Here is a 70027-nt window from a genome sequence, read left to right as displayed (position 1 = left end):
AAGCCCTGCTCCCATCTCATAAGGAGACAGGACAGCTGCACAAGGACAAGAAGGGAGTTTGTTTATTGGTGCTTCAGGGACTGATTTAGCAGCATTAATCAATACATCTAATGCCCATTGAGAAGCCCCTGGGATGGAGTGGGATTAGGCTCCCTCCCGTGCACTCCACAAACTCAAAGGACATGGGATTCCCCTTGCCCAAGTTGTAGTGTGCACAAAATGCCTGTCTGCATGGGAGCGCCTCATCTAAGCCCCCACTGTAATCAGTGGAGATGGAGGGAGCAAGTCAGCTGCACACACACACGCACACACACACACACACACGCACACCCCTTTGGACATTTGAAGTGCCAGAGGTGGTCCAAGACACGTGCAAGCGTCTGCTGGCTCTGATGGAGCAGCTGTGAGACCCACATCCTTCTAGAGCATCAGCTGGGAACCAGGTGGGGAATCTCCTTGGCCAGCTGAAATGGCACTTGATGCCTACTACTACAAGAGCTCTGCTCACTATGAAGCCGAGGGCGTTAGAGGAGCAGACTTGGGCCTCCGGGGGGGCCTGGTAGAGGGATCCCATGGGAGGCAGCTCTGAAGGGCAGGGGAGCTCAGGAAAGCTGGCACGTCTTTAAGGACAGCATCCTCCAAGCTCAAGAATGGCCCATACTGATACTCAGGAAAACAAGTAGATGTCTCAGGACACAGGCTTGGCTAAACAGGCAACTCACAACTGAACAACAGGAGGGAATGGGAAGCATGGAGAGGCTGCAGAGGAAGAATTTAGAAATATTGTCCAGGGAAGTTGGGAAGCGGTTAGGAAAGCCAAAGCCCCTCTAGGATTGACACTTGCAAGGGATGACAAAGGCACAGAGATGAACTGCTGTTGCTTCAGGAACAGCAGCTACAGATAGGTCTGGGGAACTCAAAGCCTTTGCTTCAGTCCCCACCAACAAGGTCTCTCAGGCCATTGTCCTAGAATCAGGACTCCTGAGTAGAAAAAAAAAAAAAAAAAACAGCAGGGCGTGAGGGTTGAGTCAGGTTTTACATGGGAGAACTCAGCCCGTGCAAGTGTATGGGATTGCATGGGCTACAGCCGAGGATGCTGAGCGCTGGCTGCTATCTCACAAGGTCACTCTTCATTGTCTTTGGAAGGCTGTGGCGAATGGGGGAGGTCCCAATGACAGGAGAAAGGCAAATGTTGTATTCAGCTTCAAAAAAAGGCCAAAAGGACAACCTGGGGAACTACAGGCAGTTCAGCTTCACTTGGAGTGGGAGTGTGTCATGGAGCAAGTCTTCTACGATCGCACGTCTGGGCTCAGAGGGTTGAGGTGTAGAGGGTAGTTCTCTTCCTGGAGGCTAGAAGAGAAAGGGAGCACCACCAGTGACCTGGAGGAGGTAACTTTCATCACGTTTGTAGATGACTCCAAAGTGGGCAAGGAGCACCAGTCTTATGCTTGAGGGCTGCCATTGAGAGGGCCCTAGACAGGCAGGAGGAAAGAGCTGTCAGGAATCTCATGAAATTCAGCAAGGACAAATGCCAGGTTCTTGCACCTGGGACAGACCAACATGCTGCAAAGATACAGGTCGGGGACTGGGTTGCCATGGAGCAGCTCTGCTGAGAAGGACCTGAGGGTCCTGGTGGGCAGAAGGCAAAATAAGAGACAGCCGTGTGCCCAGGCAGCAAGGAAGGCCAACAGCAGCCTGGGCTGTGTGAACAGGAGCACAGCCAGGAGATCAATGGAAGTGATGACCCCCCCTCTACGACCCACGCCTTAGACCAAATGCACACTACTGCATCCAGTTTGGGGCTCCCTGGTACAAGGAAGATGGTGATAACTGGGAGCGAGTTCAGCAGAGGGTCCCCAACACAGTTGCAGAGCTGGAGCACTAGCTTTGTGAGCGAGCAGGGCTTCTTCAGCCTGAAGAAGAGATGGCTTTGGGGGTGCCTAAGAGCAGCCTTCCAATACCTATGAGGAGGCCATCAAGAAGACAAAGCAAGGCTCTTTATCATGGTCCATGCCGGGAGGACAAGAGACAATACCTTCCCATACAAACAGCTCATCTGTGTTTATTCTTTCCCCATGGGCCCTGGTTTTGCTTGCTTTGTATCCTCACTCAGTATTTCTGAGATTATTGCCTTGGCAATTCCTATTTCAGCCCAGAATTCCATTAAACCAGAACCTCCTTTTATTACTTGCGGTGTCCTGCAGTTCCGCATGCTGTTATCTTCTTAGAGGCACCACAAGTCAGGGGGAGCCATCTGCACCCACACATTCACAGCTGACACAAGGGAGCTCCAGTCTGGAGGATCTTGAGAAACTTGGGGATTTGGCCAACAGAAACCTTGGGAAGTTTTACAAGGAGAAGGGCAAGTCCTGCACCTGGGAATGATAACTCCATGCGTCAGGGCAGGTTGGGACCTTATCGGCTGAGGAGTGATGCTGAGGAGAGGGGTCTGGGCATCATGAGAAATGCCATATGAGCCAGTGGGGTATGCTCATTGCGAATAAGGCCAAAAGACTATGGGCTGCATTAGGAGGAGTGTGGCCACCCACACAAGGGGAGCCATTATCCCCCTTGACTCAGCACTGGCGCGGCCATAGCTTGAGCAGTGTGTCCCAGGGTGGAGCTCCCAGGAGCTTTTCTTGGTAGTGGGAAGCAGCACAAGAAGGGGAAACGGTCACAGGCTGCAGCTTGGGAGATTCAGATTGGACATCAACATGAATCAAAGTCACTTCAAGAGTAGTGCTGTGGTGCAAAAGGTCACCAGAGGGAGTCTGTGATCAGCCCCTGGCTCTGTGTTTCAAGGAACAGCCAGTGAGGATGGAGAGACACCAGTAAAGGGAGAGAGCTCTCGAGGTAAGAGCAAGGTGGGGAAGCAGGATGGGTGTCAACAGTCTGCAGGCACTCAGCAGCAGGCACAAGACAGTGTAGGACAGTCTGTGGTGGAGACAGCCAAGGGCATTGGCATACTGTAGGGCCCAAAAGAACAGAGGTCTTTGTCCTATGGCTGTTGTCTCTGTCACTGAGGCCTGCCAGGAGACACTGGGGCCTCACTGTCCCCTTGCCCACCAGGGCACTCCAAGAGGTGTCATGGTGTCCTGCACTCGGCATTGCACACCCCCACCCCGACACTGCCCCCAGGAATAGTACTGGGCAATGTGTGAGGGAAAGGATCTCCCTTCTCAGGAGCTGGGTTTCTGTGCTCGGCCATTTTGCTTGATAACACACATCAAGGTTGACTTGACATCAGAGGCACCTGCACATTTCCTTTGCCTGCCTGTAATCGGTGCCTCCAACTTTCTCCTCTAATCAGCCTCCAGGGAGTCTTTGTGGCTAATTGTCCTCAGTGGGACCCATTAATGCTATATGGAACTTTGGACTCTGCTTCTGACTTTGACTTCTTGAACATTTTCTTCAATCACCTTTCACTAGCTGTAGTTCATGGACTCAGCACCAAATACATCATGGGACTCATTAAAAGTCAAAAAGCCCTGATGAACCACGTCTCTCCGTATAATTTTCTTCAAGTCTTGTATGGCTAACTGGAGAAGTTTCAGGGGTGTAGCTGAAAGATGGAGACTTCAGTAATATACAAGCATTTCTGCTTTTCAAGTGTTTTTTGGGATTATTATTCTTCAGCTTTCCAGTTCTCTAGTTGATATTGATCCAGAGTGTCTCCTAAGGAAGTCAGGACATGTAGGAAAAAAGGTCTCCTGGAGGTCAGACACTGTATGGACAATCTTCCTCCCCATCTCCCCACCCCGGCCATTGCTCTCATCAGCCACCTGGGACTTGCATCACTCCTGTTAACAGCTAACCTCATTCCACTCAAGTCTGCAACTGAATGTTACAGCTCATATGCCCCAATTCCCACCTGCTTTCCTTAGACAACTAGCTGCAAATAGACACAGAAAGTTCTTCATTTAATTGCAAACAAACAAAAATAAAGCATGATACAGTTGCATAAAAAATAATGACACTCCTCAACGGTATGCCATGTACAAGCTGCCTCCAATGAACTCCACTTTCCACAAGGGATAGCCTTACTAGAAACCTTTCGGATAGACAGGAAACAGTAGACAGAAACACAAAGACTTGGCTAAAGGGACAGACTACTGAAAGACAGAGCAAGCTTTAAACTCCCTGAAGTGTTAACCAGCAGCTTGGTATGGGAATAAAGAAAGAGTAGTGAAAGGAGGGACAATGCGACAATGTCCAGCTAGTGGGCTGTAAAGGTGACGTTAGAAGTTGTCAATTTAATCAGGGCATGTGGAAATACAAGAGAGAGGCATACAGCTCCTGGGGGTGCCAGGCTGTGCCATGGGCCGTGCTGCTCTTGGAGATCCTGGACTGGGCTGTGTTCCTGTACAAAAGCCCGGAAAACACTTTATGCAAGCCGCTAGAGAAGAGGGACTTTTCCTGGGCACTCAGAGACACCCATGCAGGACTCAGGACATGTTGAGGGAAAAACCCGTCCCACCAATACCAAACCTGCTGCTCTCCTTCCTGGGACCTTCCTGGGTGCTTGGGCATGGAACAAGAGGGAGTATGGGGCCACAGTGATGTCCCAGACTAGTCTCCTTAACACCTTCAGCTCCACAACATGTCACAGGTTCAAGTGAGCTCTCTAAAGCATCACTTCTGTCATTTGAGACATGTCCCAGTGTGTAGAGAAGACTTTGGGCAGACACACAGGAGACGGGAGAGAAAGGGCAGTGAACCAGGGTGCAGAGCTGGGGCTCACAGCATCACAGAGGCAGTGCCTTAATAAGCAACCCAAAGAAGGAAACAAGTCCTTCCTTTTGCAGTGACTCAGGAAACCCCATCTCAGAAAGTCTTCAAGGGGGATGGGGTCTTCCTTCTGCAAGAGTTGCCCCAGGACTGTGCAGAGATAAGGAAGAGCAGGAAGGCTGGTTGTAGGGACGTTTTCAGGCTTCAGCAGCTGCAATGCTGGGAGATGGTCACCTCACAAACTTCTAAATGAGCCAAAATGCACGTCCTGAGGCATTGCACTGCCTTCCAGGCTCTGCACCAGAGCCTGGACAGCAGCACTGCAGTGTGTGGGCATGTCCTGAGAAGCCCAGGGTCAAAACTCTGGGAGATGCATGGAGTCAGGACTGCACAGCCCCCTGGGAGAGGCAGGGTGCCAGGGACTGTACCCAGAGGACAAGCACTGCCCCAAGTTGATGCTGAACAGCCCAAGGACCAAGTGAGGTCCAAGATGAGAAATTGCTTTCCCCAGGCTCAGCCAAAAGGAAAGCTGGGCAAAATTCATGGGCAATGGGAAATCTCCCCCAGATTTACTACCTGGTCTGGCCCATGGCTTGGGAGCCTGGCAGGGACCGGGGTCCCAGATAAAGATCTCAGGATGATGTGTGTTAAGGGCACATTTGCTCTTCTCTGGTGTATCATCTCTATCTTAAGCACCACAGACTGGGAAACCTTGCTGAGGACTTTTAAAAACAAAGAGCTTCCTCAAGGAGGAAGGCTGCATCCTCTCCCACATGGTCCTACCTCCCACTTCTACAGAAAGAGTGACTCATAGTAGAAATCAGCTTTGAAACTCACCAAAGCATCTCAGCCCATGGCCGTGCTTTGTGCTGTTTCATCCCACATGACTTTGATCTCGCCTTTGAAAAATGCCAACATCCAAACCAACCCCAAAGTCCTAGATTCCCAGACAGGTCTGCTCAGTGCAGAGACCTGACAGTGCATGGGTGCAGAAGTAAATTCTCCAGGACCCCCTTTTAGATATTTCACAGGTGGAGCCTGTGGTGGCTCCAAAGGTGGAGCCTTTGGCACCACCTGGAGTCATTCCTGATGTATTTATCAGAATTTGGGGGAAAATGCCTGGGGTGACAGAAGGTGAGGTGAGGGGAAATCTCTCTGCTCTCTCCCTGGCCCTGCCATCTCCATGGCGGTGACCTACTAAGCCCCGTGATGGCACGAGCTGAGGTCACAGTGGGATGTGCCACATCACAGGGAGGTCTCCACGGTGCCACGGCAGTGCCCTCACTTCCCTGCGAGGGCCAGGAGCTGCTGGGCACTGCTCACACGCTCCCCAGAGCTGCCCTGCAGAGCTGCTCCATGGCAAGGAGTGGGGACAGGAAGCAGCAGGGCTGCCTTGGGGCCCCTCACTGGAAGGCAGAGGAGCAGATTGGAGAGGAGTTTTGGGTGACGGGATGGGAAGAACATACTTTTTCCTGAATGGACAGAAGAGCTGAGGGCAGGGGGGCAAGTGAGATGCAGGACAGCTGGACCAAGACCATGAGCCTGCACTGCAGTTCCTTGTTCCCAACACTCCAAAGGGTAAGGAAGTCAGGAGCTCCTTCCCAAGGTCTCTCACAGAGACTGCTAACTGCAAAAACTACTGTGGGTCCAGGGCTCTGGGGGCAACTGCACAGCGCTGAGGGCTGCCATGAGAGCCCTGCCTGAGGGTCCCACCTGGCTGAGAGGACAGTGTGGCAGCGAGGACTCTCTGGGTCCTGGGGCTGGGGCTGCCCTGAGCCCCAAGGCTCCTGTGGGGCTGGCTCCATCCCCTTGTGGAGAGTGGGGGGCAATCCATGGCCGGGTTTCCCTGGAAGTGGGTCCCCCTTTGGGATCTGGCTCTGGCAGGAAAGGGGTCCTGTGCCTTGGAGACTGCGGTGTCCTGCAGCTCCTGTGGGGCTCTCAAGAGCCTGCTGGAAATGCCCAAATAGGAAATGAAACCTTCACCTTGTAAAAACCCCAAGGGGTCTACCCATCTAGAATAACCTCTGTACCTTCCCCCCCGGATCCATTTCTGCTTTCAAATTGGCAGAGCATGTTTTGGGCTCAGAGATCTTGTCCTCCGATGGCCACAGCCCCTGTCCTCCTGCAAATGGGGTCAGACTTCTGCATCCAAAAGACAGCCTGTTTGGGGGAGCAGCTTGGGAAGAGGTGGGGGTGCCATCACCACCCCACAAGTCCCTGCTGACCCCAAGCCTGTTTCTTTGAGCTGTGGGGGGCAGTGCTGGGAGCAGCCCAGCAGGGCCATCTCCCCCGCCCCCTCCCAGCCCCATCCCTGGGAGTGGGTCCCACTTTGGGATCTGGGTCTGGCAGGAAAGAGGTCCTGTCTCCTGGAGCTGGGGTGTCCTGCAGATCCCATGGGGCTCTCAAGAGCCTGCTGGAAATGCCCAAATGGGAAAAGAAACCTTCAGCTTGTAATAACCCCAAGGGGTCTACCAGCATGAGAGAACCACTGTTCCTTCCCGCTGAATCCTTTTACCCTTATCACATGTCAGAACATATTTTAGGCTCAGAGATGTTGTCCTCAGATGGCCACAGCCCCTGTCCTCCTGCAAACTGGGTTCAAACCTCTGCACCCAAAGACAGCCTGTTTGGGGGAGCAGCTTGGGAACAGGTAGAGGTGCCATCGCCACCCCACAAGTCCCTGCTGACCCCAAGCCTGTTTCTCTGAGCTGTGGGGGGCAGTGCTGGGGGCAGCCCAGCAGGGCCATCTCCCCACCCACTCCCGGCCCCACACCTCCACTGCCCAGCACCGGCAGGCCCAGAGCTGCTCTGGCCCTGGCTGTCCCGGGGCCCTGGGGCTCCTCAGCCCTGTGGAGCAATGTGCCGCGGCCCAGCCCGGCCCCACAGAGAGCAGCCCCTGCCTGGTCGCGGCCCAGCCCTGCTGGGTGCAGTGCGAGGGCTGCCGAGCCCCAGGTCTGTCGTGGGCAGGGGGCCGGAGATCCAGGGACCAGAGGGCCCTGTCCTGCTTGGCCCAGGCCTGCCTGGCCCATGGGCAGCAGGCTGCTGCCCGTGGGCTCTGGCTCCCCGGCCACGCCCAGGGCCCCCACGCCGGCCCCAGGGCCGGCCCCAGCACTGGCCCCGGGGCTGCTCCCCCATGCCCAACATGGACCCGGGGCTCCTGGCTGCCCTGCGACCCGCGGGGCCCCTGTGGCAGACCCCAGCCCCTGCGGGGCAGCAGCCAGGCCCCAGGGCCCCGCACTGTCCGGGCACACGGCGCTGGGCTGCCCCCAGGCCCCCAGGCCCTGCCGTGCCCCGCGCTGCCACCCACAACATGGCGCCCCACCATGGGGGATGGGAGAGGGGAAAGGAGGGGAAGGGCAGAGCCGGCTAACAGGACGGGAAGCTGCAGCGTTTCCCTGGCAACATCCCAGTGCTGCCTCCTATTGGCTGGTGTGAGGAGGAAGGCGGGGATGGTCTTGACTGATGGCTCTGTCAGCCAATCGGACTGCAGCATGTGGAAAACCCCCGACCTGGAAGCGGGGTGGAATTAAAGCAGGAGCGAGGGGGCGGGTGAGAGCGGGTGCAAGCGGGGCTGGCGGGGCTACGGGCACATCCCGATGGTGGCGGGTGTCCTCCCACCAGGGTGGGGGCAGCGGTGCTGCCCTGGGGCTGCTTTCCTCCCGGAGCTGCAGCAGGGGCTGGTGGGGCCGGGAGCACGGGACAAAGCGCCCTGGCCCCGGGGCAGCTGCCCTGCGAGCCAGACGTGCCAGCTGCCCCCGAGCAGCTGGGCCGGGGTGGCTGGAGGGGTTTGGGGGCAGGAAGCTTTGCCCCTGCCCTGGGCCTGAGACCCCTTGTCCAGCCTTTCCCAGAGCTGCTGCTGCCACCGCAGCCCCCAGGTGCTGCTCAGAGCTGCGTTTGGGAGCTGCTGGGCAAAGGCTGAGCAGGCTGCTGGTGTCGTCGTGAGGGGCCCTTCCCAGGGGTCTCTTTTGTTCTGAAAAATGGCATTTCCAAGTTGCTTTGAGAGAGGCTTTCAGAGAAGTTGAGGCACAAGCGAGAGGCAAGAGCTGCCTGATCAGCCCCTGTGACAGCCCTTCTCCTCTGCTTCCTGGAGGTGGGAAGTGAGCAGGCCCCAGGCTGTGAGTGGCTGTTCAGAGGCAGGGCCTGTTGCAAGGCCTTGGAGGACTAGAATGGAATTGAGGGGCTGGAGAGTTGGGCTTTCTGTGTTCTGGGCTGCTTGGGGGTGCCCTGTCTGCTGCCCTGTGTGTTGCTGATGCAGAGGCGCGTGTTGGCTGCCAACCCTCTGTGAGGTGCGGGGGTAGCAGCGTGTCACAGTTTGGGGTGCCCTGTGGTGGAGCTGGGTGTTGGCCCCAGTGTTTTGCTGCTCAGCATGGGAGGAGGTGGCTGGCGAGAGCAGTGCTCTGCTCCCAGGGCCCAGCCTGCCATCACGGAGTCCTTCTGGGAGACCTGGGTGAGGACTGTTGGTGACCGTGTTCCCTCCTTGGAGCATCCTGGTGCGAGCCAGGGTTGCTCGCAGTTTGGTGGTTTCTGTCAGTTGAGGTTCAGGTTTGCGGTTTCTGAAGGTCTTGATGCTTCCCTGAGTGTTCGGGATTTTACTGACTCTGCTGGAGAAAGTTCTCTTCTCACTCCTTAAAGGCTTTCTGGTGAATCTGGACCCTTATTGCATCTTCCCTTCTCAGACCCTAATCCATTCTGACCCAACCGAGAGATGGGTAGTTAATCAAAGCAGTCACAGCCGTTTCTCCCCTTCTTGCCTCCCCAGATCCTTGCAGAGAGGGCAGATGCCACCTCACCAGAAGTCAGGCCTCTCAGGGCAATGGGTGGCTCTGAGACACCTGTCCTTGGTCAGTGGTGGAGGTGGCATCTCCAGAGCTGCTGGTCCCTTTGGAATAGATTCTCAGAATAGCAGACTCCTTGAGCCTGCAATGGGGGAGACATTTGGAGGTAGGGATCCAACTCCCTGCTCAAGGCAGGTCCCAGTAGCTGAGATATTTTGGGGTCCTCTACAGTGCAGTTTTGATTATCTCTGAGGGTGGAGATGTGAGAACCTCTCTGGATCCCTGTGCCACAGTTTGGCCACCTTCAGGGAGAAAAATCTAAGAAGACAAGAAGAAGCATCTATGAAGAATTTCCCATTGTCCAATTTGTGCTATTGGTGTGCACCTCCAAGAAAATTGGGCTCCACCTTCTCTGTGCCCTCCATAAGATAGCTGTCCACAGTATGAAGATCCCCGTTGGCCTTCTCTTGTCTAGGCTGAACAAATCCAGCTCTCCCAGCCTCTCCTTATATGTGCCATGCTCATGCTCCAGGCTGGACCATATTGGTGTCCCTGTGCTGGACTGCCTCCTGTGTGCTAGTGCCTTTCCAGAATGGGAGAGACCAAACGGAACCTGGTATACAGACATGGTCTCCCTTGTGCCAAAAAGAGGGCTAGAACCTCTCAGTGGCCCTGCTGGCTGTGCTCTCACAAATGCAGCCCAGCATCGAGGAGAGACATTTTCCCCTGACTGTTGTGACTCTGCAAGGCGAGCAGAACTGACAGTAACACTCTGATTCTTTCTTTCTTTCTAGGTTGCTCCACTCATGTAGGTTCCCAGTGCAGTGCTGGAGCCCCTGAGGATGGAGGCAGGATGCCAGGGTGTGTCCCTGTACCTGTCAACATCTCTGCCAATATGGTGAGCCCTCTGTGAAAGCAGCTACAAGTGAATGAGATGCGGCTACGCATGGATGTGCAGGCTTCCATAAATGTGCCTGGCTTCCATGGGTGCCTTGGGGTGTGGGTTCACCTGCTGGTACCTCTGCTGTGCTGCTAATTCCACGTCACACAAATGCTGTTGCTGTCGGCCTGCTCAGCAAATGCTGTAGTACCCCCTCCTTTTCCTAGAAGGTTGTGGTGCCATACAGGATGAGCCCAAGACCCTTATAATTAAATGTCAGCATCTCTTGAGTGCCTTTGAGTGCCCCAAAGCCTGCTTAGCTTGAACTGAGGAAGTCTCAGAGCCCTTGGGCTCCTGGCTCTGCAAAGGATGAAGCTGTGCCCAGGGTCAGGTTGCCCTTGACAGCCAGGACAGCTGGCATTTCAGCAGACCTCCAGTCTGGGGCTGTCTCCTTGCTTGGGCAAAGCCTCTGCACCCTTTTTCCCTTCACAGGGGCTCCTTGTCCAAAGAACTAAAGGAAAGGAACCGAGGTTACTTTGGGCTCAGGAGGCCTTCAGGGCTCTCAAATGTTTCTACATTGTACCTGTAACTTTTGTATTACTGAACAAAATCCCCATCCCCCCATCCCTAGCTGGAGGTTCCTGAGGGGATGTGGGTGGAAAGCAGCAGCCTGCTCTACCCAAAGAAAGCAGGCTCCTTCCCTCTGAAAAGAGCAGCATTGCGCAAGGAGCGAGCTCTGTCCCTGGTCTTGTGCTCATCATTTGCACCTGCCTTGTGAGCCTGGAGTGCCTTGGCCACCTCCTGGTGTCACCACAAGAGCTTCCCTGTATGTGTGGGTTGAGGAGCCAAGGGAGGTCAGTGAGCAGGGCAGTGCCTGTGGAGTGTGCAAGTGGCGAGGATCCTGCATCCATCTGTTCTTGCTGGCACTTGGTTGTATCTAGCAGAAGGGAAAGTTCTGTGGGGCAGAGACAGTGTGTAGATTAGCTGGCACAGCAGAGGTCTGGCATCAGGGTGATGGCTGGTGCAGTGCTGAGTTGATGTGACAGTGTCAGGAACCCTTTCCAGTGCAGCTGCTCCCTCAGCTGATCTCTGTACCTCGGCACTGGAAATGGCAGTGGCCTCCTGCTGTCATTGTGTAGGTGCTCCAGTGCAAAGGCTCACAGCTCGGACTTGGTGGTCATAAAGGAAAAGCAAGACCAATCATTCCCTTCTGTGATTTGTGCCCAGGGTGACAGCGTGGAGATGTCCCACGACCTGGAGAGAATCCTGCCAGGAGATGAAAGCCGTTTGCAGAAGACTGTTCTGTATGGAGTGATAGCAGCGTACTCAAGGGCCATGTGAGTGGCCCAGGTGAGCTTCTCCTCTGTGAAGGTTTGCACTTTTCTGGTCACTTGTGACTCGGTACCAACTAGGCCAGCGGCAGGCACGTTGATGCCATTTGTGCTTGTGAGGTCAGTTGTGCTTCTGAGGAACACACAGCTTTGGTGATGTTTGTGAGGTCCCTTGTGTCTGAACGCTGCCCGAGAGGCAGGGAGCAGGAACATTGCGAGGTTGTGCTTCTGAGCTCACTTCTGCCTCAGGACGTAGTAGGCCAACAGTAGGACCATGGCTTTGGGGCATACTGTGAGGTCACTTCTTCCTGAGGACCTTAGAGGCCAGCAGCAGGGACACAGCTGCTCTCTGTGCTTGTGAGGTCACGTTTTCCTGAGTGTGTTACAGGCGAGCAGCTAGCCGACGGCTTCAAGGCTGATAGTGAGGTCACTTGTGCCTCATTACCGGATAACCAAGCAGACGGCATATTGCTACCGTTTGTGCTTGTGAGGTCATTTGTGACTCGGACACTTTGAGGGCAGCTCCAGGCATATGGCTTTGATCTGGACTGTGAGGTAACCATTGCACCAATACGTGATAGGCTAGGTGGAGGTGCTGATTTTCTGGTGTAGTACCTGGTACCTGAGGGGTGTTTGGCTGCCCTGTGAGCATGGTGAGGGGATGATGTGAATCTGTGCTGTCACGATGTGACTCAGGGAGGCTGTTGAGTAGCTGGCTCAGCCTTGGGGAGGGCAGGGGGAGCTGCAGGGGGCAACAGCTGTGTGCCTGGGGTGTGGTAGTGAGGTCACGACTGTCTACAAGAGCTGTGCCACAAGATCACCGTTGGCAAATCAATTCCTTGTCAGTAGCTGCCAGGCCAGCAGGAGGCACATGGCTCAGCTACTGATGATGAGGTCACTTCTGCTGGAGTAGCTGATAGGCCAGCTGCAGGATCAAGGCTTGGATGTTGATTGTGAGGTCACTTGTGACTGATGAACTGCTTAGATGGCAGCAGAGCTGTGGCTGGAAAGGTGGCTGTGAGGTCACTTCCGCCTGAGCAGTTGGTGGGGCAGCAGCAGGTACCTGGCTGGGATCTGTGCTTTTGAGATCACTCTGCCTGAGCAGCTGGTAGGTCAGCATTTGTCCAAGGGCTGGGGAAGTTCTAGTGAGGTAGCTGCTGTCTCAGAGGCTTGTAGGCCAGTGACAGACACATGGCTGTGAAGGTGACTGTGAGGTCATCTCCTTCTGAGTCCCTGATAGCCCAGCAGCAGGCCCCTGCCTGGGAAGGTCCTTGTGAGGTCACTGCAGACAGAGCAGCTGGCAGGCCAGCAGCTGGCACCTGGCTGGGAACTGACTCGGAGGTCCCTCCTGTCCCAGCAGCCTCGAGGGCTGCAGCAGGCGCCTGGCTGTAAAGGTGCCTGTGAGGTGCCTTCTGGGTGAGAAGCTGATAGGCCAGCAGCAGGCTGTGAAGTGGGGAATGTGCTGGTGAGGTCAGTGGTGTCTCGGTATGTGACAGGCCAGCAGCAGGCCCATTGCTGGGAACTGACACTGAGGTCATTTCCTCCAGAGCAGCAGGGAGGCCAGCAGCAGACCCGTGGTGAAATGTTTTTGAGCTCACGTCTGTCTCAGTGCCTGGTAGGCTGTGTGGAGGCACATTGCTGGGAGAGTCGCTGTGAGGTCACTTGTCTCTGCAAGGCTAGCACTTGGCTAATGGCTTGGGCATTTACTTGTGAGGTCACTTGTGCCTGAGTCCCTGATAGGCCAGCAGCAGGCAGGTGGGTGTGGAAGCAGATTGTGAGGTCTCCTGGGTCAGAGTAGCTGATAGGGCAGCAGCATGTTCATGGCTGGTGATGTTATTTCAAGGAAACTTCTGCCTCTGCAGCCCATAGGCCATCAGCAGGCACCTGGTGGAGGTATGGACTTGTGAGCTCACTCTAACAGAGCAGCTGATAGTCCAGGAGAAGGCCCATGGCTCGAACGTTGGTGGTGAGGTCACTGCTGGGTTTGGTGAGTGTGCTGGGAGGAGGGATTGACACCTGCAGAGCTCTATAGCAGTATAGAGATGCAACTAATAAATCAAGGAGAAGTAGACAATAATGTTCCATACCATCTGTCACAAATTTTTTTCCATTCCATTATCATGAATTAGTAGTGCTACATTTAAAATGTGGTTGATGTTCTCTGGTAAATGTAGACATGGAGTTTGACTTTGTACTTCTTGCTAAGCATAGCTTTACAGCCTGCTGCTGGTGGATGAAGGAGTCCGGCTAGAATGTTTACACTGCTAAATGAATGAAGTGCTGGTGTAAGCAGTGAGATCAGTAATTTGATTTCCAGTGTCTGTGTGCTGCAGAAAATTCTGCCCTATCGAAATACCAGGGGGTTTCTGAGCTTTTTCTCCCAGATATGAAGGACAGCTCTGTCCCTGGATACCTGGAGGTAGGAAGTGAGCAGGCGCCGGGCAGTGCCTGGCTGTTGAGAGGAAGGGCCTGTTGCAAGACCTTGGAGGACTGGAAGGGAATGGAAAGGGCTGGACAGTTGGTGCGTGTGTGTTTTGGGACCCTTGGGGGTGCCCTGTCTGCTGCCATGTGTGGTGCTGTGCCCTGTGTGTCCCTGCTGCAGAGGTGCGTGTTGGCTGGCCACCCTCTGTGAGGGGAGGGGTGGGGGTATGGGGTGTCACAGTGGCCAGGTCCCCTGTGGTGGGGATGGGTGGTGGCCCCACTGTCTTGGTGCTGCTCTGCATGGGAGGAAGTGTCTGGAGAGTGCAGTGCTGTGCGTGGGGAGTGCTGCCAGGCTGGGGAGCACTGTGAGGTGAGCAGGTGACTTGGCCCACAGGGCCCAGGCTGCCCTGGTGGCGTGACCAAGGGAATCTGGGAGCATGCTGCCGTCTGTGCAGGATGTGCAGGCACGATGCTGCCTAAAGGCCAGGCAGTGGTTCTGCTCTCTCTGAGATGTCAACAAAGCCTGCTTTTTCCCTCCTTCCCTCTTGTTTGCTTTTCCTAATGAGACCGTTACCCTGCAGCAGTGTTTGCTGAGGAAGGGGGAGGCGGTGGGAGATGCTCACTGCCTGCTGGCTGTTAGCATGCTGGCAGCTCTTTGGAGGAGTGAGGGCCTTGTGGAGAGGTGGTCTTTGGTAACAGGCAAGATGGTTCTTGGCAGATGACTGTCAAGCGGCTTGTGCCTTCATGTGCCAGATCTCTTTAGACAAGCAGTCCCTTTGAGAAGGAAAGCCAAGCCAGAGTGCCCTGCAAGGGATGCACAGCTCAGGTCTCTCTTCCTTCCAGTTCCAGTCTCTGCAAGTTCCTCCACTGTCCTGCTGTAGTGTGACCTTCCTGTGCTGCAGCAGGGAAAAAAGAGAGCAGCCCATGTGCAGGCATGAGTGTGCTAGGTGTGGTGTCATTAGGTTTCTTAGAGCTTTTGCCTTGTGACCACTCTTGTTTTCCAGCTCGTCCCAGCTGGGGCCCTGATGGGCTCATCTCAATCCAGCCCTGCAAAGTCAAGGTGCCAATGAGTGGAGCACTGGGGGTCAATTACTTACTAAGGGAAGAGAGGGAAGTGGTCCTTCCTCCAGCCTGCCCCTGGGGCTGGTTTAGAGGAGAGCTCCTTGTACCAAACCTGAGGACAAAGAAGCTTGGCTCTCCCACCCCCCCAGCTCCTTCAGTGGGTGACTCTGTTGGTGCTCTCGGACTCTCCCTGTGCCATGTCATGTGAGACCTTGGAGGCAGGGCCTTAACTGGCTTTTGCATGTGTCACGCGCACTGCTGAAACCTGCTGGCTTGGCTCCAGGCTTTGCTTGGGAGAGAAACCCCAGCCCTTGCTGAGACAGGGGAATGCAGATGCTTGAGAGCAGCGGAAGCCTTGTTCCATTCTCCTGGTTGGAAGCCTGCTTGTCCAGGACTGGTGCCCTGGTCCTGTGCGTGCTGGTCAGTGTGTCTGCATGCTGCCATGTGATCATTTGTGAGCCCCCTGCGCCAGCCCTGTGAGAGGGTGAGTGGTGCCAAAGAGACTGGGCCTCCTGCACTGGAGGCCTCAAGGGCACCTCCGTAGGGAGGCCCCTTGGGTGAGTGCCCTGGGGGCATGTGAGGCAAAAGCGGGAGGCAAGAGCTGGCCTGCTGAGCCCCTGGGAGAGCACTTGGTCTCTGCTTCCTGGAGGTGGGAAGTGAGCAGGCGCAGGGCTGTGCCTGGCTGTTGAGAGGAAGGGCCTGTTGCAAGGCCTTGGAGGACATGAAGGGAATGGAAGGGCTGGAGAGTTGGTGTGTGTGTGTTTTGGGGCCCTTGGGGGTGCCCTGACTGCTGCCATGTGTGGTGCTGTGCCCTGTGTGTCCCTGCTGCAGAGGCATGTGTTGGCTGGGAACCCTCTGTGAGGTGAGGAGCAGGGGTGTGGGGGGTGTCACAGTGGTGGGTGTCCTGTGGTGGGGATGGGTGGCGGCCCCCATGCCTTGGTGCTCATCATAGGAGGAGATGTCTGGAGAGAGCAGTGCTGTGCTCCCAGGGCACAGCCTGCCATTACAGTGTCCTCCTGGGAGACCTGGGGTGTGGGCCATTGGTGACCGTGTTCCCTCCTTGGAGCATTGTCTTGCGAGCCAGGGATGCTTGCAGTTTGCTGGTTCCTGTCAGCTGAGGTTCAGGCTTGCAGTTTCTGAAGCTCTTGATGCTTCCCTGAGTCTTTGAGATTGTACTGGGACTTCTGGGGAAAGACATCTTCTCACTCCTTAATGGCTTTCTGTTGAATCTGGACCCTCATTGCATCTTCCCATCCCAGACCCTCATCCATTCCAATCCATCAGGGAGATGGGGAGTTAATCAAAGCAGTCAGAGCCACTTCTCCCCTTTTTGCCTGCCCAGACCCTTGCAGACAGTGGAGATGCCACCTCACAGGAAGTCAGGCCTCTTGAGGGCACTGGGTGGCTCTGAGACACCTGTCCTTGGTCAGCTGTGTAGGTGGCATCTCCAAAGCCTCTGGTCCCTTTGGAATAGAGTCTCAGACTAGCAGATTCCTTGAGCCTGCAAGGGGGGAGACATCCGGAGGTGGGGGTCCAACGCTCATGAGGGCAGGCCAGGCGAGGTTTTCCTCTGTGAAGGGCTCCAGAAAAGGCTGCCTCAGCACCGTTTGTTGTTGTTGTTGTTTTTGTTGTTGTTGTTTTTTGTGAAACACAGAGTGGCCCAGAGATGTTTCTCATACCTGAAGAACCGGTGCATATTCCCAGCTCCCCCTGTGACAGATTCTTTGGCAGAGCACCTTCCTGTAGAGAGAAGGCTGTGCCCAGCAGGCTCTTGGCTGGTGCAGGTTCTTGGGATGTCCCCTCTGTGTATTCTCCTGGTCAGCAGGAAACCTTTTAATAGCTGCAGTGTGGCCTTGGAGGTCCCTTCTGCCTGAGGACCTGATAGGTCAGCAGCATGCCCATGGGGAGGGTGTGTGCTTGTGAGGTCACTTTATCCTCAGGAGCTGCTGGGCAAGCTGCAGGCAGCTGGCTTGGGTGCTGCCTGTGAGGTGACTTGTGCCTCAGCACCTCCTAGGCTGGGGGAGGCACCTAAGTGCTGTTGGTGCAGGTTGTGAGGTGCAACATGCATTCCAAGAGATAACCCAGTGCTCAGTCGACAACAGTACGCGTATTCAACAGACAGCCGTACTCAGTCGATAACAGTACGCACATCAACAGCTCCTTCAGTGGAGAATTCCACAGTACCCAGATGCCTGTGGTGTGAGTCTGTGGTGTCACTTCCCCTTTGCTGACTAGGTTTGTTCAGCGATCATGGGGTCGTTGGAGGGTGTGCCACTAGGCTACAGCAACCTCACAGTGTGGTGACTCCGGCCGTGGTGCCCCCAGGGTTCCTTAACTCTTGGGGAGCACCCCAGAGCAAACCCCTCTTCTGTGGGCTGCACCATCCCGAGTCCCACACTTGCCTGTGCAGCGCCTATCAAATGGCTGCAAAGGCTCTAGCAGGAGATGGAGAGAATGTCCCCCCCTCCTCCCCCAAAACTCCTGACCCACATGTGTACAGAGGCCTCCTATTCAGAGAAGCTGTGGCAAAAAAGAGAGGCACAAGCTGTCCTGCTGAGCCCTTGTGAGAGCACTTCCTCTCTGCTTGCTGGAGGTGGGAAGTGAAGAGGACCAGGGCTGTGGATGTGCAGAGGAATTCCCTGTTGCAAGGCCTTGGAGGACTAGAAGCAAACGGAAGGGCTGGAGAGGTGGCTTTTGTGCGTTTTGGGGCCCTTGTGGGTCCCCTAGCTGCTGCCACGTCTAGTTCTGTCCCCTGTGTGTCTCTGATGTAGAGGTGTGTGTTGGCTGGCAACCCTCTATGAGGCGAGGGGCAGATGCTGCGGTGTGTCACAGTGGTGGGGTGGCCTGTGGTGGGGATGAGTGGTGGCCCTAGTGTCTTGGTGCTGCTCTGCGTGGGAGGAGGTGTCTGGAGAGAGCAGTGGTGTGGGTGGGGAGTGCCGCCAGGCTGGGGAGCTGGGGAGCCCTTGGAGGTGAGGAGGTGACTTGGCTCGTAGGGCCCAGGCTGCCCTGGTGGCGAGAGCCAGGGGTGCTGGCAGCCTGCTGCCTTCTGTGCACTGAGGTTCAGGCCTTGAGTTTCCAAAGCTCCTGCCAGGGTCTTCAGCCAGATGTGACATGACTGTGAAATACATAGAAATATGCAGCTTAGCGTATTTGGAGTACAAGAGGTCATCTTTTTTCACCTTTTTTCACCCACACGGTTAACAAGGAGATGGTCTTGCCGCAGTGGAGCACTCAGAGGCACTCTTTCAAGTGTCAGCACCACTATTATTAGCTTTTTAAATGGCCAAAATAAGGAAACTTCCAAAGACAAAGTATTTCTTCAGAAAATAATAGGTCTTTAAAAACACTTCTCCCAGATGCACAGTGACTACAGTGAGTCGTGATGCTCAAGCACTTTCCTGCAAGTCAGCAGGAAATACTTCAGGGGTCATAGCTGAGAATCAGCTTGCAAAGCTGAAGCTGTTTTGTGCAGATAACTTGCAAGGCCCACTCAGAATTAAGTTCCTCACCTTTCCATGTGCTCCTCTCTGCTCTAGGGGAGTCATTCCTGACCTGACAGATCAGGTGTCCAGCTCAGCTGAGCACGTTTTGCAGTGTGTCACTTAGCTGGTTGAGGCCTGCAGGTTCTGAAGCTCCTGCCTGATCAGCTCAGGCACAGCCTGGGTATTAGCTCACTCATGGACTCTTCTTTGCAAGTGAACCCCTGTGAGATGACATCCCAAGTGTGGATCTGAGGCTACTTTGGACAAAGGTGCCCTCTTGGCAGTGAGGTGTGGATAAAAGCAAGTGAGGGTCAGTTCCTTCTAGAGCGGTCCAGGGCTGTCCCAGGAGGTCTTGCACAGTTCATCTCACCCACCCATCATCAACCTGTACATTGGAGCCTGCAGGATGACTCCTTCTTGGTAGCACACTATAAAATACCCCTCTGGCTGGTAATAATCCATCATGCGCTGCTTTGGGAAGGTTGAGCTGCCAAAGCAAGCCTCCAGATAATGGCCATGGTGCCTCTGGGCCACAGGGGCAGCACACTGGGCTTGGAGGAGACCTAGGTGAGGAGCTGTGCACTGCTTGGTGGCAGGTCCACTCCAGAGGGGCTAGTCCTGAGCAGGGTGGCCATAAGCCATGCCTGCCTGCCTGCAGCCATGGGCTGGTGGGGTGGCTGCAGCAGAGGTGCCCTCACAGTCAGCACCCAGATGGGTCCCTGTCACCTGCATCACCCTCTCCCTCCACAAAGCAGTCATTTCTGCTGGGTGGGCTCTCTGAGGCACTGGGTGACATCACCAAGCCTGCTGGCCAGCACATCTGCTGAGAGCCAATCAGGCAGCTGCAGTGGTAGTGACCTCACAATCAACACTGCAGCCATGTCCCCTTTGCCTGCCTCTCCCTCTCCTCCCGCCCGTATATCATCTCTGGTGGGATGAGAGGTGGTGTGATTCTCTTCTTGTCCTCGAAATGGCTCCCACCAGAACCCAGCCCACGAGAGTCCTCTAAACGAGGTGACCTCACCATCAACACTGCAGATGTGTCATTCTTGTCTTGTTCTCCCCTGCCCTTCTTCTGAGTCATCCTCTCTTGGCCCCATATTCAACATCCCAGCCATGTCCCTTTACTGGCACCTCCCTCTCTCCTATCCCCGTGGAATTACACACACGTGATGGGACAGCTCACATGGCAGGATGAAGCTGGGCTCCTGGGGAAGGCAGGCTGGGATGGTGAGGAGGTGCAGGTGTGCTCTGTGCAAAGGGGTGGCTGGAGTGCACAGGGCTTTGCCTTGGAGCAGGTGATGAGCCAGTGGAGACCTTGTAGTAAGAACAAGAGTACACAGCAGTCTGGGTGACATTCTGGTAGGTGATTCAGCTCATTCAGGCTCTGCTTGGCAGGATCCAACAGGAGACTTCCCTGGGGGGGCAGAGGGGCCATGAGGCCTTTGTAAAGAGAGACTAGGCAGAGGAAGAGAGGACAGAGAGGCAGAGGAAGGGAGAGAAGACATGTCAATTTGAATACAGTAGTTTCTCAGAACAAGGTTTTTCCATTCAGAGTGTTGGTAGGAAATTAATCACATTGAATAACTGTATGTTTATATAAATATATACACTCATGCAGAGTAATTACTGTAGTGCATGCATATGGTGCTGCCAATCAGAAGGAAAGAAATTATTCATTAGAATTGCTAAAGAATGTTTGAAGTTCTGAAAACAAAGAATTGTTTCAGTTCTTGCACAGAGCTATTCATGACACAGATTTCACCCAATGACGGGAACTTTACATTCAGGCCTTTAGAGATATATACAGAGGCCATTGCTGCCTGAGATGACCTGTGTAGCTGTGTTCCTGTGTGACGCTGGGAAATGTGACCCAGGAACCATGAGCACCTTTCTGGAGCATTAGCTGGTCACCTGGAGAAGCATCTCAAAATCTCTCAGTGGGAGGTCTATTTCCATCGACTAGAAAGGGAAGTCCAGACAACTGGGTTAGCCAGAGACATCTGCCCTGAAGGGGTCTGGCATCGAGTGAGCTAATTCCCATCCCTGTTGTCACCTCAAATGGAGTCGCACTTCATGCCCATGCAGGGAATGAAAAGGGTTTTTGGCTAGATGTTTACAGACTCCCTTAAGACATCACTCTAACACAGGTACATTGAGATTGGTGCAAATTAGGCCATGGATAACTAGGGCATTTTCATTGAAGCTGATCAGCCTGCTTTCCTCTATCAGCTGTGAGCGCATGACATCTCATGGTGCAACTCGCTGTGTGCAAAGAGTGAGGAGCTGCAAGGATGATCCTGGGCAGGGAGTGGTTTGAGGGGCACTGGACTTGTGAGAGACACAAAGATATCATTTTTAATAGTGCAGGCCTTATTATGAAAGAAATCCTTAGAAACTGTCAATAGAAATGAAAGAAGAAAGAAATGTAAAAAATTATCTAAAGCAAAAAAAAGTTTCTTTATACTTTTCAGCTTTTGAAACTTCTTTGTGTTCTTATTGCCCTGGGAGAGTGATTTTTCAGAGCTGGGGTGAGATGCAGTCACAGGGTCATGGACATGTGGTGCCATTGCAGGTGCCCTGGTCCCCTCTGCCCAGCCTCCCTCTGCAGCTCTGAGGGGCTCTGGTCTCCCGCAGGTCCCCTGTGAGAGCTGCCAGGCCCAGGCAGGTCCCTCAGAGACACCGGAGCCTCTCCAAGTGCCACTGGGTGCTTGTGGTTGGACACCTGAGCTCTGCCTGGAAAGGGGAAGAACTGTTTCCAACATTTCAAAAATATGAGCCCACTTTTATCAGCTCAAATGATTGGCTAATTTTAATGTCGATGTTCTCCTATGGTGAAATAGTGGAAATCTTCAGGAAGGGTTCTTCAGGAATCTTCAGGAATTAGTTTTACTGAGTATTGGGATGGACCATCCCTGTATGTGGCACATGCTGTCCTTAAAGAGCTGGTGGCTTTGCTGAGCTCCTGGGCCCTTCAGAGCTGAAGGCCCCTGAACAGGCCCAAGTCTGCTCCTCTGAAGTCCAGGGTCTGCACCCTGCTACTATCCTTCCCCACTCCACTCAGGCTACACTCAGGATCTGGAAGTCTACTTTTTCATGGTCACCATAGGCAAGGCTGCCACTGCCTATCCCATCCCTGATCAGTTCCTCCCTGTTTGAAATTTCCAGATACAAGAAAGTATCATGAGTATTGTCCCATCGTACACCTGTGCTAAGAAGTTGTCCCCGATGCCCTCCAGAAACCGCCTGGCCTGCTTGCACTCTGCTGCTTGCCCTTCCAGTAAATATCTGGGACATGAAAATCACCACCACCACGCTAAGAACCAGGGCCTGTGATCCACAGACTTGTTCACATTGCTTAAAGGAGACTGGAGCCAAGCACTCACCCAAAGCCTTGCTTCTTCCATGGAAGAGCTCCACACATCTGAGCTGCCCCTTCACACAAAGGAACCCCCCCCTCCCCCGCCCTCATTGTCCCTGACAGTCTCTCCTGAAGAGCTTGTACCCTCCAAGGAGAGCCCGCCAGTCATGTGGGTGACCCCACCACATCTCAGTTCTTCCAATGATGTTGCAGTCCTGTGACAGCTTGTGCTCCTGGCTGTGCCCCAGGCTGCAGGCATTTGCATCTCTTTGAGCTCCAGAGCCTCAGCTGTGGCACAGAGAACAGACTGGTCATGGTGAAACCTGTTATCAAGAGCCAAGGACACCATGTGTACGATGGTCCCACGTCAGAGCAGAGACATGCAGGAATAGATTGCAGATGGCAATGTAATGGTGAAAGGAGGTTCCCACTAAGAGAGCAAACCCTGCAGTGCCCAAGGCCAGGGAGAAACAGAGCTGGGCTGTGCTGGAATGTCAGGGGAGGGGTTTGCTGCCTGAGCTGACTCTGCAGCACCGTGGGGCCTGTGACAGAGGTGGACTGATCTCCAGGCAGGAGAAGGTGCCAGTGAAGAAAGTCCGTGGGCCTGAACAGCCTGTGATCCAGCCACCCTGAGGTCATCCTTAGCCCATTCCCTGTTCATGACATCCAGGGGTGAGAAGAGGTTCAGGGGGAGGAGAGCAAGAGGGTTTGAGAGTGCAGAGAGTAGAGCAGAGACCTTGGTGTGATGTGCCTCCCATTTATGCAGCACACTTGAATGTAGCCAAGATGGACTTGGCCTAAAGGCAATGGTGGGATCCAGTTGTTTGGGCACAGGTAGGAAACCTGAGAGGCCCTGGGGCACTTGCCCAGCACCACTTCTAAGGGGCATGGTTTTCCTTTAGGCCCCATGCTGTATCCGCTAGAGACATGTGGTTGTGCTGGACAGGCATGTGACATGGTCCCTGCCTATGGCCTGTCTTTATGTCATTAAATCACATGTCTGCACTGAATTCTGTTAGCTTTTGGGACTGCAGAGGTCTGCCTGTGTCTCTGCTTCATAGTGAGTGGAGCTCTAGTAGTAGCAGTAGGCATCTAGTGCCATTCCAGAAGGCCAAGGAAACTCCCCACCTGGCCCCCACCTGATGCTCCAGAAGGATGGGGGTCTCATAGTCACTTAGCCAGAGCAAGCAGACACTGGCACATGCCTGGGACCACCTCTGTCTCTTCAACTGTCACCAGGTGTTTGTGTGTGAGCAAATGACTCCCACCCTCCATCTCCAGTGATTGCAATGGGAGCTTAGACAAGGAGCTCCCATGCAGACCTCTATGTTGTGCTCACTTCAGTTTTGGCAAGGGGAATCCCACCTCCTCTGTGTCTGTGGAGTTCACAGGAGGGAGCTGAATCCCACTCCAGCCCAGGGGCTTCTAAACCAGCATGTGATGTCCAAATTGAATCATCTGAATCAACACCTGAACCATGTGTCAATGAGCTCCCTTCTTGTCCCCATCGAGGTGTCCTGCCTAGTGAAGAGATGGGAATAGGGGCTTCCAGAGTGGGACATTTCCACCTATCATAGATAGTCACCCTCTGATGAGACAAGTTGCAATGTTGGAATCAGTTTCTCTGCACTCTTTAGAAAAGGACAATAGGTGATTATTTTAGTTTATTGCAGTGAACATTTCCCAGGAGGACGGAGCACAAGGGACAGAGACATTGGTGTCTTCAGCTGGGCCTCTGCTCCTGAGTGGGGTCAGGCTCCTGGGATGGAGGGAGCTCATGGCAACCTGGCAGCACTGCCCAGAGACAGCTGTGTGCAGGAGCAGCTCCTCTGCCAAGAGCAGCAGGGCTGCGGGCACTGCCTGCTGCTGCTGACATGAGATGAGAGAAGACAGGGAGAAGTGCAAGGCAGTGTGGAGCGGGAGGACAGAGGAGAGCTGCTTGTGGGAGAAATCTTCACAGCCCCTGGCACGGTAAGTCTCTGGCTGTAGAGAAATATTATTGAGGTTCCTGGAGGGGTCTTCTGAACCCATCCCATACCATGGCTGATAGGCTTTTTAAGAATTGCTCTCCCTGTTCTTCTAGTGCATAAGAGAAGGAGATCCTTTAGTGCAGGGATTCCCTGCCTCAGCATCAAAGGGACAGGGCACGCTGCTCCCTTCTCCCAGGGGCAGCTGCATGGGGGTGAAGCCTGGGTGTGCCCTCAGGTCTGGGCAGGGCTGTAATCCAGAGAAGTTCAGAGCAGTGACTCTGCCGCCTGTGAGGGTCAGCACTCAGCCTGCCCAGGGAGCTCCCCACGGCTCTGCGGAGAGAAGCTCTGGGTGAGAGGAGCGACCCCCAGCAGGGCAGGTTAATTCTCCCGCTGAGAGGGTGCTGTGTGGATCAGGTCTGCTCACAGCTCTAGCTCATGCACAGGAGATGTCTGAGGAGTCTTTCAAGAGGAATATCAAGAGAAGGGTTACTTGAAAGAGAAGGAGCTTTCCTTCTGGTATCTGCACTTTCAGTTCCCTAATTTTGGCAGGGAGAAAAAAAGAAAGAGTTCTCTGTTTTGTCAGGGAACTGGGACTCCTAAACCTTTACTCTGAGAGATTAACAGGTCTGTGAGAAATCTCATCAAGCTGCTTTATCCTCACCTTAGTCTACAGACAGCATTAGCATCACCTTTGTGGCCTCATGGGAGTTTATCTCACTTGCTGCTTAGGACCTAGATGCACAGAGATGCCCCTGGCAAGTGCCCTGATCCAGGAGGTTTCTGTAGGGCAGAACTGAGCACAGAGAGGGTGGGAAGGGGTCTGGGAGCACTGACTGGGAAAAGATGTTGGGACAAAGAAAGAGCTGCCAGCAGGGACAGCTCCAGGCAGCAGAGATGGTCAGGGAATGAGAGGGAACTGCCAACAGAATCATCATGGGAGAATGGATTTAGGCAAGTCATGGTCAGTACTTTTGATGCTGACCTCTTCCTCTGAGCGAGTCCCCCATGTCTCCTCTCCCACCCAGCCTAGCCTCTGCCCTGAAAGATATGGAGTCAAGGGCATGAGCCATCTCCTCTGCAGCCAGACAGAGGTCTGGCTGAGGAGAGGGGCCTCTCTCTTGCCACAGGCCAATTTCATGCTGCCTGACAAAGCGGCTGAGAGTGACTGCCCTGCAATGTCACCATCCATGAAGTGGCATGCCCACCTGAGTAAGGCTTTCCTAAGTGCCCGTATGTCTCTCTTTTTCCTTGCCTCCCTTGGCAACAGGATCATGGGGTTGCTCCTTCTTTCTCCTCCTGTCCATGCTGCTCCTGTTCTTGCTCTCAGGTCTCAGGGGTGGGGTTCAGACAGCAGCGCTGCAAGTTGTGCAACAGAGGGATCTGCATGGCACTGAGGTTTCCCCAGCCCCCTTCTGACCTGTGGAGCTCTGGAGTTGGGAAATGAGCTGAGTCTCCCTTAAGGAGGGCCTGTCTTCAGTCCTAATGGTCCTTTGACCATTTCCTTTTTGGGTCCTGTTGGGCTGCAAGCTGCCCTCTAGAAAGGCACAGCTGTCTCATAGCATCTCTGTGATATCTGAGAGACAAATGAAAAAGGTGCAGAGATGCTGAGAGCATGGAGATGGTGGTGGGAGGCTGTATATGGGCATCTGAAAAGAGCCCTGTGTGTCCTTGGCTAGAAGGGGAGTGTGGAGACCTCCCTCTGGTGCCCTGAGAAGGGTTTAGAAGTTTGGAGACCTGCACTTTGAAAGTGGACTCCTCTGCACTCAGTAGGGACTGGCTGCTTTTTAGGGTAACATCATCCTCCAGCTCAAAGAGGTGAGAGTGCAGGACAGCTGGGAATGAGACTAATAGACAGACGAGATGTCCTCACTCTGCAACAAGGAACAGTGGATGCTTTCCTCTCACGACTCACAGTAGAAATGCCAAGGATTTCTACCTTTGAGGAACACTCGCCAGGGGTGACATCTAAAAGAAAATAAAATAGCTACAAAATCCCTAAAACTCTGTTCCTCAAACCTCATCCTTTACAACTGGGAATGAAGACACTGAAAAGCTCTTCTACATCACTAGTGGATTTCACTTGGCAGGAACTGTGAATGCCAGGTCTAGTCACCCCCATTGCCCCGTTCCCACTGCTGTACAGCTGCACTGACTCCTCTGGAGTCCACGGGCAGAGGCCCCTGCTCCTCACAGCACACTCAGCCAGTGCAAAGTGGAGCTCAAGCAATGGAGCTGCACAAAGATCCTCTTGGTAAAGAGAAGCAAAGTGGGGGGTTGTATGAGAACTGGAACATTCTGGGGATTGTTTTTTTTCTTGACAATTCTCTCCTAACTTGTCAATGTCTTTTCCTTTTCGACAGTCCCCCATGCCTAGAGATAGCAAAAAGTCCAACGGCAGCTCCCTCAATGAGTTCCTCCTCCTGGCATTCACAGGCACACGGGAGCTGCAGCTCTTGCACTTCTCACTCTTCCTGGGCATCTACCTGGCTGCCCTCCTGGGCAACGGCCTCATCATCACAGCCGTAGCCTGCGACCACCACCTCCACACCCCCATGTACTTCTTCCTCCTCAATCTCTCCATCCTTGACCTTGGCTCCATCTCCACCACTGTTCCCAAATCCATGGCCAATTCCCTGTGGGACACCAGGGCCATTTCCTACTCAGGATGTGCTGCCCAGCTCTTCCTGGTTATATTCTTGCTTGGAGCAGAGTATTCTCTTCTCACAGTCATGGCCTATGACCACTATGTTGCCATCTGCAGACCCCTGCACTATGGGACCCTCATGGGCAGCAGAGCTTGTGTCAAAATGGCAGCAGCTGCCTGGGCCAGTGGCTTTCTCAATGCTCTCCTGCACACTGCAAACACATTTTCAATACCACTCTGCCAAGGCAACACAGTGGAGCAGTTCTTCTGTGAAGTCCCCCAGATCCTCAAGCTCTCCTGCTCAGACTCCTACCTCAGGGAAGTTGGGCTTCTTGTGGTTAGTCTTTGTTTGGTCTTTGGGTGTTTCATTTTCATTGTGCTGTCCTACGTGCAGATCTTCACAGTTGTGCTGAGGATCCCCTCTGAGCAGGGCCGGCACAAAGCCTTTTCCATGTGCCTCCCGCACCTGGCCGTGGTCTCCCTGTTTGTCAGTACTTCATTTTTTGCCTACCTGAAGCCCCCCTCCATCTCCTCCCCAGCTCTGGATCTGGTGGTGGCTGTTCTGTACTCAGTGGTGCCTCCAGCAGTGAACCCCCTCATCTACAGCATGAGGAACAAGGAGCTCAAGGAGGCACTGAGGAAAGTGATTTCATGGACATTTTTCAGCAGTGGTAAAATTGCCATTGCTCTCCACAAATGACTCCCACGGTATCTCAGACTAGGACTGAGCATTGTTTGTTCACTTTAGTTTTATTATGATTATTGTTACTATTATTAGTAGTATTCCTATTCCTGTTGCTGCACAAATGCTTGGGTTCATTCCACCTTCACTGAGACTGCTCTCTCTCACTTGGTACCTATATAACATTGTGTCTTACACTGAGTCAGAGCTGACTCCCTCACAGTATCTCTATAATAAAGTAGGTTCTTCCTGGTGCAGTGCTTGAAGGCTGGCTTTTCTTTCTAAGCTGGTATTAAGAATATGCCCAAGGAATTGCATTACAGAAGGGCCTACTGCACAGGGTTCTCCATGGGTTCAGGACCAAAAAGCTCATAATCATGCAATGATCTCTTAGAGACCAAGGGCTGTGTTTAGGACTCCCCCATCGGTGTCCAGTGACAGTGGAGGCGATGAATGGTCACAATTTCACATACCCAGAGCTGTGCCACATTTTAAGGCCCAGTGTCAGATGCCTGTCCTTCTGGAGGGGAAGCTGAAGCTGCCAGGAGAGCACAGGGGATCTGCTGGGACAGCGTGTGCCTGGGGTGGGCAGTGAGGGGAACCTCACAAAGGGAGAGGTCCTCCAAGGTGGAGTCACCTAAAGATAAAGTGCTAAACCCAGGTATCTGTGGGCAAAGGAGGCCTCCGCAATCCCAGGAGAGGCAGTGAGGAGCCAGCTGGCACAGGAAAGGGAGACTGGAGAGCCCTCTGTGTCACCCTCTGTGAAATACCAGGGCCAGGATCTAGAGGCACACCTGGACACAACTAGCACCCTTGGAAATGCTCCATAGTCCCTGCAAGCACCTGCCACACCTGCATCCCCCTGGAGGGATTAGAAGCCATGATCCTCATTTGGTTGGGTCTGATTCCCACCCTGACCAGCGTGGCCAGTGCAGGGTCACCCTGTGGACCCATGACTTCACAGCCTGCTCGCTTTGCAGAGCAGCACCATCACCTCAGGGTCCTGTGGGAGAACAGGGGAGGGGTGTGGGAATGGCCAGCGAGATCAGAGGAGGAGTTGGGAGAGGTGAGAAGGAAGTGGAACTGAGCTTGAAAGTGTCTTGGAGAGAAAAATGCCAACTTTTAATCCAAGAAAAAAAGGTTCAGAGTGTGGGTACACTACAGCGAGCTCTTGGTGCAGAGCCAGAAGTCCTTCCTGTCCTAGCTGTCCACATGGCCTGGGAAGTGGCTGAAGAAGGATTAATGCTCCCCACCCTCCCAGCTCATCGTGCCATCATCCCTCCTGACGGGTGGCACCAAAAGGAAGGCTGGGACTCCTTGTCAGAGCTTGCATTGAAGGAAGCCGGACCCAGGAGCCACATCGGTTTGCTGCTCTCTCTCAGGCTCTGTCCCCAGCACATGTCCTTGAGACAATCTCCCACACCCTGCATGCTGGTCCTTACCCCAAAAGTCACATCCAGAAAAGGGTCCATGCCCAGCTGGAGGACTGTGCATCCAACTGTGACCCCCGGGAGGCGAGCCCTCTCCTGGGTCCTCTTCAGGTCAGGCAGGGAGCATGCAGAGGAGGTCCTGGGGCCGTCTACTCAGCCTGTATAGCATCCTCCTCCCATGGGAGACCTCAAGCAGGGTGCTTCAGGGCAAAGATCCAGCCCAGCTGCTTGTTGCATGAACAGGGAGGAGAAGCTGTCCCCGGAAACTCCTCACACACCCAGTCCATGGTACGAGCCATCTCCAGCACTGGCCATTCCCCATGGTCCTGGTGAGGGGTGATCTTTGAATGTGAGCAGCTCCGTCTGCCTGCTGGGCTCAGCACTTGTGTGGGGAGAATGGCCATCCCACTTGGCCTCTCTCCCTGGGCCCAGACCCCAGCAGACCGTGGAGCATGGCCTTCTGCTAACCCTGGGCGGACAGGATCAGGGCTGGGCAGGGGCCGATGACTGGTGGGAGGCTGCAGAGCAGGAGAGCTTTGGGGGACAGGGCGCCGAAGACTGTCATGGGAACCATGCTGGGGGGACATTTCCCCACCCTGAACGCACCCTGTCCTGTGCGGTGCCTGCACAGTGGGGCCATGGGGGTCACACGGAGGGCAGCAGGGCTGGGCCAGCACAGGGACAGGAGGGAGACAGGAGCCACGACACTCCAGGAGCTCCCGACAGTCCTGGAGGGGACTCACTGCTGCTAGCAGAGTCGGGGATTTCTCGAGGGCTGCAGCCACCGGCACAGGCTGCCAGGACTCCCAGACCCAGCACAGGTGGTTGGAGCCCAGTAACGCAGCTCATGGGGCCTTCAATCCTGTGTCACTGCCCTCTCTCAGGCGCACTGCTGGGTGTCACTCCCTGCACAGGCAGGGAGAGGAGCTGCTGGAGGTCTTGTGTTCTCACCCCTGCTGATCTCGGCTCTTCCCTGGTGTCAGCCCACAGGCTCTGCCCTGGGTCATGTTATGGCTCCATACCCTCTCCTCGGAGACCATGTAGGGACCTGCAGCACATAGCTCTGCTTGGAGCTGGCCACCATGGCCCACCTGCACAGGGCCCAGAGAACCCAGCAAGGCTGTGCTTGGAGGTGAGGCTGTGATTGTCCTTGGTCAAAGTAGATGGGATGGTCTGGCTGGGGCCAAGGGGAGCAAAGGACAAGAGACAGCAAGGAGAAGATGCAATAAGGGAAATGTCATATGAGTTTATGGAAAAAAATAAAGAAATAACCATGGTAGTTGAGCAGCACTGAGTCAGGGGCCAGGAGGTCTTTCAAAACTCTCCCAGAGAAAGCACTCACCAACCTGATCTAAATGTAGTTAGCTCAGCTCAGAGCAGGTTGTGGCCCTGGAGATCTCCAGCAGTCTCTCCCAACCCAAAGCCTCTAGGAGGAAGGGGCTGGAAGGAGAAGTCCTGAGCAGGGGACACTGTTGTGGGGTTGAGGTCTTGCTGGTATTTGTACTGCCTGGTCAGCCCTGCCCTCAGAGTCACACAGTGAGTGAGTTCATCCTCAAAAGGTGTCTCTGCTCCATGGGCAACAGGAGTCAAACCAGTGCAGGGAGACTGCAGAAAAGTTCTCAGGAACATGCCAGGCATTCAGCCCCTTCGACTGCTGAGGTGTCCCCAGACCAGTGCTTTGCATCCTGGGTCTTGAGGGCTGAAAAATCTTTAGAGCCAGGGCAGATGGGAGTCCCACCTCCTGGGCCCATGGGTTACAGGGCATCAGCAGGGCTGTACTGGCTGCAGGGAGGGAATCACCGCCCAGGGCAGGAGCAGATCCCCCTCTGCCCTCCCCTCGCTCTTGACACCCCGGAACAGAGATCATGTTTCCCATATTGACCCTCCCTGATTGGCTGTATTCCCAGCTGGGGGGAACACAGTCTTCAGACTAGGGAAATGTAGGAGAGCCCAGTCTGACCTAGAGGGGTGGAGTCCCACCACACCTGCTGGGTGGCCAGGGCTGCAGGCTGCAGACCCCACGCTGTTCCCTGCAGACCTCCTGCCTGGGGCTGGAGGGTGCCCAGCAGCAAGGCAGGCATGCCTGGGGGCCTGGTGCCATGGGGGTGGTGGCCTTTGGACCAGCCTCTGTCTGTAAGGGGCTCAGGAGCTTCTCTGCCTCCATGTTAGTGGCAAAGTTAGTGTCCCAGGTGGTTTGTGGCATACGACGACACAGACCTGAGGTAGGGTAGTGCAAAAGATACTTTATTGAAAACACAATGGCCGGTTATATAGCAATCAAGCTCAGCCACTCCTCTAAGTATCTCCTAGACATTGTGGCATCTCGTGATAGGTAGGAAGACATCTCCTGATGCCCAGCAGGCGGGCAGGACAGTCCAGCAGGACAGGCCCACCGCAGCTGCTGGCACGTAGGCAGGGGGGCACACCGTGTCTGCTGGCATGTAGGCAAGAAGGCACATGATCACTGGCAACTCACGTGCACACATTCTGGCCACAAATCATAGTTACCACATCATTACTTTCTGCCTTAAAGATCCTCTGCTGTCTTACACAGCATCATTCTATCTTGGTCCCCAACAGTCTATGAAGCCTACTCAGGCTGGGGATTTCTATGCATATGACACCCTGGGTGATTAGTGTTAGGTCCTTATTTATTCATGTAGTTATTTATTCGGAAGCAGACTAATAACAAAGGGGTCATCACAGCCTTTGGCATTATCTGCTGGGGGGCGGGGGGGGGGGGGGGGGGTTAGCCCTGAAACTTTGTGTTCATAAACAGCCACAGAAAGTCCATGAGACTCATAACCCTTTTTAATTCCCATTCTCACTGAGGTTTCCTTTCTACCCCTTCTTCATCCCATGCTACTTCCAGTGCTAACTCCAGGAAAGAAATGTGATTTTTGGACATTTGTTCCAGTTTCCTGTATTTGTTACATATCATAGAAAATACAGCCCTTCCCTGTTTCTGGGAGTTTGACCACAGGCATGAAACACTGATGCTGGCTGACATTCAAGATCTTTTCATGACACAAACTGCATTCCCAGCTTTTACGCTTGAGATGTTTTTCCATGTAGACTGTGCACCTCTCTCACAAAATCATAGACAAACCATTTAAAGTCTAATAGCCATGGCCTTGTGCTGGCCCAGACCTACATATAAGCTTGCAGTTAGGACACCTTATTCTTGTGCCTATGCTATCTGCACAGTTTTGCAGCAGGCAGAAATGGCAATAATGTAGCTATGGAGATGTTTGTGCAATGTCTGACAGAGCTCCAAAGAATTTCTCGACCCAAATACCTTCCTGCCATTCTTAATACAAGAGTAATATCCATTGTTTAAAAGGAGAAAACAGGTCTTGAGATATTTGCAATAGGTATTTAGTTGAAAAATCCCCCAGTTTTTTTTCACCTGTGGATATGATGAAGATAGATATAGTAATGTGCAGCAGATCCTCAGACAATGAAGTTTCGCTCACCACGACTGTCCTGCTCATGGACCGCCAGCAAAACAGTGATCATTGCCCCTGCTATTTAGATTAACCAAGTAGTGCTACTTTCTGTAGATGGTTTTAAAATGGAGGGTAGTTCATATGGCACTGCCCGTCCAAACCCAGCCACTTTTACAATAAAGGTTGGCAGATGAGAAGTCTGATCAACAACAACAACAAAAAAATCTCCCTTTGAGCCTACGGGATCACTGACCCAAACACTTATAAAATCTCTGTCTTCATATTGCTTAGATTAATAGTGGGGAAATAGAGAGATGTGTGCCAAAGCTGGTCCTTCATGCTGCAACCCCAAAGCCGAAGCCTATAGTCGTCTCTGTCCCCTTTGAGGATCACAAAGTAATGGAGAACAGGGACCTTGACATCAAGATCAAGTAGGTGCAGCACCTCCAAGGCCTGCACTGTTAAAGGACGCTGAATCTGGTGGACTTTTGGATCTGGGGTATTCCCCCTTCCTGGTCCACTGGATGGGAGACTGCTGTGGTTCTCTGCTCCCTGGTCCTGCCAGCAGTGAGGCTGCACATGTGCTTCCAACAGGCACACACACACTCTGTACGGACATGGTGGGCCACCAAAACATCAATTCAGCTGGGGCACAGTACCTTTACAGGCACCACAGAGACACGAGCAGCACTCATAAACATGAACCATGCAAATGGCCTGGTCCTGTTTTTGCTCACCAGCTAATGAGACTCAAAGGTTGCAGGAGACCTCACATGCACCCTTGCATGGGTGTCCCTGGCAGCTGGCTGCCTTGAGGGCTGCAAGCCTTCCACACATGTACTCACACAGAATAGAGAACGCTCACTCAGAAAATAGCTAGGAATAGGATTTAATACGACGCTAAGGCAGACCGCAGTGACCAGGCACACAGCTTGGCCAGGCAAGTGTACTTGCCAGCAGCTTGCTTACACAAAACTGGCCCCTTTTATTCCCTCTCCCTCCATTTTCCCATGCTTTTTCTTCCATAATCCACCTGATCCCTCCCTTTCGCCAGCTTTATCCCCTTTGCAATAAACAGTCCATCACTAAGTAGTTTTTTACTCATTGGTCCCAGTTTTACTATGTATGTACTCAAGCACATATGTAGTAGACAATTTAGTCAGTTATCTCAACCTCAAGCCAGAGCCTAGTTGTCTGCCTGCATACCCTAACCTACCCACGTTGCTGGTGGAGCTGTAGGCCCAGATGGGAAGACCAGGGCCACCACATCCTCCACTGCAGTGCAGAAGGACCCAGCCTGGAGCTGAATTTTGGTGCTTAGCATCTTCTGTTATTCAGGGAGAGAAGATGTTCTGAGCTTTTCTCAACAGTCCTGGGACATTGTCCCCAGAGTTTTCAGCTAAATTTCCTGAGAAAGCTTATGAAAGCCTCCTTGTGTCAGCACCCACTGGCAGACTATGCCCCAGTCCTAAGAAGTATTTTTCCAGCATTTTATTAATTTTTTTCAGATTTTGTTTATAGTAACCCCCTGTGACTAAGACACACAATTCACATTTCTTCCTTTCACTACTACAATCCAACGAGAAAATAAATCTCCTGAGGCACCTGTATTTAGTAGCTACATATCTGTGTGTGTATGATATTTTATACGATACATAATTAAAATTGTTATCTCGAGAAACATCATGACTGGGGGAGAAGTTGAACCTTTGCACGGCCAATGGCTTCCTTCAAGGCCAGTTTCACAGTCTTGTTTCTGAGACTGTAGATGAAGGGATTTAAGAATGGGTACAGGACAGTGTTCAGCAAAGCTACAGTTCTGTTGGTCTCCAAGGAAACATCTTCTGAGGGTTGTGCGTAGAGAACAATGCAGCTTCCATATGCGATGGCTAAGGTGATGAGATGGGAAGAACATGTAGCAAAAGCTTTCTTCCTCCCAGATGCTGATGGCATGTGCAGAATGCAATGGAAGACACACATATAGGACACCAGGATTAAACATAAGGAACCCAGCACTACAAATGATATGAAAAGAGAGTCTGCTTTCCAAAGCAGGCTGGTGTCAGAGCAGGACAGTTGGAACAAGGGAGAGTTGTCACAGAAAAAATGGTGGATCTTGTTTGGGCCACAGAACATCAGCTTTGAGAGCAGGACCAGGCGGGAACTCGAGAGTGTGAAGCCTATGACCCAAGCAGCCACAACGAGGTGGGTGCAGAGCTGCCACTTCACGACAGCAGCATAATGCAAAGGTTGGCAGATGGCAACGTAGCGGTCAAAGGACATGACAACAAGGAGACCCATCTCTGTACCACCCAGGGCAAAATAGAAATAGGACTGGGCAAAGCAGCTGCTTAATGAGATTGTTCTTCTACCAGAGATCAGAATCACCAACAATTTGATAGTTGTGGAGGATGTAAACCAGATTTCCAGGAATGCCAGATTGCTGATGAAAAAGTACATGGGGGTTTGCAGGCGGTGATCCACACACACGAGGAAAATGATCGCTGTGTTCCCTATCACAGTTGTCAGGTATATGAGCAGAAGGAGCAGGGAGAGAAACAGCTGTAGTCTTTGATGAAGCCCTGAGAAACCCTCTAGGATGAACTCAGCAACTACAGTTTCATTTCCTGGTCCCATGCCCAATTTCAGTACATCCTGCTGAGAGAGGAGCAGGAAGAAACAAGTGTGAGAATTTCACAGTCTGCACAGGAGGCTGTATCCTTCTTTCTTTGCTCCCTTGCTTGCTTCCTATGTAACACAGACAGAATATTCCTCTCAACCATTCATTGCACCCTGATTTCTCCGTTTCACATTTACAGTCCTCAGAGATTTTACTGTCTTCTTTCTACCTTTTCCAAACTCTCACAAAGGATTCTTTCTCAAGAGCACAATATTTTAAAGAGATTGTGAACTATTTCATGCCATGCCTTGGAAATTCCCAGTTCACTTTGACTTACTGCAAACATCCATCACATCTGTGTTTCAAAAGCCAAACTAATGTCCCAGCAAAAATGCTTACTGCTATCTGCAGATGCCAGACCATCCCTTTATATATGCATTTGGAAAGGTATTCCTTCTACTTTTCAGTACTTGCCTTTTTTGATTCAGAACATCTGGGAGGCTGTTGATTTCAAAACAAGTCAATATCGAGTATCTCTTTTGTAGTTCCCTGCTTTCTTCCACATCTTCTTCCTCTCTGTTTCTCCAGAAAAGGGGAGGAAATAGGGAACAAGTATAGCTTGCCTTCTTTAATACTCTAGATAGTGAAATTCATTACGGTTCCCTTCAGTCACTGGAAGTGGCTTTCCCTTTAGGGGAGGGGGGAATCATCTCATGCAAAAAACCTAAAGGCTGTCCTTTTGGTTATTTGAAACAGGAAGCATCTGGAACAAAGAAAACATGAAGCAGGGTTATATTTTAGGCGTCCAGAAGTTGGGCGCTTCAGTTTGAGCAAGTTAGCATACTCCCATATTGCCAGGGCAGAGAGAGAAGAGTGTCTGGAAGAGACTGGTAACACTTCTTTCACGTGCTGGTTATAGTCTGGGAGGACCCAGCCTCTAGAGCTCTCTGTTCATCTCCACTGACTATATAGGGAGCCAAGGGAAAATGAGTACGGGCTCCAGCTGCTCACACACACCTCCAGTGATGTAGATGAAACTCCCTATTTCTATCTCAAATCTCCTAATTTATTTAGTAGCTAATTTCTTTTTCAAACCAAAGAACACGTCTAACAGAAGAAAGCCCAGGGAAAACACAGGCAATAAATGTTGATGTTTTGCCCTCCACCTTTGCATTTGGTTTTAGACATATAAAGGAAAAGAGCAGATGACTTCATAAATAGGATGCCTCAAAAATGCAAGGGTGGGAGGATGAGATGATGGGTTTTAAGTGGTGAAACAGAGGTTCTCCACAAACTGTGTTGTCCCCCCAGACCTCGTCTCAGAGCATAGCACGTGGTTTTTATATAGGGAGTAAAATGGGAAGCCCAGTAGTGGGCAATACCCCATGTTTGCACTGGCATTTTAACTTGGGGCTCAGGTTAGTCCTAGATCCCAAACACCCTGTCTTGCCCTCTGCCTCTAGTCTGGCATTGGGGAATATCTGTACTGGGTTCATCTGGAAGATTTGCTGAAATTAAACTGCTGACTATAATTGAGCAAAAGCTCAAGCCCGGTCACCGACAGCAACATCACTGTAGCCTCAGTGAATCAGAGGTGACAGTCCCAGCTTCCCATTTTCTCGATAAGTTCCAACATTCAAAGGGTTGTGTCTTCTTAGTCTGCTGGATGTCACCTAAAATTATTCTTCTGCTGAATGTACTCTCTTAGAGGAACCTGCAAAGTTGCTGAGGGGTTACAGCAAAGCAGCTTGTCTGCTCACCATGGGGGTAACCCTCTGCTGAACCCTTTTTTCAGGCTTTGATTAGTGGAAAGGATTTGCTGTGTTCAGGTCCCACATAGCCAAAAATGGAGCTAGCATACGCGATATTGACTATGGCAGTGTGAGATATGCAGGTGAAGAAGGCTTCTTATGGCTTCCAGCAGAGGGTATTCTCGGGACAGTACATCTAGTGCAGGCATAAGACATAGTGGTCAGTGTGAAGAAACTCAGCAACACAGTGGAGGAGGGAACAGAGCTCTCGTTTGAAGGTAGCTGGTGGCCATGGAGGCTGCTCTCATCAAAGAGATGAGGCCACAGAAGAAACAGTCTCTTTACTGGGGACAGGGGGTACCTTGGTACATAGGGCACAGGATTCCCATAGCTTCTGTGTCATTTCTCACAGCCTTTAGGGATGTCTCCAATGCCTCAAGGTGTCTAGAACAGAATCAGATGTCTATGCCTGGACACCTGGCTCCCACCCAGAGCTTCCCTCTGTAATTAATAGACACAGGCCCCTTCCAAAGGAAAAGTATTCCATCCTCAGGTCGATGTCCAGAACTGGTGGGTGGGTCACTTTTGAAATATGACAGTTTCTTCTGGTACCACGAGGGAGATACCAAAAGACTTGCTTAGGTGATGTCACATCTGCTTTCTCAAAACGTTTAGCCCCTTGGCTTCTCCCTGAATCTGGTCCCCACTAAATGCATAATGGTTCAGTCCCAGGTTTTCTTTTAGAGTGAACCAGTTTGTTCCATCAAAGAAAAAAAAACTTTGGGAGAGTTGTGGGGAAAGTGTATTCCATTTATGAAGTGGGTACCTTCACACTACTAAAACCAACACTGCTGCACACTGCAGAGAGCAGTCTTTATCCTCTAAGTCAAGTGGTGCAGACCAACAGGGTCTGAGGCTAAGGCCAGTCCCCCTACAGAGCAGAGTGGCTGGGCCCACACTACAGGGACATGGCCTAGCCCTCCCTGGGACCCCTGAAGTGACCATCTGGCCCTAAGATAGAGTCATGCATGTGTGTGTGTGTGTGTCTGTGTCCGTGTGTGTTTCACGTGTGTGTTTTGCCACTTAGAATGTCTTAGCAGTCTAATCCAAGAATCATTACCAGCCAGATCTAACTATTATAGAAAGAGAAATATAATAATTACAATAATAACAGTTTAAACTGTTATACACATACTTCTCAGTTTCCACCCCTTTCCTGGTGTTCCGCTCACTCTTCCCCTGCTACCCTGGGTCCTAAAGTTGCTAGTTTCACTCTGGTGGTGTTGGTGGGTTGTTACGACGAGTAGTCATCATCTGGAGTCCTTCAAGAGGTTGAATATAATTTTGTCAGTTACCACCTTGAGTTATTTTTGGAGAAGATTTCAGCTTATGACTAGATTCTCCTTTTGGGGCTTGATTCATTTGACCACATAGAGAGGCTGCTGCTGCCTGAGAAACCCTGGGATAGCTGTGTTCCCACGTGGTGCTGGAGATTTTGGAGGCAGCTGCTACGGGACCTTAGCTTGTCGTTAGGAAAAGTATCTCAAAACAACTCAGTTGAGACAACTTATTTCCCGCCTTTGACTAGAAACAGAAGTGCAGACAACTGGGTCAGACAGAGACATCTGCACTGACAGGGTCTGGCAGGGGGTGAGATCAGCCTCCTCCCTGTTGTCCCCTAAAATGAAGTAGCACTTCAGTGACCGTGCAGGGAATGTCAAGGGAGTGTGGCTAGATGTTTTAGGGACTCCTTTAAAAGGTCACAGTAACACAGGTATGTTGAGATTTGTGCAAAGTTAGCCATCCAAAAATAGATGAAGCTGGTCCCCCTGCTTTCCTCATCAGTTGAGAGAGCCCGACACCTCAGAGTGTGATGTGTTCTGTGCAAAGGGTGAGGAGTGGCACGGACAGTCGTGGGCAGGGGGTGGTTTTCTGAGTACTGGTCTCTGTGTGAGACACAAAAATATCTTGTTTAACAGTGCAGGCCTGATTATAAGAGAACTGTTTAGAAAATGGCATTAAAAATGAAAGAAGCAAGGAATTAAGAAAAATGATTTAAAGCAAATAGATGTTTTCTTATACTTTCCAGCTTTTCATTTTTCTGTGTTCTTCTTGTCTTTCTTGATTTGTTCTGTTTCGGTATACTAGTCTTCTGGGAAGATTATGCATTATCTTTTTGTCAGAAATTGAAAGTGATATTCAGAGCTGGGCTGGGATGCAGTCCCCGGGTCATGGACAGCTGGTGCCATTGCAGGTGCCCTGGTCCCCTCTGCCCAGACTCCCTCTGCAGCTCCCAGGGGCTCCGGTCTCCCGCAGGTCCCCTGTGAGAGCTGCCAGGCCCAGGCAGGTGCCTCAGAGACACCGGGGCCTCTCCAGGTGCCACTGGGTGCTTGTGGTTGGACACCTGAGCTCTGCCTGGAAAGGGGAAGAACTGTTTCCAACATTAAAAAAGTATATATATATGAGAACACTCCAACAACTCCTTCACTGTGTGTCTAAGCAGCCTTTGTTATCTATTTATGAATCACCCCGGGATCTCCCGACCTCTCCTGATACCTTCCTGTCCTCACTTGCTTTTCCTTGAAACACAAAGCCAAGGGCTGATCACAGACTCCCTCTAGGTGACCTGTGGCACCACAGCACTACCCTAGGAGTCACATTCTTTTTACCTGAAGTCCAGTCTGAATCTCTCAAGCTGCTGTTTGTGGCTCTTTCCCCTTCTCATGCTGTTTCCCACTACCAAGAAAAGCTCCAGCATCTCTGAAACCACCCTTCAAGCAGTCACAGGCTCCTACTCGACTGCCCTTTGCCTGCACTTCAGTGGGCTAAAGAAGCCCAGGTGCCTCAACCTCTCCTCATGGACAGGTTTATTCCTGCCTATGCGCAGGACTTGACACACCTCTTGTAAATCTTCATGAGGTACCTGTTGTCCAAATCACCCGAGTTCCTCAAGATCCTTCTGAACTTTAGCTCCTCCTGTGTCAAAAGAAAAATAAAAGACAAAGCAACAAACAAAAAAGAAACCAATACAGCACCAATGAGTTAAGAGTAAGCAGGAGTGGGCTGATTGTAGGGGAAGGGATCAGGATGGTAAAGGAGACAAACTGAGAAGGGGGGGAAGGAAAAAACTCTAGGAAACTCAAAGTGAGGTAAAGGATTGATCAGGGCTGTCTTGGGGATTGAGGTGGAGAGAACCTCAGGAGGTCTCTAGCCCAATCTCCTTGCTCACAGCAGGGTCAGCTCTGGGGTCAGACCAGGTGGCTCTGGCCTTCAGCCAGTCTGGTCCTGGAAACCTCCAAGGCAGGAGACTGCACAGCCTCTCTGGGCAACCACTTCCAAAGCCTGACCTTCCGCATAGTGGAAAAGCTTTTCCTTATCTCCTGCATGAATGTCTCTTCTTTCAACTTATGCCCATTGTCTCTTGTCCTCCCACTGCACTCTGGTGAAGATCCTGGCTCCATCTTCTAGGTGACCTCCTCGTAGCCGTTGGAGGGCTGCCCTGAGATCCCTCCAAACCATCTCTTCTGCAAGTTGAAGAAGCCCCATTTCCTCACAGAGCAAGTGCTCCAGCTCCCTGACTACTGTGAGGACCCTCAGCTGAATTTGCTCCCAGTTATCAGCCTCTCTCTTGTTCTGGGAAGCTGACACTAGATGCAGTATTCTCTAGGTGGTCTAATGAATACTGACTAGAAGGCAATCATCATTCCCCTCGACCTCCTGGCTGTGCTCCTGCTCAGACAGCCCACGATGCTTCTGGCCTTCTTTGCTGCCAGGGAATGCTGCTGGCTCATGTTTTGCCTCTGTCCCCCAGGACCCTCAGGTCCTTTTCCACAGAGCTGCTCCCCAGGCACTCAGGCCCCAGCCTGTAACACTGTGGGGTGTTGGTTTCTCCCAGGTGCAAGACCTGGCATTTGTCCTTCTTGAATTTTCTGAGGTTCCAGACAGCCCATTCCTCCTGCCTGTCCAGCTCCCTCTGAATGGCAGCCCTCAAGCATATGACTGGGTCCCCCGCCTCCAGTTTGGGGGCATCCAGAAGCGTGATGAGTGTTGCCTTCTGCATGTAACTAGTACTGATGATAAACAGGACAAGTTTCTGGAGAGATCAGTGATGCTCCACTTCTCCAGGAAGAGTGCTACCCATTCACCAATGTCCTCTGAGCCTGACCATCCAAGCAGCTTTTCATCCATCCAATTGTCTAGTCTTCTAGCCTATAAAGTTTTAATGTGCATGCAAGAATATTGAGGGAGACAATGTCAAACACCTTGCTGAAGTCTAGCAAAAAGACATTTACTCTTCTCCATCCACAGATGCAGTTATTTATTCATAGCAGGCAGTCAGGTTGCTGTGGCACAGTCTTCCCTGGGTAAATCCATGCTACGTGTTCCCAGGCACCTTCTTCTCCTTCATGTGCCCAGAAAGGTGATCTGAGAGGATTCATTCCATGACTCACTCCTCACCAAAGTGAGGCTGCACTGCCTGCAGCTCCCCAGGTTGTCCTTGTGGCTGTTTTTGAAGATGGATGCAACATTTGCCTTTCTCCAGTCATTGCGACTTCACCCCATCTCCACAACCTTGCAAAGATGGTAGCGAGTGGCCTTGCAGTGACAGCAGTCAGCTCTCACTGCATCCTCGTATGCAGCCCATCCAGCCCCACTGACTGGTGTAGTTTGAGTTCTCACAAGGAATCCCTCACTAACCTCATCCACCATTGGCTGCTTTTCTCCTCTGGAGTCCTGACTCAAGGCACAACAGCCCAGGAGACCTTGCCTGTGGAAACAGAAGCTAACAAGGGCTTGAGTCCCACAGACCTATCTGCATCTGCTGCTACAAGATTCCCTGTCCCATTCAGCAGTGAGGCCACATTTTCCTTCTTGTTCTTTCATTCTTACTGGAGCAATAGCAGCTCATCTGCATGCCCTTGACATCCCCTGCAAGTGTCATTCCTAGGGGAGCTTTTTCTTCCCTAACACCAAGCCTATGATGCTGGACAACATTTCTAAATTCCTCCTTTGCCTCAGGCTTCTTTGCCCTGCTGTATGCTTCCCTATTACCCTGGAGCTAAGATGCGAGTTCCCTGTAGAGTCAAGTTGGTCCCTGAGGTGTCTGCTAGTTTTAGTGAGTATCGGGATGGCCCATCCTTGTGCTTGGCAGGTCTGTCCTTAAAGACCTGCTTGCTTTGCTGATCTCCTGGGCCCTTGAGAGCTGCCTCCCCTGGGATCCCCCACCAGTTGCAGTGAACATTTCCCAGGAGGAGGGAGCACAAGGGACAGAGACATTTGTATCTTCAGCTGGGCCTCTGCTCCTGAGTGGGGCCAGGCTCCTGGGATGGAGGGAGCTCATGGCAACCTGGCAGCACTGCCCAGACACAGCTGTGTGCAGGAGCAGCTCCTCTGCAAAGAGCAGCAGGGCTGTGGGTGCTGCCTGCTGCTGCTTACATGAGATGAGAGAAGGCAGAGAAAATTGCAAGGCAGTGTGGAGTGGGAGGACAGCAGAGACCTCGTTCTGGGAGAAATCTTCACAGCCCTTGACACAGTAAGTCTCTGGCTGCAGGGCAATGCTCCCGATTTTCCTGGAGGGGTCTTCTGAACCCAGCCCATACCATGGCTGAGAGGATTTTTAATGCTCTCTCTCCTGGATTATCCAGGGCGTAGCAGGAGGAGGAGATGCTTCAGAGCAGGGACAGGGCATCCTGCTCCTTTCTCCCAGGGATGGATGCAGGGGTGTGAAGCTGGGGTGTGCACACAGGTCTACCCAGGTTCGTGAGTCAGAGCATTATCCCTGTGCCCCATGGTGCTATGTGCCTGGGGCAGTGACTCTGCTGCCTGTGAGGGTCAGTGCTGTGGGGAGAAGTTCTGCATGACAGGATTGAGCCCCGGCCAGGCAGGTTCCTTCTCCCATCAAGAGGGTGCCGTGTGGGTCAAGGCTGCTTACAGCTCTAGCTCATGCACACGACATGTCCAAGGGGTCCTTTCAAGAGGAAGATCAAGAGAAGGGCTACTCCCAAGGGAAGGAGCTCTCCTTCTGGTGTTTGTGCTTTTGGTTTTCTCCCTAATTTTGGCAGGGAGAAAAAAGGAGAGTTTTCTGTTTTGGCAAGGAAGTGGGACTCACACACCTCCCCTCTCAGAGATCAGGAGGTCTGTGAGAAAGCTCAGCAAACCCCTTCAGCCCCACCTCCACCTACAGACAGCATCAGCATCAGCATCAGCTCTGTGGTCTCCCTTGGGTTTATGGTACCTGCTCCTTATGAACTGCAGGCACAGAGATGCCTCTGGACAGTGCACTGTCCCGGGAGGTTTCTGTTGGGCAGATCTGAGCACACAAAAGGTGTGATGCAGTCTGTGAGCACTGCCTGGGAAAAGATGCTGGGAAACAGAAAGGTGCCAGCAGGGACTGCTCCAGGCAGCAGAGACAGGCAAGGAAGGAGAGAGAACTGCTAACAGAATCATCGTGGGAGGATGGATTTGGGCAAGTCATGGTCAGTCCCTCCAATGCAAACACATTGCCCTGAGGAAGCCCCCCACGTCTCTGCTTGCACCCAGCAGAGCCTCTGCCCTGACAGCCGTGGAGTCCAGGCCATGAGCTGCCTCCTCTGCAGCCAGACCTCCAGCAGAAGAGAGGGGCATCTCTCCTGCCAGGGGCCCATTTAGCGCTGCCCGACAAAGGGGCTGAGAGTTGCTGCCCTGCAATGTCACCATCTGCCAGGTGGCATGCCCCACAGGATAAGGCGAAGGCTTTCCCAAGTGTCCCTCTGTCTCTCTCCTTGCCTCCCTTGGCAGCAGGATCATGGTGTTGCTCCTTGTTTCCTCTGCTGTCCATGCTGCCCCTGTTCTTCTCTCAGGTGCTCCGGGGTGGATGGGTTTTCAGCTGCAGTTCAGACACCACCACTGCGAGTTGGGCAGCAGAGGGGTCTGCATGGAAGTGAGGGGTCCGCAGCCCCCTCCTAAGCTGTGCGACTCCAGGAAATGCAGTCTGTGGGGTTGGGAAATGAGCTGATCCTCCCTTAAGGAGAACCCATCTCCAGTCCTGCTGGTCCTTTGACTGTTTCCCTGTGGTGTCCTGCCAGGCTGCGAGCTGCCCTCCAGAAAGGCACTGCTGTCTCATAGCGTATCTGTGATATCTGAGAGACCGTGAAGACAGTACAGAGATGCAGAGAGTATGGAGATGATGGTGGGTGTCTGTACATGGGCATCTGAAAAGAGCTCGGGGTGTCCTTGGCTAGAAGGGAAGTGTGGAGACCTCCCTCTGGTGCCTGGAGAAAGGGTGAGAAGGTTGGAGACCTGCACTTTGAAACAGGGTTCTTCTGCTCTCAGCAGTGGCTAGTTTCCTTTTAGGGTAACATATGAGTGCGATCGTCCACCAGCTCAACGAGGTGGGAGCACAGGACAGCTGGGAGCAAGACTAATAGACAGACCAGCTGTCCTCATGCTGCAACAAAGGACAGTGAAACCATTTTTCTCAGGACTCACAGTAGAACCACCAAGGACTTCTACCTTTGAGGAACACTGCCCAGGGGTGACAAGGACATCTCAAAGAAAATAAGAAATCCCAGAAATTCTGTTCCTCAAACCTCATTCTTTAGAACTGAGAGTGAACATGCTGAAAACCCCTTCTACATGATGAGTGTATTTCAGCTGACAGAAATTGTGAGTGTCAGCGCTCGTCACCCCCAATCCCCCATTCCCAGTGCTGCACAGCACAACTGACTCCTCTGGAGCCCACGGGCAGAGGTCGCTGCTCCTCGCAGCAGCACACTGCAAAGTGGAGCCCAAGCAAGGGAGCTGCACAGAGATCTACTCAGTAAAGAGAGAGGCAATGTGGGGGGTTGTATGAGAACTGCAACAACTGGGTTTTTTTTTGTTTTTTTTTGTTTGTTTTTGCTTGAAACATCTCTCCTAACTTCTCAATGTCTTTTCTTCTTTGGACAATTCCCCATGCTCAGAGAGAGCAAAATGTCCAACAGCAGCTCCCTCAACGAGTTCCTCCTCCAGGCATTTGCTGACACACGGGAGCTGCAGCTCTTGCACTTCTCGCTCTTCCTGGGCATCTACCTGGCTGCCCTCCTGGGCAACGGCCTCATCATCACAGCCGTAGCCTGCGACCACCACCTCCACACCCCCATGTACTTCTTCCTCCTCAACCTCTCCCTCCTCGACCTTGGCTCCATCTCTGTCACTGTCCCCAAATCCATGGCCAATTCTCTGAGGGACACCAGGGCCATTTCCTACTTGGGATGTGCTGCCCAGGTCTTCCTGGTTGGGAACCTGTTTGCAGCCGAGTATTCTCTCCTCACAGTCATGGCCTATGACCGCTACATTGCCATCTGCAAACCCCTGCACTACGGGACCCTCATGGACAGTAGAGCTTGTGTCAAAATGGCAGCAGCTGCCTGGGCCAGTGGTTTTCTCAATGCTCTCCTGCACACTGCGAACACATTTGCAATACCACTCTGCCAAGGCAACACCGTGGACCAGTTCTTCTGTGAAGTCCCCCAGATCCTCAAGCTCTCCTGCTCAGATTCCTACCTCAGGGAAGTGGGCCTTCTTGTGGTTAGTGTTTTTTTAATCTTTGGTTGTTTCATTTTCATTGTGGTGTCCTACGTGCAGATCTTCACTGCTGTGCTGAGGATCCCATCTGAGCAGGGACGACACAAAGCCTTTTCTATGTGCCTCCCGCACCTGGCTGTGGTCTCCCTATTCATCAGCACTGTCATGATTGCCTACCTGAAGCCCCCCTCCCTCTCCTCCCCAGCTCTGGATCTGGTGGTGGCTGTTCTGTACTCAGTGGTGCCTCCAGCAGTGAACCCCCTCATCTACAGTATGAGGAACAAGGAACTCAAAGATGCGCTGGGGAAAGTGCTTTCATGGCCATTTTTCAGCAGTGGTAACATTGCCATTGCTCTCCACAAATGATTCTCAGTGTATCCCATACCAGGACTGTGCATTTTTTGTTCACTTTAATTTTATTATGACTGTTGTTATTATTAGTAGTAGTATTTGTTATCATTTTGCTGCACAAATGCTTGGGTTCATTCCACCTTGACTGAGACTGCTCTGTCTCACCTTGTGTCTGCATAAAATTATATCTAATTAATAATAACTGTGTCAGAGCTGACTCCCTCACAGTATCTCTGTAATAAAGTAGGCTCTACCCAGTGCTGTGCCTGAAGGCTGGGCTTCCTCCAAAGCTGGTGTCAGGAATAGGCCCAAGGAATTGCACTCCAGAAGGGCCTGCTGAGTAGGGGTTGTCCATGGATCCAGCAGCAAAAAGCTCCTAATCATGTACTGATCTCTTAGAGAACAAGGGCTGGATTTAGGACTCACCCATCGGTGTCCAGTGACAGTGGAGGGGATGAATGGTCTCAGATTTGCATAAGCAAAGCTGTACCGCATGTTTAAGCACAGTGTCAGATGCCTGTCCTTCTGGAGGGGGAAGCTGGAGAGGCCAGGAGAGCACAGAGGATCTCCTGAGACAGCAGGTTCTTTGGGTGGGCAGTGAGTGGAGCCTCACAGAAGGAAAGATCCTCCAAGGTGGAGTCATCTAAAGGTGAAGTGCTAAACCCAGGTATCTGTGGGCAAAGGAGGACTCTGCAATCCCAGGAGAGACAGTGAGGACCCAGCTTGCACAGGGAAGGGAGACTGCAGTGATTCATGTCACCCTCTGTGAAATACCAGGGCCAGGATCTAGAGGCACACCTGGACACAACTAGCACCTTTGGAAATGCTCCATAGTACCTCCAAGCACCTGCTACATTTGCAGTCCCCTGGAGGGATTAGAAGCCATGACCCTCATTTGGTTGGTCTGATTTCCACCCTGACCAGCACGGCCAGCGCAGAGTCACCCCGTGGCCCTGTGGCCTCACAGTCCGCTTGCTCTGCAGAGCAGCATCATCAGCTCAAGGCCCTGGAGGAGAACAGGAGAGGGGTGGTAGGAATGGCCTACAAGATCAGAGGAGGGATTGGGAGAGATCAGAAAGAAGCAGAACTGGACTTGAAATTGTCTTGGAGAGAAAAATGCTGACATATAATCCATGACAATGTTCAGAGTGTGGGTACACTAAAGCGAGCTCATGGTGCAGAGCCAGAAGTCCTTGAAGTCCTGGAGCTCCCCATGGCCTGGGAAGTGCCTGAAGAAGGATTAATGCTCCCCACCCTCCCAGCTCATAGTGTCATTGTCCCTCCTGATAGGCTGCACCAAAAAGAAGGCTGGGACCCTTTGTCAGAGCTTGCTTTGGGGGAGGCATGAGTAAGGAGCCACATCGGTTTGCTGCTGTCCCTCAGGCCCTGTCCCCAGCACATGTCCTTGAGACAATCTCCCACACCCTGCATCCTGGTCCCTACCCCAAAAGTCACCCCCAGACAAGGCTCCGTGCCCAGCTGGAGGACTGGGCGTCCTGCTGTGAGCCCTGGGAGGATGAGCCCTCTCCTGGGTCCTCTGCAGGGCTGGCAGGGAGCATGCAGAGGAGGTCCTGGGCCTGTCTACTGGGCCTGTAGACCAACCTTCTCCCATGGGGGCCCTGAAACAGGGTCTATCAGGACAAAGATCCAGCCCAGCTTGTTGTTGCAAGAACAGAGAGGAGAAACAGTCCCAGGAAACTCCTCCCAGCCTCAGCCCCAGCCCCAGCCCCTTATAGCAGCCATTTCCAGCACTGGCCATTCCCCATGATCCTGGTGAGCGGTGATCCTTGAATGTGACCAGCTCCATCTGCCTGCTGTCCAGCCCTGCCTGGCCTCTCCCTGGGCCCAGACCCCAGAGCATGGCCTTCTGCTAACCCCGGGGGGGACATGGCTGGGGCTGGGCAGGGGCTGGGGATTGGTGGGAAATTGCTGGGCAGGAGGGCCTTGGGGGATGGGGCACTGGGGGCTGTCATGGGAACCATGCTGGGGAGATGTTTCCCCACCCCAGAATGCACCCTCTCCTGTGCAGTGCCTGTACAGTGGGGCCATGGGGCCATGCTCAAGGCAGCAGGGCTGGGCCAGTGCAGGGATGGAGCGCAGATGGGAGCCATGACACTCCAGGAAGCTCCCGACAGTCGTGGAGGGGACTCTCTGCTGCTGGCAGGGTCGGGGGTCTCTCGGGGGCTGCAGCCACTGGCACTGCATGCCAAGGCTCCCAGACCCAGGACAGGAGGTTGGAGTCAAGCACCGCAGCCTGTGTCTCCATCGTCTCTCAGGAGCATTTCCAGGTGCATCGCTCCCTGCCCAGATGTGGAGAGGAGCTGCTGGAGGTCTTCTGTTCTCACCCCTGCTGATTCTGGCTCTGCCCTGGCATCGGCCCAGAGGCTCTGCCCTAACTCATGTTATGTCTCCATACGTTCTCATCTGAGACCGTGTAGGGACCTGTAACACATAGCTCTGCTTTGAGCTGGCCAGAACAGCCCACCCACACAGGAAGAGATTTGGAGACGAGGCTGTAATTGTCCTCAGTCAAAGTTGGCTGGGGGCCAAGGGGAGGAAAGGACAAGGGGCAACAAGGACAAGCAGCAGCAAAGGAAATTTCAAATGAGTTTATGGGGAAAAAAAAATAGTAACTATGATAGTGAAGCAGCACTGGGGCAGGGGCCAGAAGATCTTTGAAATCTCTCCTGGAGAAGGCACTTATCAACCTGATCTAATTGTAAAGTTAGCCCAGCTCAGAGAAGATTGTGGTCCTGGAGATCTCCAGCAGTCCCTCCCAACCCAAATCCTCCAGGAGGAAGGGACTGGAAAGTGGAGTCCTGGGCAGGGGACACTGTTGTTCAGTTGAGGCCTTGCTGGCATTTGTACTGCCTGGTCAACCCTGTGCTCAGAGTCACACAGGGAGTGAGTTCATCCTCAAAAGGAGTCTCTGCTCCACCAGCAACAGGAGTCAAACCAGTGCAGGAGACTGCAGAGAAGTTCTCAGGAACACGCCAGGCATTCGGCGGCTTCGACTGCTGAGGTGTCCCCAGAGCAGTGCTTTGCATGCTGGGTCCTAAGATCTGAGAAATCTTTAGAGCCAGAGCAGATCGGAGTCCCATCTCCTGGACCCATGGGTTACAGGGCATCAGCAGGGCTGTACTGGCTGCAGGGAGGGAATCACTGCCCAGGGCAGGAGCAGATCCCCCTCTGCCCTCCCCTCTCTCTTCACACCTCGGAACAGAGATTGTGTTTCCCATATTGACCCTCCCTGATTGGCTGTATTCCCAGCTGGGGGGAACACAGTCTTCAGACTAGGGAAATGTAGGAGAGCCCAGTCTGACCTAGAGGAGCGGGGTCCCACCACACCTGCTGGGTGGCCAGGGCTGCAGGCTGCAGACCCCACGCTGTTCCCTGCAGACCTCCTGCCTGGGGCTGGAGGGTGCCCAGCAGCAAGGCAGGCATGCCTGGGGGCCTGGTGCCATGGGGGTGGTGGACTTTGGACCAGCCTCTGTCCGTAAGGGCCTCAGGAGCTTCTCCGCCTCCATGTTAGTGGCAAAGTTAGTGTCTCAGCTTGTTCCCTCTGGGGAGCTGAGGATTTAATTCTCTGGAGAAAGCAAAAAAGAAACCCTTTTATGCGTGAGACTTGTACTACACTGTCAACTCTCTACTGTCTTCTGCTCTATCAACCCAGTAATCCTTCAGCAAGGGCATTTTTTTTTTGTTTCTGATCCTCTCTCTGACCTCTCCTGTGAGCAGCTGGTGGCACTACAGGCCTCCTGTGGTCTCTTCAACCTGAATTATCCTAAAAGCCTGTGATCTCAGGCCCCATTTCAAGCACAGAGCAAATGTTTCTGGGACACAAGTCATTTCTGCTTTATGTGACCATCTAAAAGAAGGCAGGTGAACACCTTCTTACCATTGACTACAAGGGCAGCCTGGGAGGCACTGCCACAGGCATATCTGCATTACCCCTGAAATTGTTTGCATCCACCTTTTACCACATAGAAGTCCTGAATCCCCTCAGTGGTGGGGGAAGAAATGCAGGCTTTTCTGCAGTGTGAGTTCTCTAGCTCTGTAGTTGCACCTCTAAGTAGATGGTGCCATCTTCCCCTTTCTTTCTTTCTTCCCTGAAGCTCAGCCTGGATGGGGATGTGAATGTGAGGCTGGCTGTCACTGCAGTGACCGTGAGATGGTGGAGAGGTAAGAGGAATAACAGAATCAGAGCCCTGGACTGCAGCAGAGAGGATTTCCTCTTGTTCAGGATGATCCTTGTCAGGATCCCAGGGGTGACTGCCCGGGAGGGCAGAGGAGCCATGGAGCCCCCTTGGATCTTCAGGGACAATGTCCTCAAAGCACAGGAACACTCTATTCTGCAGGAAAGTCCAGCAGGGCCTGGCCTGAGGCTGGCATGGATGAACAGGGACTTTGTGATTTACCACTTGAAAAGGCAGAAGGAAGTGCACAGAGGGTTGAAGGGGGAATGGGATACCCAGGAAGAAGGCACAGACATTTGCTGTGGCAGAAGGGATGGAGGTAGGCAAGTCAAAGCTCAGCTGGAGCTGGAGCTGGAGCTGGAGCTGGAGCTAGCAAGAGAGGGCAACCAGAAGGGCTTCTGTAAGGACGTTGGCAGCATAAGGAAGGCAGCTAGCCAAGGAAAATGTGGTCTCCCTGCTCAGTGGGGCAGGGGACCTAGTGACAAAGACAGGGGGAAGGCTGAGGTGCTCATTGCCTCTTTTACCTTGTCTTTCATGGATATTGTCTACTGCCAGGCCTCCCTGGCCCCTGAGTCCTTTGGCAGCATCTGTATTAGCAAAGCCTCACCCATGGCAGAGGAAGTTGCAGCTGGGGAGCACTTTTGCCCAATGGGCACACACAAGTCCGGGTGACCAGATGGGAAGCACCCCAGGGTGCAGGGAGAGGTGGCTGGAGTCACTGCAATGCTGCTCCCAATTGTCTATGAAATGTCAGGGTGATCAGGGAGGTTCCTGATGACTGGGAAAAGGCAGACCACACCCATTTTTCAGAAGGGCAAGAGGGAGGATCTAGGGAACAGCAGGCTGGTCATCTTCATCTCAGTCCCTGGCAAGGTGATGGAGCAAATCCTCCTGGAAACCATCTCCAAGCACATGAAGGGGAAGGGTTGGAAGAGGCAGCATGAGTTGACCGAGGGGAAATGGAAACCATGCCTGACCAACCTGATTGCCTCCTACCATCAGATGAATGGCTTTGTGCACAAGGGGAAAGCAGAGGATTTTGTGAACCTTCACTTTATCAAGGCCTTTGATGCAGTCCCTCGTAGTCTCCTCATAGCCAAATTGCTGAGATCTGCCCTGGATCAATGGACCGTAGGGAAGGTGGAAGATTGGATGGACCATCAGGCTGAAATGCTGTGCTCAGTGGTACAAGTTCCAAGTGGCAGCCGGTACTAGTGTTATTCCTCAATGATCAACATGTGGGGCAGGACTGTTTAACACCTTTATTAAAGGCCTGGACCATGGGATGCAGCGCATTCTCAGCACCTTTGTGGAAAATGCATAACTGAGGGGAGCCCCTGCGCAAGCTCATCTTGTTCCCTCTACATTGACCAGGAGGGTTGAGACTAGATGGCATCCAGAGGTCTCGTCCACCCCAAGGGCTGTGATTCAGGGAACTGTTCTCTGTAAAGAGAGAAGAGGCAGAGGAAGAAGACAGGAGAGAGAAGCAGAAGAAGAGATCTGAAACGTTGATTTAAAGTAGTTCCTCAGAACAGGGTTTCTCCATTCAGAGTGTTGGCAGCAAATATATTTTGATGAAGAATGTGTACATATGTATGTACGGCTGCACAGACAGACTAATGACTGCAGTGCATGAATATGTTGCTGCTAATTAATAAGAAAGAAAAATATATATATGGAAATGGTAAAAATGTATGAAGTTTTTGAAAAGAGGATGTTTTGTCAATTATTACATTAAGTTATTTTTTGAGAAGATTTCAGCGTATGACTAGAATCTCCCTTTGGGGCTTGATTCATTTGCCCACATAGAGAGGCTGTTGCTGCCTGAGATGCCCTGGGATAGCTGTGTTCCCACAGGGTGCTGGAGATTTTGGAGGTGGCTCCTACAGTACCTTAACTTGCAATTAGGAAATGTGTCTCAAAACAACTCAATTGAGACAACCTTTTTCCCTCCATAGACTGAAAGGGGAAGTCCGGACAACTAGACTAGACAGAGACATCTGCACTGACGAGGTCTGGCATGGGGTGAGATCAGCCTCCTCCCTGTCGCCCCCTAAAATGAAGTCACACGTCACTGACCAAGCAGGGAAGGAAAAGGGAGTGTGGCGAGATGTTTTCAGGACTCCTCTAAAACACCACAGTAACACAGGTACGTTGGCCATCCAAACACAGAGCATTTCTTTGAAGCTGGTCCCCCTGCTTTCCTCATCAGTTCAGAGAGCCCAACACCATAGACTGTGACTCGCTCTGTGCAAACAGTGAGGGGTGGCACAGACAGCCATGGGCGGGGGGGGGGGGGGGGGCAGGGCCCTGTGTGAGACACAAAAATATCTGTTTTAATGGTGTAGGCCTGATTATAACAGAAGTGTACAGAAAATGACATTAAAAATGAAACAAGAAGGAAATGAAGAAAAAGATCTAAAAATTTTGTTATACTTTCCAGCTTTTAAATTATTTCTGTTCTTATTGTTATTCTTGCTTTGCTTTGTTTTAGTACACTAGTCTTTTGGAATGATTATGCTTTATCTTTTTGGGTGAAAGGAAAAAGATTTTCAGAACTGGGGTAGGATTCAGTCAAAGGGTCGTGGACATGTGGTGCCATTGCAGGTGCCCTGCTCCCCTCTGCCCAGCCTCCATCTGCAGCTCCCAGGGGCTCCGGTCTCCCACAGGTCCACTGCGAGAGCTGCCAGGCCCAGGCAGGTCCTTCAGATGCACCAGGGCCTCCCCAGGTGCCACTGGCTGCTTGTGGTTGGACAGCTGAGTTCAGCCAGAAAAAGGTGAAGAACTGTTCTCAACATTTCAAAAATATGAACACACTTTCATCAGCTCAAATGATTGGCTAATTTTAATGTCAGTGTTTTGCTATGATGAAAGAGTGGAAATCTTCAGGAAGAGTATTAATCTCAGGAGAAGAAATATTGTTCTGCCCCTTAACTTGCATTACCACTGCTCTGTCTGTTATGCTGTGGGTTTAATCTCACTAATCTTTCACATATTTCCACATCCTGATTAATTTGATCATTTCTAAAGGCATCTATGCACCAGATCATCTGGGCATATGCACTTTCCATAGTTTCACAGTTTTCCTCCTCTCCTTGCTCTTTATCATGCAGATACCTCTCAACTCTCCAGTTGCTGCTCTGAGCTTCTGGGAGTCTGAAGCTTGCCTCATCCTTCAGCAGTTTCATTGTCTCTTTAGCCAGCTTCTTTGTTCACTTCTTGTCTATCCCTTCTAAACTATCTGTCGAAAACATTTCAAGGAAGTTTATGTCTTGTGGGCAGTGGAGCTCACTGGAGGCAGCTTGGACTTAACATACAGTTGAGGAGTGTCTTTTATCTTTCATGAAACAGTTTCAGATTTTATTTTTGTTTCATCACAATTAAGACAAACCCTTCTGTGTCTCTTTGCAGCTAGTTCTCTAAGGAAAGCAGGTGGGAATTGGTGCACATGAGCTTTAACCTTCAGCTACAGACTTGAGAGGAAAAACCTTAGATTTTAACCAGAGTGCTCTAAGTCCCCAGTGGCTGATGAGGGAACTGGCAGGTCTGGGGAGCTGGGGAGGAAGGTTGTCCATACATGTCTCCTATCAAAAATACTGCTTGTCCTACCTGCCCAGACTTGATTAGGAGACCCAGTGGGGGTCAGTCTCAATTGGAGAATGTGGGTATCACTTATTCTGAGAACTGAAGAATAAAGAAAGCTTCAGAAGCAGACATTTTTTCCTGTTCAGGTGCTCATTGAAATCTGCCTAATTTCAATACACAGCTGAAAACTTTCTAATTAGCCACACAAGACTTGAAGAACTGAAGAAAATTATGGAAAGACGCATGGCTCCTTAGAGGGTTTTTAATGACCCCTCGAGTATATCTGGTGCTGCGCCCCTGAACGATAGATGCTGAGAAAAGAGTGAAAAAACCTCTCCAGATGTTAAAGTCAGAAGCAAATCCCAAGTTTCTTGGAGCGTTAACAGGTCCCACTGAGGGCCATTACCAACAAAGCCTCCCCAGGGGCTGATTAGAGCAGAAAGTTAGAAGCCCTGATTGCAGGTAGGCAAAGGCAATGTGCAGGTGGCTCTGATGCCAAGTCAACCTGGATGTGTGTTATCAAGCAGAGCAGCCAGGCACTGACACCCAGCCCCTGGTTAGGGTGATCCTTTCCATCATGCATTGCTCAGGGCTCTTCCTGGGGGCAGTGTGTGGGTGGGGGTGCACAATGACAAGCAAAGGACCATGATACGGCACCTGCTGGGCTCCCAAGGGACAAGGAGGCAGCAAGGCCACAGTGCTTTAAGGAATGGTGTCTTCTTGTGGGCCTCGGTGGCAGAGACACCAGCCATAGCCAAGAGGACAAAGACCTCACTGTGTTGGGAGCTTTCAACCCTGGCAGTGCCCTCAGCCATCTTAATCTCAGGCTGTCCTATGCTTTCCCACGCCTGTGCATGTTTCCTTGCAGACAGTAGACAACCAACCTGCTTCCTAAGCTTGAACTCACCCTGGGATCTCCTGACCTCTCCTGATGTCTTCCTGTCCTCACTTGCTTTTCCTTGAAACACAGAGCCAGGGGCTGAACACAGACTCCCTCTGCGTATCCTATAGCACCACAGCACTACCCTACAAGTGATATTTTCTTTTCCTAATATCACATCTAAGCCCCACAAGCTGCTGTTTGTGGCTTTTTCTCCTTCTCATGCTGTTTCCCACTACCAAGAAAAGCTCCATCGTCTCTGATACCACCCTTGAAGCAGTCACAGGCTCCTGCTCTACTACCTCCACTTCAGCAGGATAAAGAAGCTGAGGTCCCTCAACCCCTCCTCATGCACAGGTTTATTTCCACCTAGGCACAGGACTTGACACTTTTCTTGCAAGTATCCATAAGGTATCTGTTGTCCGAATCACCCAAGTTCCTCAAGATCCTTCTGGACTGTAGCTCCTCCTGTGTCAAAACAAAAACAGAACAAAAATAAAACCCAAAACAAAACAAAAGAAGAAGCCAAAGCAGCACCAAAGAGTTAAGGGGAAGCAGGAGTGGGCTGATTGTAGGGGAAGGGACCAGGATGGTAATAGAGACAAGATTAAAAGGGGAAGAAAGAAAAAAAAGCAAGGAAATTAAAAGCAAAGTAAAGGATTGAGCAGGGCTGTCTTGGGGATTCCTGCCAAGAAGCCCTGCAGCTGAATAATTCTGCCTGGAGGAGGACAACAAAGCTGGCCTACTTCCACTGTCACAGGGAACCTGCATCCTTTCCCAGGCACCAACAAGAGAATATTGAGAGTGGGAAGAATCATGGACTCCTTCAGGGTGGAAGGGACCTCAGGAGGTCTCTAGCCCAATCTTCCTGCCTCTTCCTCCTGATTAGATGTCATTTACAAACGTGATGAGAGTTGCATGCTCCAGGTCACTGATGAACCTGTCAGAATAGACAGGTCCAGTGTAGACCCTGCATACTCCACCTTTACCTGGCTTCCTGGTAAAGAATGACTCATTCAAAAAAAACCCTCTGAGCTCGATCATCCAACCAGCTTTTTACCCACCTAGTTCTCTACTCATCGTAAAGCCTGACTTGTATTGAAGAATATTCATGCAGACAGTGTCCAACACCTTGCTAAAATCATGGTAAATGATCATCCAGTACTTTCTGCTCCTGCACAGTCATAGGTCTTTGATCACAGAAGGCAATTAGGTGGGTCAGGAATGATTTACCTTCAGTAAATCCATGCTGGCTGCTTCCAGGCACATTCTTCACGTGCCCAGAAATGTGATCTGAGAGGACTGGCTGCATGACACACTCCACACCAAAGTGAGGCTGAAGGGCCTGCAGCTCCCTGGGTGGTCCTTGTGGCCATTTTTGAAGATGGGACAACATCTTCCTTTTTCTGGTCATTGGGACCTCCCCTGATCTCCACAGCCTTTCAAAGTGATAAGCAGTGGCCTTGTAAAGACAGCAGACAGCTCTCTCAATGTCCTTAGATGCAAGGCGTCTAAACCCAGAGACTTGTATTGATTTAGCTCTTGCAAGCAATCCCTCACTCAATGCTCATCCACTGCTGGCTGTTTTTCTTCTCTGGAGCCCTGACTCGAGGCACAGCAGCCCAGGAGACCTTGTGGGTGCAGACTGAAGCCAAGAAGGCACTGAGCTCCTCAGACCTATCTGAATCTGCTATTATTAGAGCCCCTGCACCATTCAGCAGTGAGCCCAGGTGTCTTTCTCCATTAGTGGAGTAGTAGCAGCTCTTCTTCATGCCCTTGACATCCCCTGCAAGTGTCTATCCTCTGGGAGCTCTGATTTCCCTAACATCATCCCTACTTTGGTGGACAATAGTATCCTGTTTAGCCAAGCTGATCTCCCAAGATGTCTACTAGTTTTACTGAGTATCGATAGGGACCATCATTGTGCTTGGTGGCTGCTGCCCTAAAGGACCTGCTGGCTTTCCTGAGTTCCATTGCCCTTCATGGCTGCCTCCAATGGGATTCCCTGGAGAGACCGAAAACTGCTCCTCTGAAGGCCAGAGCCTGTACACTGCTCTTGTTCTTCCTCACTGCCCTCATGATCTGGGACTCCACTATTCCACAGTCACTGCAGCCGAGGATTCCACAGATTATCACAGGCCTGATGAGTGCTTCCCTGTGTGTGTGAACCAGGTCCAGGTGAGCATCACCCTTCTTGGCCCATCAGGGAGCTGTGCTTAGAAGATGTCCCTGACACCCTCCAGAAATCTCCTGGACTGCTTGCACCCTGCTGTTTGCCCTTCCAATGAATGTCAGGGAGATTAAAGTCCCCCCTGTAAGAACCAGGCCTTGTGACCTCCTGACTTCCTCAGGTTGCTTAAGGGAGACTGTATCCAACTCCTCCACCTCCTCACCCTCGTTGGGTGGTCTGTAACTCTCATCACAATGTCACCTCTACTCTGATGCTCACGCACAAGCTCTCACCCAAACCCTTGTCCATCCCATGCAAGAGGTCCATACATGTGAGCTGTCCCTTCACACCAAGGGCATCCCCCCTGCTCATCTTCCCTGACCGTCTTGCCTGCAGAGCTTGTACCCTGCCATCACAGCCCTCCAGTCATGTGAGCTGTCCCACTGCATCTCAGTTATTCCAACCTTGTTTCAGTCCTGTGACAGCTTGTGCATCTCCATCTGCTCCACTCTGTGCCCCAGCCTGCATGCACTTGTGTATATTTGGGTTGCAGAGCCTCAGCTGTGGCACAGGGAACAGATTTGTACTAGTGAAACCTGTTACCAAGAGCCAAGGACACCGTGTGTGCAATGGCCCCACTTCAGAGCACAGACATGCTGGCATAGATATCAGGTGGCAAAGTAATGGTGAAAGGAGGTTCCCACTAAGAGGGCAAACCCTGCAGTGCCCAAGGCCAGGGAGAAACAGAGCTGGGCTGTGCAGGAATGCCAGGAGAGGGGTTTGCTGCCTGAGCTGATTTGTAGCACCCTGGGTCCTGTGGCAGAGGTGAACTGATCTGCAGGAAGGAAAAGGAGCCACTGAAGAAGTCTCTGGCCCTGGGCAGCCTGTGATTTGGCCACTCTGAGGTCATCATTAGCCCAGTTCCTGGTCATATCATCTGGGGGTGAGAAGACGTTCAGGAGGAGGAAAGCTAGAAGGTTTGAAGGGTTCAGAGACCAGAGCGGAGACCTTGGTGTGACGTGTCTCTCCCATTTATGCAGTACTTTTGAATGTAGATGGGATGGACTTGGCCTAAAGGCAGTGGTGGGATCCAGTTGTTTGAGCACTGGTAGGAAATCTGAGATGCCCTGGGGCACTTGCCCAGCAAGCACTCCAAAGGTCATGGTTTTCCTGTAGCTCCCATGGTGTATCCGCTAGAGACACGTGGTTGTGCTGGACATCCCAGGCATCTGACATGGCCCTGCAGGCCTATTGCTGTGTCACTGAAACAAGTGCCTGCACTGGATGACATCAACTGTTTGCAATGTTGGGATCTGCATGTGTCTCAGCTTCTTAGTGAGTGGAGCTCTGGTAGCAGAGGACATCTATTACCATTTCAGTGGCCAAGGCAATTCCCTACTTAGCCCCCAACTCATGCTCTAGAAGGATGTAGGTCTCACACTTGCTCCATCAGAGCAAGCAGACACTGGCACATGCCTTGGACCACCTCTGTCTCTTCCAATGTCACCAGGTGATTGTGTGTGAGCAGCTGACTCCCACCCTTCATCTCCAGGGATTATAATTGGAGCTTAGACCAAGATATTGCATGCAGACATCCATGCTATGCTCACTTCTGCCTGGGCAAGGGGAATTCCACCTTCAGTGTGTTTTTTGTGGAGCTCACGGCAAGGATCTGAACCCTGCGCCAGCCCAGGGCCTTCTAAAGCAGCCTGAGAAGCCCAGACTGACTCATCTGAAACAATACCTGAACAATGGGAAAACAAGCTCTGCTTTTGTCCCCATCTAGGTGTCCTGCCTAGTAAAGAGATGGGGATAGGGGCTTCCTGAGTGGGACATTTCCACCTCTTGCGAATAACCATCCTCTGATGAAACAAAGTGCAATGCTGGAATCACTCTCTCTACACTGTTTAAGAGGGAGCACCAGTGATTATTTTGGTTTACCTAAGTGAACATTTCCCAGGAGGAGGGAGCACAAGGGACAGAGACATTCAGGCCTTCAGCTGGGCCTCTGCTCCTGAGTGGGGCCAGGCTCCTGGGATGGAGGGAGCTCATGGCAACCTGGCAGCACTGCCCAGAGACAGCTGTGTGCAGGAGCAGCTCCTCTGCCAAGAGCAGCAGGGCTGCGGGCACTGCCTGCTGCTGCTGACATGAGAGGAGAGAAGGCAGAGAGAAGTGCAAGGCAGTGTGGAGTGGGAGGACAGAGGAGAGCTGCTTGTGGGAGAAATCTTCACAGCCCTTGACACAGTAAGTCTCTGGCTGCAGGATAGTGCTAGTGAGGTTCCTGGCAAGGTCTTCCAAACCCATCCAGTCACACGATTAGATTTCTAGGGATCACTCTCCTGGTTTCTCCATTGCAGGGGAGGGAGAGATGTTTCAGAGCAGGGATTCCCTGGCACACCATCGCAGGGAAAGGGCAGCCTGGTATCTTTTCACAGGGAAGCTGCAGGGTTGTGAAGCTGGAGTGTGCACACAGGTCTGCATGGGCTGTAATTCACATCAGTGTCCCTGCGCCACAGGGTGCTGTGTGCCTGGAGCAGTGACTCTGCCACCTGCGAGGGTCAGCACTCAGCCTGCCCAGGGAGGTCCCCACGGCACTGTGGGGAGGAGTTGAGGGTAGGAGGAGAGACCCCCAGCAGGGCAGGTCCTGTCAAAAGGGTGCTGTGTGGGTCAGGAGTGCTCCAAGCTCCAGCTCACTGCCAGGACATTCCTGCAGGAGACTTTTCAAAAGAAAGGTCAAGGCAGGGGGGACATGAAAGGGACGGAGCTGTCATGACTCTGTGCTTTCAGTTTTATTCTCTTTGGGTGGGGTGAAATGGGACTCAGTCTGTCAGGTTTAGGCAGGGGATGGAGGCTCCAAAACAGTGACACGGAGAGAGGAGCAGCTCTGGGAGGGACTCAGCAAATGCCTTCATCCACCCTGAAGCCTACAGACAGAGCCAGCAGCACCTTTCCAGCCTCACCAAGGTTTGTCTCCCCTGCTCCGGAGCACCTGCAACCACGGAGGTGCCCTGGGCAGTGTCCTGCCCCCGGGAGGTTGCTGCAGGGCAGAGCTGAGCACCCAGCGGGTGGGATGGGGTCTGTGAGCACTGGCAGGGGAGAGACGTGGGGACAGAGAAACAGCTGTCCGCAGGGACGGCTCCAGGCAGCAGAGTCATGGTCAGAGTGTGAGAGGAAACTCTCAACTCCAGCACCTCCTCTCCTCTGCCAGCCAGCACAGCCCTCTGCTCTCAGGGCTGTGGGGTCCAGGGCAGGAGTCGTTTCCTCGGCAGCTGGACATGCAGGAGAGGAGACACTGCTGAGTGCCCCTCTGTGCCTGCCTGTCCCTGCCTCCCTGGACACAAATGTCATGGCATTGCTCCATGTTTCCCACCTGCCCATGCTGCCCTTGTCCTTCCCCTTGGACTCTCTGGGCAGGGGGGTTTCTGATGCAGTTCAGACAACACTGACCCTGCAGGTCCTGCCATGCAGACGTGTCCTTGACAGTGAGGTGCCCAAGTGCCCCTCTAGCCTGTGGGGCTCTGGGCAATGCAGTGTGGGGGGCTGGGAATGAGCCAGCTCTCTCGTCAGGACACCCCATCCTTAGGACATTCCGCCATTTCCCTGGGGTGTCTGGCTGGGCTGCAGCTGCCCTCCAGAAGGGCCCAGCTCTCCCATTGCAGCTGGGTGTTATCTCGGTGCCCCAGGGAGAAGCCACCTAGATACTGAGGCCACGGACATGCTGCTGGGAGGCTGGATGTGGGCAGCTGGAAGGAGCCCGAGGTGTTGCTGGCTAGAAGGGGAGGGCTGAGACCTGCCTCCCACACCCTCAGGAAGAGTGCTGATGGGCACTTTGGAAGTCGATTCCTCTGCTCTCCATGGTGTCGTTTCTTTTTCGGGTAACACAAGTGCAACTGTCCTCCACCTCTGAGGTGGGAGCACAGGGCAGCTGGGAACAAGGCAGATGGACAGGCCAGCTCTCCTGCCTCTGCACTAAAGCCAGAGTGAATTCTTTTGCCTCCCAGGAATCACAGCTGGTCCCTTTGAGTGAAGCAGCAATGCTGAGGATTTCTACCTCCAGGAATCCTCCTCAGGTGTGACAGGGTCAGCTAAAGAAAACAAAACAAGCCTTAAGACTATTAATGAAGCCACATTATTTAGAAGTGGGAGTGAAGATGCTGAAAATCCCTCCAACATTTTCAGTAGGATTAAATCTGACTGGAACTGGGAATATATATCTTAGCCACCCCTGTTCCCATTTATGCAGTGCTGTAGGTCAGGGCTGACTCCTCTGGAGCCCACAGGCAGAGGGTCCTGCTCCTCATGGCAAACTCAGCCAGCCCAAACCAGAGCTCAAGCAAAGGAGCTCAGTGATAGTGCTGCTGAGATGGGGAGAGGTAATGAGTGTGTGATTGGGAGATTTTTATGAGAGAGTTTTGTTTGGAGATGTCTGTCCTAATTTGTTTCTGTCTGTTCTTCAGTGGACAGTCCAGAAAGCACAGGGGGAGCAACATGTCCAACAGCAGCTCCTTCAATGAGTTCCTCCTCCGAGCATTCGCGGACACACAAGAGTTACAGCTCTTCCACTTCTCGCTCTTCCTGGATATCTACCTGGCTGCCCTCCTGGGCAACGGCCTCATCATCACAGCTGTAGCCTGCGACCACCGCCTCCACACCCCCATGTACTTCTTCCTCCTCAACCTCTCCCTCCTCGACCTTGGCTCCATCTCCACCACTGTCCCCAAATCCATGGCCAATTCCCTGAGGGACACCAGGGCCATTTCCTACTCAGGATGTGCTGCCCAGGTCTTTTTTGTTGTCTTTTTCATTTTGGATGAGTATTCTCTCCTCACAGTCATGGCCTATGACCGCTTTGTTGCCATCTGCAGACCCCTGCACTACGGGACCCTCATGGATAGCAGATCTTGTGTCAAAATGGCAGCAGCTGCCTGGGCCAGTGGTTTTCTCCATGCTCTCCTGCACACTGCTAATACATTTTTAATATCATTCTGCCAAGGCAACACCGTGGACCAGTTCTTCTGTGAAATCCCCCAGATCCTCAAGCTGTCCTGCTCAAACTCCTCCCTCAGGGAAGTGGGGCTTCTTGTGATTACTAACTGTTTGTTCTTTGCATGTTTCATTTTCATTGTGCTGTCCTACGTGCAGATCTTCACAGTCGTGCTGAGGATCCCCTCTGGACAGGGACGACACAAAGCCTTTTCCATGTGCCTCCCGCACCTGGCCGTGGTTTCCCTGTTTGTCAGCACTGGCCTGTTTGCCTACCTGAAGCCCCCCTCCCTCTCCTCCCCATCTCTGGATCTGGTGGTGGCTGTTCTGTACTCGGTGGTGCCTCCAGCAGTGAACCCCCTCCTCTACAGCATGAGGAACAAGGAGCTCAAGGATGCCCTGAGGAAACTGATTCAATGGGTCCAGTGTCAGCACCAATAACTGTCCATTGTGCATCCACTCTTCAGTGTATCTGGCATCAAGGCTGTGTGTTTTGCATTTACTTATTTCTTATTTTTCTCTTTTTTCTTAATTAAAAAAATCAGGTTCATGTTATGTCAACTCAGGAATCTCTGCTTTGAATCTGACCCAGAGACCGTGTTGAAGCAGGAAGCCAGGCTTCCCCCTTCATCAGCAGAGATGGGGGAACCTCAAAGCCCCCTACTCTGAGCTTCCTCGGATGCCCCCGGTGCAATGGGGAGTTTCCCTTTGCAGTGTCTCTTTCAGCACTGACACCAAGGGTGCTCAGAGGCACAGAGTCAGGCTCAGATGAGTACAGCCAGGATGAGACCATGGGTCCCGTGTCCATTAGGAGAGCTCGGCTCCCCGGCCACAGTCAGGGTGTGATCTCACACCCCTCTCCTGTGAGGGTGGCAGCCAAGTGCCACCGTGAGCTGGTCCCTTCCCTCTACAGCACTCCAACACCACAAGTGGAGGGGGAGTGGAGGGGAGGGGAGTCAGGCAGCAGCTTGTGGGGACAGACCCCGTGCTTGGCAGTATCATCCCCCCACTGCTGCAGCAGGCATTTCCTCACTGCAGCCTTCGTGGCGGGACTGCAGCTTTCCTGGAGACATGTCCTCACACAGCAGCAGGACTTTCTCTTTTTAGAGTTGTTCTCTTCATTTCCATGCTGGCCTTCTGTGCTCTGTGCTGTGGATATGGTGGATATGGCCCAGGACTTCTCATAACCTGGTGGTGGTAGGGTTGTGTTTCCATGTGCATGTGTCCTGGAAGTACAGGCAGCACCAGACACTGGGCATCATTATGTCAGACCTGGCCTGCAGAACAACATTTCCATAATTAAAGGGGATCTCCCCTGTGATGTGCCTGAAGTCTGTCCTTTCTTCAGAAGATGGAGTCAAAAATACGCCCCAGGGGTTGCACCACTAAGGGGCTGGTGTTCTTCTTGTGAAATCCATGGGTTCTAGGGGACGAGCTCAGAGTCCCTGGGTGATCTGTTAGGGACTGAGGGCTGCACTCAGAGCTCATTTCTCAGTGACCAGTGCCAGTGGGGAGGGGGAATGGTCTCTGAAATGTCTGCCTGGGGCTGTCCCACAGGTGACAGTGCTGATGAGAGATGCCCATCCTTCTGGAGGGGAATCTGAACCCCACGAGAGCCCAGGGGATCTCCAGGGACAGCGTGTGCGTGGGGTGGGCAGTGAGTGGAGCCTCACAAAGTGAGGGATGGTCCACGGTGGAGTAAGCAGAAGGTAAAGCACTAAACCCAGGTATACATGGAGAAACGAGGGCTCTGCAATCGCTAGAGAGGCGGTGGGGACCCCGGAGTCCCAGGGAAGGGGCCCTGGAGAGTGATTCCTGCACCCTCAGTGAAACACCACAGGCTGGAGCTGGTGCCCACCCAAACACATCTCCTGCCATTGCAAATGTCCTGGGCCACTCTGAGCACCATCCATGAGCACAGACATGTGCCAGCAGTATCAGTGGTGGTGATCCCTGTCCAGCTGGGTCTGCTTCCTGCCCCAACCAGCATTGCCTGTGGCCCCACAGCAGGGCTGCTCTGTATGGGAAGCGGAGCCAGGAGCCAAGGGTGCTGGTGAGGCAGACAGGGCAGGGACCCACTGATGAGAGGTGTCATCTTGCAGAGCCTGGACGAGGAGCAGAGCAGGACTGGGGAGGGTACCCGAGGTCAGCCACAGTCCAGTGATGGCCAGATGGGACTGCAGGGCTCCAACCAGCCCTGCTTTGCGTGGGAGGTTGGACTGGAGACCTCCGGAGGTCCCTTCCCACCAAAACGCCTCTGTGATTCCATGAATTCTCAGCCTCCGCTCCGGCATGGTGGCATGGTGGACAAGAGCACCTGGGGCAGAGCAGAATGAGCCTGGCTGGGAGAGCCTCGGGGGAAGATCCAAAGGTCCCTGGCTCAGCCCTGGGCTTTGGAAAACTCCCTCACACACCCCAATAGGCTCCATCTGCCTCTTCCACCCTCCCTGTGCTCCCCTTCAGTCGGTGAAAGTGGAGTCCAGCATCGCCTGGGGACTCTTCCATGAGGAGGAGAGGGAGGGCCTTCACCAGCCCCACACTGACTTTTCCACCCCCAACCCTTGCTATTGTTTGTGCCTAGGTTTGCCCACTTGCCTTCACCATGGTCATGGCTGCACTGAAGCCCATGAAAATCCCAGTGCTCCTATCCTTGAATGGGCATCCAGCCTGAACCTGGAGCCTGGCTGGCTATAGAGGCATCACCCATCCAGTGTCCCGGCCATGCAGCCAAGGGCAGGGGTCTTTCCTCTAATTTCCCTGCTCCTCCCATGTTCCTGGCACTGCTGTTGCTGTGCCCATGTCAAACCCTCCTGCCGGCAGACTTCCCTGGGCCTGAGGCAGCTCCAGCTCCCTCCAGGGCTTCTCTGGAGCCTTTCAGGAATGGGCTGAGGTGGAGCTGGCACCAGAGATCTCTGACATGAAAAGGGCTGGGTCATTATTAAATGACTATTAAATGATCCCCCAGAGTCTGGGGGATCTGAGCACCTGGCCTCTGGCCAGCCCGTGCTGTGCCCCACTCGGGGGTCAGCAGACACCCTGCTCCGGGATCTGCCAGGCTCTGGTGCAGAAGAGAGGCGACACAAGGCTGGTCTTTTCCCTTTTGTTGGGATACGGAGCCCTGCAGGAGGATGGAGCTGGCCATGGACCACCCCACAGCTGGGTGAGCAGCCAGAAAGGGGTGATGTGAGGGGCTGGCCTGGGACGATGGCCCTGCAGCAGCTTCCCCAGTGTGTCCGTGCAATGCTCTCCTCTCCTGCACCTGCCATGTCCTGCTGCCTTTCCCAGCAGACCTGCATTTGCCCTGCAAGTACACGGCTGTCTACTTCCACAGTGCTGTTCACACACAGGAGCTGCCTGCTGGCTTTTTCCTTTCCTGGGCCCTTTCCAGACCAGCCCAGACCCTCCCCACCTCTCCCCACCTCCCCTGCCCTCTCCCCAGCCCACCCAGCACAGCAGACCAGGCTGGGGTGGCCCCACAGCAGTGCCCAATGCAGGGGGCTGCAGAGCTCTGGGCACTCACCCCACAGCCCCAGCCCCTCTGCAGGGCACAGCAGCTGCTGGGGGACAGAGAGGGGTGTCAGCCTCCCCATCAGCTCCTGGGATGGGGGCCAGCAATGGCACAAGGCAATGGAGGCCAGGCACTCCAGGTCTCCACTGCTCTCATGACCAGAGATCCTTAACCCTGGCTGCCTGCAGCCCCTCCGGCACCTCCTGCGGCCCCAGGGATTGAGCAGCCTGCCCACTCCAGGCACATACTGGCCCTGGAGATCCTCTGTGCTCCCTGGGTGGCTTCATATCCCCTTCCAGCAGGAATGGCATCTGTCACCAGCCCTGTAATATGTGGGACAGTCCCCGGCAGATACCTCTTGACCACTCACCCCCTCCAGGGGCACTGGCCACCCGCAAGGGACAGCTGAATCCAGCCCTCCTTCCCTAACACATCACTCTACGAGCTGATGCCCCTTAGCCCATGCAAAACCCAGGCACAGCAACAGGGCCTTTTCAGGCGCAATTCCCTGAGTGCATTCTTGGCTCCAGATGGGAAGAAGAGCCCATCGTTTAGGCAGAGTACTGAGAAAATCCCCTTTTATTACAGAGAAGCTGCGTGAGTGGTCAGCTCTGACACAGTGAGGGGCAGATTTACAGAAGGCCTCTCAGTCAGACAGATGGGGTTTGTGTCTCTGGAGAAGTGGGATGCATTCAAACATTTGTGCACAAACATGAGTATCACAGATAGAATGTGCAAAACAAAAGAGCTGCCTGAGATAAACTGGAAATGACTTCTGAAGAGAGGTGGGCAGCCTATTGCTGCACAACTAGTACCACTTGAATCAGTTTCCTCAGTGACTCCTTGAGCTCCTTGTTCCTCATGCTGTAGATGAGGGGGTTCACTGCTGGAGGCACCACCGAGTACAGAACAGCCAGCACCAGATCCAGAGCTGGGGAGGAGAGGGAGGGCGGCTTCAGGTATGCAAACATGCCAGTGCTGACAAACAGGGAGACCACGGCCAGGTGCGGGAGGCACATGGAAAAGACTTTGTGCCGGCCCTGCTCAGAGGGGATCCTCAGCACAGCAGTGAAGATCTGCACGTAGGACAGCACAATGAAAATGAAACACCCAAAGCCTAAACACATACTAACCACAAGAAGGCCAGCTTCCCTGAGGTAGGCATCTGAGCAGGAGAGCTTGAGGATTTGAGGAATTTCACAGAAGAATTGGTCCAGGGCATTGCCTTGGCAGAGTGGTATTGAAAATGTGTTAGCAATGTGCAGCACAGAATAGAGAAAACCACTGGCCCAGGCAGCTGCTGCCATTTTGACACAGGCTCTGCTGTCCATGATGGCCTTGTAGTGCAGGGGTTTGCAGATGGCAACATAGCGGTCATAGGCCATGACTGTGAGGAGAGAATACTCAGCTCCAACCGAAAAGAAAAACAGGAAGAGCTGGGCAGCACATCCTGAGTAGGAAATAGTGCTGGTGTCCCACAGGGAATTGGCCATGGATTTGGGGACAGTGGTGGAGATGGAGCTGAGGTCAAGGAGGGAGAGGTTGAGGAGGAAGAAGTACATGGGGGTGTGGAGGTGGTGGTCGCAGGCTATGGCTGTGATGATGAGGCCGTTGCCCAGGAGGGCAGCCAGGTAGATGCCCAGGAAGAGCAAGAAGTGCAGGAGCTGCAGCTCCCGCTTTTCTGCAAACACCAGGAGGAGGAACTCGTTGAGGGAACTGCTGTTGGACATTTGCTTCCCCTGGGCAGAGGGGGATTCTCTAAGGAAGAAGAGACATTGACAAGTTAGGACAGACTTCTCTGAGCAAAACTTTCTCATAACCTCTCACAAACACACACTCGTTACCTCTCCCCATCTTAGTAGCACTGTCACTGAGCTACATGGTTTGACCTCTGGTTTGTGTTGGCAGAGTTTGCTGTGAGGAGCAGCAGCCTCTGCCCATGGGCTCCAGAGGAGTCAGTCCTGACCTACAGCACTGCGTACATGGGAACAGGGGTGACTAAAATTTATATTCCCAAATCCAGTCAGCTTTAATCCACTCATAATGTTGAAGGCATTTTCAGCATTTTCACTCCCAGTTCCAAATAATGTGGGTGCATGAATAGTTTTAAGGCTTATTGTGTCTTCTTTAACTGACCCTGTCACATCTGAGGAGGATTCGTGGAGGTAGAAATCCTCAGCATTGCTGCTGCACTCAGAGGGACCAGCTGTGATTCCAGAGAGCCAAAAGGATTCACTCTGGCTTTAGTGCAGAGGCAGGAGAGCTGGCCTGTCCATCTGCCTTGTTCCCAGCTGCCCTGCACTCACCCCTCGGAGGTGGAGGACAATTGCACTCGTGTTACCCGAAAAAGAAACGACACTGAGGAGAGCAGAGGAATCATCAGCACTCTTTCTGAGCGTGTGTGAGGCAGGTCTCAGCCCTCCCCTTCTAGCCAGCAACACCTTGGGCTCCTTCCAGCTGCCCACATCCAGCCTCCCAGCAACTTTTCCAAGGCCTCAGTATCTAGGTGGCTTCTCCCTGGGGCACCTAGGTAACTCGCAGCTGCAATGGGAGAGCTGTGGCCTTCTGGAGGGCAGCTTGCAGCCCAGCCAGACACCCCAGGGAAAGGGTTGAATGTCCTAAGGATGGGGTGTCCTGACGAGAGAGTTGGCACATTCCCAGCCCCCCACACTGCATTGCCCAGAGCCCCACAGGCTAGAGGGGCACTTGGGCACCTCACTGTCAAGGACACGTCTGCATGGCAGGACCTGCAGGGTCAGTGTTGTCTGAACTGCATCAGAAACCCCCCTGCCCAGAGAGTCCAAGGGGAAGGACAAGGGCAGCATGGGCAGGTGGGAAACATGGAGCAATGCCATGACATTTGTGTCCAGGGAGGCAGGGACAGGCAGGCACAGAGGGGCACTCAGCAGTGTCTCCTCTCCTGCATGTCCAGCTGCCGAGGAAACGACCCCTGCCCTGGACCCCACAGCCTTGAGAGCAGAGGGCTGTGCTGGCTGGCAGAGGAGAGGAGGTGCTGGAGTTGATGGTTTCCCCTCACACTCTGAGCATGACTCTGCTGCCTGGAGCCGTCCCTGCGGGCAGCTGTTTCTCTGTCCCCACGTCTCTCCCCTGTCAGTGCTCACAGACCCCATCCCACCCGCTGGGTGCTCAGCTCTGCCCTGCAGAAACCTCCCGGGGGCAGGACACTGCCCAGGGCACCTCCGTGGTTGCAGGTGCCCTGGAGCAGGAGAGACAAACCTTGGTGAGGCTGGAAAGGTGCTGCTGGCTCTGTCTGTAGGCTTCAGGGTGGATGAAGGCATTTGTTGAGTGCCTCCCACACCTGCTCCTCTCGCAGTGTCACTGTCTTGGAGCCTCTGTCCCCTGTCTAAACCTGACAGGTCCAATCCGATTTCACTCCACCCAAAGAGAACCAAACTGGAAGCACAGACTCATGACAGCTCCTTCTCTTTCATATATCCTCTGCCTTCACCTGCCTTTTGAAAAGGCCCCTCCAGAAATGTCCTGGGAATGAGCTGGAGCTGAGAGCAGTCCTGACCCACACAGCTCCCTCTTGACAGAACCTGCCCTGCTGGGTTCTCTCCTCCCACCCACAGCTTCTCCCCCAGTGCTGTGGGGAGCTCCCTGGGCAGGCTGAGGGCTGACCCTCGCAGAGTGGCAGAGTCACTGCCCCAGGCACACAGCACCCTGGGGTGCAGAGAAACTGCTGTGAGTTACAGCCCATGCAGACCTGTGTGCACACCCCAGCTTCACAGCCCTGCAGCAACCCTGCGAGAAGATAACAGGATGCCCTGTCCCTGTGACGGTGTGGCAGGGAATCCCTGCTCTAAAGTATGTCCCCCTCCCTTGCAATGGAGAAACTGGCAGAGTGATCCTTAAAAATCCAGTTGTGTGACTGGACAGGTTTCAAGACCTTGCCAGGAACCTCAGTAGCACTGCCCTGCAGACAGAGACTTACTTTGTCAAGGGCTGTGAAGATTTCTCCCACAAGCAGCTCTCCTCTGTCCTCCCACTCCACACTGCCTTGCACTTCTCTCTGCCTTCTCTCCTCTCATGTCAGCAGCAGCAGGCAGTGCCCGCAGCCCTGCTGCTCTTGGCAGAGGAGCTGCTCCTGCACACAGCTGTGTCTGGGCAGTGCTGCCAGCTTGCCATGAGCTCCCTCCATCCCAGGAGCCTGGCCCCACTCAGGAGCAGAGGCCCAGCTGAAGGCCTGAATTTCTGTGTCCCTTGTGCTCCCTCCTCCTGGGAAATGTTCACTGAAGTAAAGCAAAATAATCACCTATTGTCCCTCTGTAAGCACTGAAGGCAGACTGATAGCAGCATTACAGTTTTCTCATCAGAGGATGGTAATCTATGAAAGATGGAAACATTCCATTCTGGAAGCCCCTATTCCCACTTTAGTACACCTAAATGGGGACAAGGATAGAGTTTGTTTTCCCATTGCTCAGGTATTGATTCAGATGAGTCAGTTTGGGCTTCTCAGGCTGCTTTAGAAGGCCCTGGGCTGGCGCAGGATTCAGATCCTTCCTGTGAGCTCCACAAAAAACACACAGAAGGTGGGATTCCCGTTGCCAAGGCAGAAGTGAGCACAGCATGGATGTCTGCATGCAATATCTTGGTCTAAACTCCCATTATAATCCCTGGAGATGGGGGGTGGGAGTCAGGTGCTCACACACAAACACCTGGTGACATTGGAAGAGGCAGAGGTGGTCCAAGGCATGTGCCAGTGTCTGCTTGCTCTGGTGGAGCAAGTGTGAGACCTACATCCTTCTAGGGCATGAGTTGGGGGCTAAGTAGGGAATTGCCTTGGCCACTGAAATGGTAATAGATGTCCACTGCTACCAGAGCTCCACTCACTAGGAAGCTGAGACACAGGCAGATCCCAACACTGCAAACAGTTGATGCCATCCAGTGCAGGCACTTGTTTCAGTGACAGAGAAATAGGCCTGCAGGGCCATGTCGGATGCCTGGGGTGTCCAGCACAACCACGTGTCTCTAGCGGATACACCATGGGAGCTACAGGAAAACCATGACCTTTGGAGTGCTTGCTGGGCAAGTGCCCCAGGGCATCTCAGGTTTCCTACCAGTGCTCAAACAACTGGATCCCGCCACTGCCTTTAGGCCAAGTCCATCCCATCTACAGCCAGGCGTGCTTCATAAATGGGAGAGACACGTCACACCAAGGTCTCCGCTCTGGTCTCTGAACCCCTAAAACCTTCTAGCTTTC

The 70027-nt window shown here is 52.8% G+C and overlaps 3 protein-coding genes across 3 annotated transcripts; 2 read left to right on the top strand and 1 right to left on the bottom strand.

The window, feature by feature from the left end:
- Positions 1–26739: 26739 nt before the first annotated feature.
- On the top strand, positions 26740–27255 carry LOC135326377 (olfactory receptor 14A16-like; the record flags this gene model as incomplete). The annotated part of the gene is made up of 1 exon (XM_064504260.1): positions 26740–27255. A coding segment is annotated over exon 1 (516 nt), but the record flags the coding sequence as incomplete, so codon positions are not given.
- A 6838-nt stretch (positions 27256–34093) lies between these two features.
- Positions 34094–34681, bottom strand: LOC135326419 (olfactory receptor 6E1-like; the record flags this gene model as incomplete). Its single annotated transcript, XM_064504306.1, has 1 exon — positions 34094–34681. A coding segment is annotated over one exon (588 nt), but the record flags the coding sequence as incomplete, so codon positions are not given.
- A 10092-nt stretch (positions 34682–44773) lies between these two features.
- Positions 44774–45496, top strand: LOC135326376 (olfactory receptor 14A16-like). The gene has a single exon (XM_064504259.1). It carries the CDS (start codon positions 44774–44776, stop codon positions 45494–45496), a length of 723 nt encoding a protein of 240 aa, XP_064360329.1.
- The last annotated feature ends 24531 nt before the right edge of the window (positions 45497–70027 follow it).

This window comes from Dromaius novaehollandiae, unplaced genomic scaffold (assembly GCF_036370855.1).
Source record: "Dromaius novaehollandiae isolate bDroNov1 unplaced genomic scaffold, bDroNov1.hap1 HAP1_SCAFFOLD_27, whole genome shotgun sequence".
Taxonomy (NCBI): domain Eukaryota; kingdom Metazoa; phylum Chordata; class Aves; order Casuariiformes; family Dromaiidae; genus Dromaius; species Dromaius novaehollandiae.
Note: the sequence above shows the minus strand (reverse complement) of the source record. Positions and strands in the feature narration are given on the sequence as shown.

What these genes read in the sequence shown, in the direction of transcription:
- LOC135326376 (XM_064504259.1), top strand. Translation starts at nt 44,774, where the DNA reads ATGGCCAATTCTCTGAGGGACACCAGGGCCATTTCCTACTTGGGATGT.